The 68,315-nt window shown below is 43.4% G+C and overlaps 1 protein-coding gene across 1 annotated transcript; it reads right to left on the minus strand.

Moving 5' to 3' along the window:
- Positions 1-19,359: 19,359 nt before the first annotated feature.
- LOC116390976 (histone-lysine N-methyltransferase MECOM-like) lies at positions 19,360-59,784 on the minus strand. The gene is made up of 2 exons (XM_031861155.1): positions 59,448-59,784; positions 19,360-19,881 (listed from the first exon to the last, which is right to left on the minus strand). Exons 1-2 carry the CDS (start codon positions 59,482-59,484, stop codon positions 19,520-19,522), a joined length of 399 nt encoding a protein of 132 aa, XP_031717015.1. The 5' UTR covers positions 59,485-59,784; the 3' UTR covers positions 19,360-19,519.
- Between the last annotated feature and the right edge of the window lie 8,531 nt (positions 59,785-68,315).

Raw genomic sequence — 68,315 nt, forward strand, 5'->3', positions numbered from 1 at the left:
AAAGGATGAGAGGAAGGAGGGAGAAAGAAAGATATGGAGGGAGGCACTTCAAAAAAAAACAACTTGACTGTGCTGGATTGGTTGAATTTGATGGAGCCTACCTGAGAAGCAGGGTTACATTTCTCACCGACTTTCATCTAAGATGAAAGAGTAACAGCAATGACTGTCCCATGCATGCGGTTATGTATTTCATCTACATCTTCTGAAAACATACTAAAAGACAGTGGACAGAAGATAACAATATAGACTAAACTAAAGAGGCCATTCAATTCGAGAATACAAATTTTACCAAAACAAAAGGGAAAAATCACAATAGCAGTGAGAACAGAGGGAGAAAAACAAGTGTTTTGCACCGTTCATTCGGATGTAATTTTGTTTCTGGAGAGAAGGGAAAAATAGGAAAACGAAATATGGGAAAGGTGGGCCCTTTGCTGGAATACAAGCAAATGAAAGAGTTCTGTTAAAAACAAAAACAAAAAAAAGTCTGAGAGGACTGTAAATGAGGAGTGTAAGAGAGTTCACTATGACAACATGCAACACAACATAAAGTCATTTGTTCTGTTATTGGCACGAGTGCATATGAAAGGGCTGCCAGTGTCAAATGACTTTGGGTTGCATGTTTGTGTGTGTGTGTGAAAAAGTGTAAGAAACAGCAACAGATAAATTAAAATATGTTTAACAGAAGAAGAAGGAGGTCACAGGAGGAAGGTTTTTTGGGGGGTTGGCCTCTGCTGAGAGTGTGTGTGTCAGGTCATGCCTGGATTTGGTGGGGCAGTTGGAGTGTGTACTTGGCAGAGCGCAGCAGAGTGGCGCAGATCAGAGATGCAGGGATGCTCCTCGGGGATTTGGTGGAGGTTTGGCAGGGTCCTGGACAAGTAGGACCAGACCGAGGCCAGACCGAGGCCATTGGGAAGGACCAGGGCCAAGAGCCAACTCAGAGAGTGGAGCCTCTGTGCAGGATACCAGCTCTGTAGGCCAACAGCTCTCAGCACTTGGCTGCCAAGTCCTATCGTAGCAAGCTACTTAGACCTCCCTTACCGTACAGCAATTTGATGTAGTAAAGAGTTTTATGTAGCTTGTTACTCCGTATAGGTGAGGCTTTGGAGGGCAGAAGTATAAAGAATGCTTCGACATTTTGGTAAAAGTAAATGGAAAATAAATCAGTCTACAGTTTGAGCCTTTTCCAGCAGCTCTTTGTTGTTGTACTAGTTTTTATCTGGCAATCACTGCTGTGGCCCACAGGAGATGTGAGTATGTCTCTGAGCAGGGCAGGTGAGTTAGAGAGCGTTACAAACATGAGCACACACACATTCTGTACGAGTTAGCACTGGGTGCTTATATGTCCTTGTATATTATGTGTGTGTGTGTGTGTGTGTGTGTGTGTGTGTGTGTGGGTGTGTGTACACTTGGCTGCCAAGTGTGTGATTCTTGGTCACTGTGTATTTTGTCAGGATTGTGATTAATGACTCACCATCATGATAACATTGGAGGGTGAGCCGCATTCATTCACACAAAGGCCCTCCTCGGGCCCTCTCTCCCTGCCACCTCATCTACTGAGAGGGCCAACAACTGGCCCTCACACCGGCCCTTTGTGCCCGTTAACCTCCACATTAATTTACCCTCCCACTTGTCCCTCTTGCTTTTTATCTGGATACGTCTTTCTATACACTTGATTTTTCTTTTTTTCCCTCTCACTTCTTAGATTATGTTCTATTCTATTACACACATTACACTATGCATAGCTTGAAGGTGAACCTAAATCTAGGAGGCAACAACCCTGTAGGCCAATAAATGAATGTCCTTTATCTATAGCAAGATCTGTAAGGTGTGTGTGTGTGTTTGCATTTCTTCCTTGCACAAATACCCAGAAAGGCACATGCTCTGTATTCACCTCTATCCTCTATTTCTTACCACTCATGCACACACACACAGGGCGGACTCTCTGGCTGTTGATTAATGACAGTCATTTGTCAGGCAGAGGTGGATAAAACAGTGAATATTATCTTTGTGCTAAGGGACAGAGCACATCGCACTCTCCCCCTCGTGTCTTTCATAAGTGGTTGAACACAGTGGCACGCCGGGACACGCAAAACAGCCAGGCAGCCAGCAGATCTATTCTCATTACTTCTCTATTAGGACATCAGCTTCCACTGATCAGGCCCTACATCTTTATCCCGGGCATCAGAGAGGGAAAGAGGGGTGGATGAAGGGTAGAGAGGAGAGGAGGGACGACAGAGAGCGAAGGATGGAGAAATGGGGAGAAAGAGAGGAACTTTATAAAGGACAAGGAAACTTGACATTTCTGAATTTGATTAATACAAGCCTAAATCATCCTATTTGGAGAGTCATAGTCCAGTACTCCCATGGTAAATGGCATTCATCTGCCCTTATGCTGTCCTTCAGTGAGGAGATTAACAGATTTGCTTTGACCTTCTGAGTCGGAGACAGGAATGAAAAAAGGACGGGAGTGTAAACAGTCAAAGTTTGCTTGGTCATTTTTTTTAAACTCATTTTTCGGAGAAGTAAACATGCAGTCTGGAAAACTATGTGGAAAAACTATGACAGCAATTTTTCATTGAGATGATACGATGGCATTTTCACTGAATAAAAAAATTGTGTACAGCACCTGGCTTTCATACTGTATACTTTATATGGGAGAGCATGAAAAAATACAAATAATAAATGATCGGCTATGAGAGAGCAACATTAATTAAGTTTATTCTGCAGCAATTCATCTAAGGGGAAAATGTCTGTCAGCCATATCTTCATGGGTATAGTGTGATATTGAAGGCTACTGAGGGGTACTTGTGACTTTCTGAGACAAATCAAAACATAACTCATTTCCATGACAGCATTATCAAATCCTTTGTGGTTGAGATTACCATGACACATACTGCACTTTCTATCCGATGTCCGTGCCTCTCTGCTGTGTGAATGGACAAACACAATGCTGAGTAAGTGAAGGCCCTATCACCGACAGAAAGCACAGAAGAAACTGGAAACAAATATTTAATGTTTCCCATCTCAAGTGGCTCAGCGGCAAATACGTCAAGGTGAGAGAGTGTGACCATATTAAGGTGAAGTGATTAAAGCAAGGCCAGTTTAAAAGGCAGGAGGCAAGGATTTGCATGTGTGCATGACAGGCACAGCAAGATCTTATTGCAGCGGGGAAAATTCAAGGAGAAAATGTTTCCAAGAGCCTGTATGATGTAGTACACTGATGCATTGAATATGGCTTCAAAAAGTTGTCGTATTTTATTAACAGAAATATTCACTAACAAAAGTTATTAAAGTCTCAAAACCAAATCATGATGTTGAATGCAGAAACGTTGCCAGAATAATGTTTCCATGTTTCCCCGAAACTAAAGCCAGTTAGGTTAGGTCAACCAGCTTCAGAGTGAAAAGTTCACTCTGATTCTTTGACCGCTGACTCTTTACCGTTTGTGACCTCACGTGACTCTTTATTAGGGCCGAGCACATCCACCTGGAGCCACACCAACATGGCTGATCATCAAAGAAAGCTTCAGGTATGATCCCTTGCTCGTATTCAACGTTTGACAAAAAGAAACAAGGGTTGAAAAAACACCACTTTTGTCTCCAATTCAGCCCATTCTCTGTCCTCAAAGTGTCCCCGTCCCTCTCTCTCTGTGTCTCCCAAATATGCAGCCAATAAATAGCGCAGCATGCTTAGTTATTTCCTCATTGGGACAGACGGAGAATGAGAGGTGGGGCTGAGTGCCACTGCCTCTATATGCACCTGACTGCCGTAAATCACCGCCACAGCGGTCCCATCTTCATGCTGGAGATTTAATGAACTACCGCAGGCTTTTTATGCCTCTTAAGGCTCGCTGAGTGACCACTTTGTAGTTGTTCAGAAGAGAGGCGGCGCTGCCTCTGCCCACTAAATCTTCCCTGTGCCACCGAGGATAAAATCTCCCTTTATTCATGGGCTATTTACCAGATCCAGATTTATTACGGGGGGTACTCTAACAAAAGGGGGGTGAGAGACAAAAACCCCCACCTCTTTCCTCCCCCAGGGCAAGCTGGGTTAGAGACCTGGGAGCCCAACGACTCATCCTCGTCGGGCTTGTTTGGCGTTGAGGGGGGGCTGTTTTTTTTTATAGTGTAAGAGTGCAGTAGAGACCTCAATGTGCCCTCTCTTAATGACTGCATTGCTGACGGCGACAAATATGAAGCAGGTATACACACTCTCTGGTGAAGGGCACACATACCGTACCTGAAAACACAGTTGTGCATGCAGGTGTATATGGGCATTCAAAAAAGATAATGCAAGTGTAAAAACACGATGCGTACTATCCCATCTGTCCCTTCACTGACCCACCGTGTTACCATGGTACCGCCTCTCTAAGCCCCTTGTTGTGTTGTCTGGCTGACGGGTCATGGGTGACAGGTCAAAGAGATACTTATAGATACATGACCTTTGTGATGGCTTTGTCAAAAGACCTTAACAAACCACTTGAATGTCTTCACTCCAAAAACTGCCTTAAGTACATACACGAATGCATTAGCAGAGTGTAATTCTCTACTGTTAGTTGGAGAGCATGGGTCTGGTTCTCTTGGCTGGGCATGAAAACACCTTTCTGCATCACATTCCTCTGATGGCTCGCTAACAGCTCACCTGTCTATGCTCTGCAGTCTCACTGCTGCCTGCCACCACTTGTACCCTCCAGTTCATGGACTTTGCTGACCCAGCATTGACCCTGTTGCATTGTGTCTCCTTGTTCCTCTTGAATAGACCTTACACCCTCCTCCTTCTCCTCCTCCTCCCATTAAAGGGAGGTGCCCTCTCCACTTCTCCACAACTCCTACTTTGGTCTCTTTGTGTTTTTTTTGTTATTTCAACTCTGTGCCAGGCTGCTTTCTGCCCTTTTAGTGGCATCACCGCCTTTAGCCTACTTACTCCTTAAGTTCTGAAGAAAATTAGAATCCAGCCGCTTGGTTTCTGTCATTGTCTTTCCCTGAACTCATTAAGCTCAATTTCTCCTCTTCTCCAATAAGACTAAAAAAAAAACAGAAGAGTTCAATTTGAAAATGATGTGCAATCTGTTTTTTGGATCAGGCCCTCAGACCCAAGAGGCAAGCAGACAACTGTGGACAGCACTGAGCTGTATTATGACAAACATACAAATGGCTATATACTTCCACACCGCTCATCCAAGAATTACCACACAACTTAAATGTTTCGAAGCAAAACAAGTCCGTGCGGAATTCGACAGACTTTTTCAGGCTTTTTTAGCTACTTTCTCATTAGCAGAATGAAAGAAGCCTTGCCGGAAACTCCACTGGTGCACGGCCACAGCTGCAAGCTTTTGAGTGCGAGAAAAAGTTTTGCTCAATAACAATTCATGAAAAAGCGAGCAGATTAATTACTGAATTTGATCTCGCCGGAGAAACTCTCTGAGAATTTAAAGTTAGTGGAGATAAGGGTGACATCAAACAGCCACATGTGTTTGCTTATTTTTAAAAAGCTGGGACTTGTTATCAGGGCTGGGCAGGACTTTAGGCTCCACACATCTTGTTGTTGTGGAGCCTTTCTAGTCTTGAGTGTGCTGAGGAGATGGGGGGGGGTTAATGGCAGTAGTGGTGTGTGTGCATGACGGGACTTGAACCCTGCTGCTAACCTCCCCCTCCTCCTCCTCCACAGGCAGGGGCCGGTGTCTGGTTGGGTGCCAGAAGTTCTGAACCAATATTCACAATAATGTTCCTGCTCCGAGGGGCCAGCGACAGAAAACACTGTGGAGTCGTGCCAGCTTTTGCTCCCCTCCTGTTCTCGTCTTTCCACTGCCCCACCACACCTCCCTCAGCTGTGGGAGTCTCTCTTTCTGTAGTTCTACCCTTGTCGCTCCCCTTCTTCAACCATTTTTAAAGCTTATGGCAGAATGAAGGTTTATTGATGTATTGTATGTGTGTGTGTGTGTTTGCTGCGTCCCAACACTGTTAATACGGCACCATATAAAGTCTAAGTGTGTCCATAATTGCTAGTCCATTTATGTTTCTATGTGGTTACACCACATTATACAACACTATGCATTTTTTTTTGGGGGGGGGGGGGGGTTATAACTGAAAGAGCAATGATTATCGAGAGATGATATTTTTAAATAATTAAGAATATTTCACCATATATATATATATATATTTCTGAGGTGACTGAATTACAAGCCATACCTATTACACCGGTATTGCACTCAGCACTGTGAATGTTCCAAAGAACATATATATCATTATTTGTTCTCCCTCTACAGTATGTATGACATCAAGTCAAATCCCACGGCACACCTTAGCCAGTCTCCGGATCTCACAGTTCCTAAATTCTCATCCAACACAACTGAGGTTCATGTACTTATGTGACCTGACCAGTGATCCCTGAATGGTAATTCTTTCTCAGACTCGCATTGCATATGGCCTTTGGCTCACTTCAGAGCATAGCGGTGGAGAACCAGTGTTTTATTGCACTCTCTTTATATGCGCATGCTGGTGTATGTGGAGCATGGAGACAGAGATGAACTCTATGTTCTCTGAGCCATCTCCTCTAACTACTTTTTATGGACCCTAATCACACCAGAGGCATTTATCTTAGCATTGTGTGTGTTTGTATGCATGTATAATGTTTGTGTGTGCAGGTTGGCTTGTCTGTGTCTGTATATGCGGGTCCATGCACACTAAATGTGTGTGTGTGTGTGCGTGTGTGTTGGTAAGTGTATGTCAGAGGCATGCTACTGCTACACCTCACCTCCCTCAAACACCCTGCTGATTGTTCCACTGATGACAGAATGCATCATACCCCCCTGCACCCCAAAAAAACTGATGATGCTGTCGTCCTGAAACCCCTTTTGTAGCCTTACCATTGGGAATCACCATAAATAATCATGACATCATCCCATTCTTATCCATGGGACGCCCCGTGCTGATCGATAGCACGGCTCCTGCAGTGTAAATAGCTTCTAATGCCCCATCTTCCCCTTCAAATAGGTCTACATTATTTATGATGGCTGTTAGGTTACCAGTCCAGGACACAATTTATTTCACCTCACCCCTACTCCTATTATACCACTGCTTTTGACTCTTGATGGGGAGATTGGAGTATGGGGTTGGAACATTCATTGCACACAGAAAGAAAAAAAATACACGGCACCCCCAAACACTCATACACCTCACACTCCTATGGAGGTCCAAAAGGCTCATCACTTGGATGAGGTTGTGAGAAGAGGAGGAGGCAGGAGGATGAAGGAAAAATGAGGAGGAGTGAAAGTGGACCTGAGTGCTGCCTGGTCCCACCCTGTGGTAACGATGGGACATCCTTTACTCAGATGACAGTGAGAGTGGCAGGCCTATTTGCGCGGCCGCCGGCACGCTGTGACGGATTGGACAGACAGAGCAGTTGGAGGCTCGTGGAAATGACAGGCTGCATTTCCATTTGGGTGAAAAATCTGGCTAACGTGGCTAACGTGGCTGGGTGGGTGAGGAGAAAAGGGAACACATGGGCTGGCCAGCCTGTCTGTTGTTGTTTGGTCAGTCTACTCTCAGTCTGTCTGTCTGTCTCTTTGCCTAAATTACCTCTTTCTATTGATTTGCATGTTAACTGCCCGTCTGTTTGTCCTTCTGTGTGCTGCAAATGTTCCTCTCATACACACACATGAAAGCATGGCCCAAACATTTAGTAAAAAATACCGTACATTTTACATTTGATATAGATAAGATAGATAGAAAGCAGTTACATAGGTCAAACATGTTACTACCCCACATACAGTATATCCTATACATGGGAGTAATATGTTGTCTTGTTGATGTTGTGCATGTGCAAGAATGTGTGTGTATGTGAGTGAGTACATTAAGGACTATGGGAATTAAGTATATCAACATAAGCACATTGTAACTGCTTCTAGTAGACACAAGAATAACATACCATTTCATATTCATCATGTTACGCAAACACAAAACCATACACTAAGCAAGCAGCCTTCTTGTGAAAACTTTTATGGCTAATAAGTTGGGGTTTGGGGACTTATTTCACCAGGGGTGGAAAGGCAGAATATTCGCCGAGGTGGACAGCTCTCAGAGAAGAGCGGCAGCGAGGTATTATTCTCCAAGCAAAACCCAGGGGTTTGTGTGTGAGAACGGCCTGAGGAATGTTCATCCTCACGCCTCATTGGTGTTCTCATTGCTGCACGCAGATCGAGCACTGGAGATGGGACACCCTAGATTTACGGGACGTGTCAGAAGCTTCACATCCTCGGGCCCCCCGGGGCCAATCTCCTGTCTTGATCTGGCCTGCAAGGAAAACAGCCGTCCCTCACAGCCTGACAGTGAGGTGGAGCCATCCAAACACACAGGGAGGACGGAGACTGGTGGAAATGAGGAATGTAAAGGAAGGAGGGAGGGATGGAGTGATGGAGGGAGGCCACCTTTGGCGAGGACCACCGCAGCTCCGGCAGTCTTGATTCTTCACACATCACGATACAGTGATAAAATGGCCAAGTTGGACTCCTGCAGAAACTTAAGGCTGATGACTTTATCTTCGTAAAGTAACATCAATGGGAAGTTTCTATGGTAACATACATGAACAAACAGTGGCTGATCTGATCAAGACCTGCTGTCCAACAGGTGTTCGCATTCAGTGGCTATTAGCCGTAGTTCAGTCACAACCTTATTAAACTTACGTAGAGAAAGAAAGAGTGTGTGTGTGTGCGTGTAAACTCTGTCTTTCCTCCACAATCGTTCTCAGCATTGCTCATAAACTTCAGAATCCTCAAAGAGAGGAGAAGCTCTAGCAGCCTAAAGCCCACAAAGGCCTTTTTGTCCCCTGCAGGAACTGGTAGCTGTTCAGGAAGTGGAGCCCGGTGCCAGCAGGATGATTTATGGCTCTGTGTCCTGGGTGGTGGTTGGACCTGGTCCCACTGTCACTCAGGGCCAGAGAGAAGCGCTGCATGGCCCGATCAGAGGCTGCCCAGAACTCTAAAGACATTACAATGCGTGTCATAAAGTGGTTTGGAGGGAAGGGAAGCAGCCATTAAACAGTTTGGAGAAAGAGAACAATTGGAGGAGAGAATACGGATGACACAAACCCTGCTCTCAGAGACTCTGGCCTGGTCTGGTCTGTCTTGGCATCCTCTCTCCTCTCCTCTCCTGTTTAGGGCTCATGACAAAGCATAATTCGGCTGAGACACTTATTTTGCAATTTTGTTCTCATCTGTGCAGAAGACGCTAACTCGTTAGGACTTCACAGGGCTTGCCAGGACTGGAGACAACAATTAGTTTGTTGGAGATGTCAGAATTGGCCACTGGGTTTTGCAGGATGAAATCCTTTGTGACGGATTGTTGCTGACAGCACAGGCTCGGCGAGGAGGGAGAGACAGACTCCCAGAGCGCCCTGTGTAGTGGAGGAACCTTTGGGCTGCATTAACCCTTATCTGTGAGCGCCGACGAACAAAGTTCCCTCACAGACTACCTGCTGGAGCCTGGAAAATCCTATTACAGACTGCAGAGGGACACTTGGGAACACTCCATCGGGAAATCTGTCTCCCTCGGCACGTACCAGAGACAGGACATTGAGTTCTCTCTCCACCTTCTCAGCTCATTCTGCCTCTCTTTCATTCACTATGACTGATTTAGTCTCTCTCTCTTGTACTCTTCTCTCCCCTTTATCCGTCTTTGTCTCTCGTCTGCCTCATCCATCACTCTTGTTTTCACCCTGTCTCGTTGTCTAGTTTTGCCTATCCTATCTTCTCACAGACTACCCCCTCAGTCGCTATGCACAAGTATGTTTTAAGTCCCCTTTTCATCCCAGTCACCCCTCCACTCTCTCCCGGGAGGAGAAACACTATCTATTCCCCACGATCTTCGCATGAGTGAGCTGCATTTATCTGTGTATTTTAGGGTGACTGCCATGTGTAGAGCCCAATCCCCTGCCCCACACTAAAGTTGAGAAATCTATAATGCAAAACACATGAGCATACAGTATGCTGGATGTCTAATCCAATATATCCCAGAAACATTCCCTTTTTATTGCTCAATTTACATCTTCAAACAATGAACAATGCTTGGTATGAAAAAAGATACTCTGCAAAAGCTGATGTGATGGAGTTACAATAACATTCCTGGAGTCACTGTGAGTGTAAACAAGAAATGTAACTCTGCAGAACACAAGTGAAGTCTGATTTGCAGCATATGTAGCCTATAGTGCAGCATCGTGAGACTTCAGAGAGAGAGCACTTGCAGAAGAGTATTATGTTTTGTATTTTTGCTGTACCATTGCTGAATAGTTTTTTTCCAATAATTCTGAAAACATTTTTTTTTGGAGAGTTTCAAATTATTCTGAACTAGTTACTGAAGCTGTAAAAGCAGGTACGGTACTTGATTCACTTATTTCAAAACATAGTATTTGCCACTTTGCTCTCATTATTCAAAAGGAACGCATGTTTATTCTGAACATAACCAAACTTCCCCTGTTAGAAATTATGCAATGACAGAAATTGATGGACTGTATCATTATTGTGCAACCTGAAAGCAATTACAAAACAATTATTGACCAGGATGTGAGTAGTGATAATTACCATGGTAATTAACCCTATTAAATACAAGAGCCACACGAATTTAAAATGTGACCTTCAAACACTGTACAAAATATGAACAAACACCCTTTTAGTTAATTAGCACTCGCTACAACAGTAGGCCAAAAACTGTTTTTGACTTGAGTCATCCCAACGCGAGTGGCTGGTCTCAGGTGTGTGGGCCGGAGCGCTGTGTTGTGTAAGAGGAAATAAAACCACAATGTGAAAATACCACGTTACAAGTAATAGTCCAGCATTAAAATGTAACTACCAGCAAAACATACTTCAGTCATTATGGCAACTGCCTCCTTTCAGAGCATGATGTTCTCATAAATGATATTAGTTGATTATGATTAAGGTAACTTCTGTTGGGTAGCTTAGCTATATATAAATTATATGCATCATATTTTTATATTTATATGTGAAATATCAATCTGAAAAGTACTTTCTACAAATGGCTATTACATGAATAAATGTGGATAAAAAGTATACATTTCCCCCTGAAATGTAGTAGAATAGAAATGTAAAGTATAAGTACCTCAGAATTGGACCTCGGCGAAGTACTTAAAAGTAGGTAAAGTAAAATCTCCGAGTAGAGGTCAAATCCAACATAAATCATATCATAAAAATGCATAGTCTACATCACAGAAGCTGTGTAGGATCAATTCAATGGCCTGCATCTTACTTTACATGAGGAACTGCCGCCAATAAACTGAATGAACACTGCTGTTGCTATTAGTAATAATACTGCCCTGCTGGTAGTACTAAAAGGGTGCTTTCCATTGACTACAACTCTGTGACATAGTGCTCTATAGACTAAAGTATCCATCAGCTGGCGAAGACGTGACATATTATTTATCTTATCATATCACAATTTGTCAAGAAGCAGGACGCCATCATGCAATACCATTCCTGAGCAACCTGATGTGGCCCTCTGTCAATCATTCACTCCTCAGCAATCTTTGGCTTTTGTGCATTTACTCCCAGGCCACATCTGAGGGGACCAGACAGGGCCAGCTCACAAATATTGACTTTCCAATAACATAAGAGTGCACAGCAGCCTATCGTATGGCTCGAATTAAAGCATTATGACATAATAGAGCAAAGTCAGGGTTAAGACCTCATTACTGCCACCCGGGGCCTCTGCTTTCTCTCTCTCTAGACCTGGCAGCTCTCAGTTCTGGTTTTGGAACTGCTCCACTCTAATTGGAGCGGCAATATGGAGTAATTGTAAGAGGGGTACGGTGTTACTGTGCTGAATGTGGCCCGGCCTGTGTTTTTTAGCGCTTAACCCAGTAATAAGCTCTCAAACCAGACCGCAATGTCCCATTACCCTTTGAACTGCGGCGCAGAGACAGAAGAGAGATTCCAACATGTGAGTGAACACACACACACTAAACACACAGAGCAGCACACTCCATACGGGATACATGGATACATAAGTATATGGAGATTGTGACTGTGTGTAGGTTATAATAGCCGTGAGAGAGTGAGGGAGAGTCTGGCGGAGGCTAAGAGGACAGAGGGCCGTGCCTGTTTGCGCAGCGCTGACCACAGACACAGAGAAAGTGGTTTTGTAGAGCAGTATTAGCTCTTGATTATTTGCGTTAACCGGTACTTAGATTTACTGCCTGGGTAATGCGATCTGACTGGTAGTTAAGCACTAGCAGCAACTCGGGGCAGCAAAGCCAGGACAGAGTTGCTGTTCCCTCTCTGTTTCCCCGGACTGGACCAATAAAAAGCCTGCAAGCTCTGCCCCCGAGTCGCTGTTTCTCCCTCTCTCTAACCCTCCCTGTTGAGAAGACATTTGGAAACAATCAGTAGTGTGTTTAAGGGAAGGCCCTTCCCCTATCAATCCCCCTAGATAAGGTATCTATGAGCCTCTCTCTGTGGCCCCGCACACGGAATTCATCACCTCTGTTTCCTGTATGCCGTTTAGGGGTCCCCTCATTTTCACTCCTATCTGTGCAGAGTGCAGGGGGCACATTTTGTGCGCGCGCGTGTGTGTGTCTGTAAACCTATGGGGTTTACCGTGTAGTTGTGGGCACACATAGACATTACAAACATGTAGTGTTGATTTTTGTGTAGTGTGTAAATTAATAACAGCACTTTTTTTTGCCCAGGGGGAGCTCTGCAGACAGTCGACGAGGTGCGTTTGATTAAAGTGCTCTTATGTGGAGTCAGTAGCACATTCCCCATAGTCCTTTCCTAAGGTTACCTCAATACTTCCAACACATTTACTGCCTATCGAGTAGTAAATTAGGAGGTTGTTTAACATTTTGACTTAAAGGTTCACTCACAACACTCTAACCTTAAAAAATAGACTCTTTGGTAAATTCTTGTGGTAAAATTAATGCAAGCTGGTAAGCGTTTTGCTACATGCCACCTCTCATCTCTCATTTCTCCTTTTACTTCCCTGTAAGTCATCGCATAACACAGAAATGCCTCGAAAATAATGGCTTCGACAGCGACTTTGAAGCTTCCTTGTTCCGGCAAGTCCTGCAGTGTACATCTCTCTCAGTGTATCCAGAGTGCTATAACAGCTGAGGATAGATGATATAAATGTGTGTTACAAGGCAGTGGCATTTATATTCCGCCGATGAGTCAATGCACCTGCATATAAATTCTATTATATCTGTGGCCGTCTAGACGTTTGTCATTGTGTTATTGAGTTTGCCCTGCATGTGTTTCCGATCAGATCAGCCCCCTTTTTTTCAGCTTAGACTGTGTGTTTTGAGTCCCACTGGGAGCCATCAGCTAGTCCGATTTTTTTCTGCATCCAGACTGGTCAGATATAATGGGGGGAGAAACATGTCCCCCCTCTGTGCTTTTCAAACAGGTGAACTCCTCCTTCCTCATCTCTCCTTTTCCCGGCCTCCTCCTTCAATCAAACAAGTCCCTCCATTCACTTCAGATCTAATTAGGTCCATGACCTTTGACCTACTTGGATAGACCCCTGACGAGAGCCTCCTTCACCTGGTATTGTGCTGCTGGCTACACCTACCAACTGGCATAGCCCCCACTCACGCCCGCCTTTGTCCTTTTGCAATTCACTCTGACTTTGTTCAGTTAGTTAACCTAGCTTCCCCTCCCTGCTGGGAACTCAGACAGAGAATGAGGGAGGAGGAAGGAGTGGGGAGGAGAAGGAGGGAATGAGGGGTAAATCAGAAATTTGTTTTTTCTTGTCCTGTTTTAGTGTGAGAGAAGAGCCACCTCCGGAGAAAGTGGAGGATTTGACTGACCCTGCACTAAGAGAGGGGAATCTTCTCACACTTTATTTCACACTCTCTCATGTGCCTCATCTTCTCTCACATGAGATCAGAACATCAGTAACCCCCCCCAGACACACACACACACACACACAAACAGACAAACACACGCCTCAACTAGCACCAACACACAACAGATTAACCCAAAGAAAGGGATTACCAATCAACTGAGAGGCAGGGAGACGGACCCCCAGCTTGTTTTGTCTTTGGGATTTTTGAATGGACATCACTCCCTTCCAAGACAATCAAGCTCCAGTTACATTGAATGGGGAGCTCATCTCCCTCACAGACTCCAGGAGAGACAAAAGCAGACACAGACACACGCGGCTGAAGGCGCTACGGGGCTGCACACTCTGCACCATGTGAAGGAAGTTAGAGGCCAGGGGTGTTTTTGGTAGCACAGCAGGTTAAGCACATGATATTTACTCAACTGGGCTGGGGCCAATCCAACTAATCAATTGTCAATCAATTCAGTCTTCGAAAAACTTACTGTGACTGGTTGTTGTGACATGCGGTATTTTAGACATTATAGATATAGTAGTAAATAAAAGATTTGATAGAATAGATATTGACAAGTTTTATACAACTCAATTGCCAGACAAAAATGTTGATTGAGGATAACTTTGTAAAACCCCAGATTACATTCAATGCCACCAATTGTTTTTATGTCTAAAGCTACAATTTTCACTTTCTACAATATCTGTCCATCGCAACTACAGTATGGATATGTTAAAGAAAAGACCATGGTTATAGCAAATAAACTATGATCAAATCATACTTAAGTAGGAATCAGATCATAAACTGCATGCAAGTTGATTCAGAAACCAGGGTGAAAGCTAGACTTAGCTTAGCTTAGTACGCCATATAGTTATGTGTTTGTTGTGACTGGTCAGCCTCTAAGCAGGACAATAACAAGGCACTCCTCAATGTTAACTGCTGGAGACTTTATTAAAACTATAGAAAGAGGTGAAAACCCACTTCACCCTAAGTCTGTCCTGTACCCTCAGACCTCTTAGTCCAAGTTCATGTTCTACACTAAGCCTTGTTCTTAGCTCAAATCCAGCTAAACTCTTGTGCCCATGACCATGTTTACTTTTAGCCCACAACCCTAGCAGTTACTTACCGTCAGGTCTATCCAACTATGTGTCCCAACTACTCGTCCGACACAGCTCAGAAGTGTAGCTGTATTTACAATAAAAGAAGGTATAATTAAGGGCCTTGTGTTTCCTCACCAGCCTCTTGTCCAGAACATTCCGTCTACATGGTTGACACATTTCCCTCTTTACACTATCCGGTCACACACAACAGAGTTTAATGATCTTTATTGTCCCCATTAAAATTCATTAAGTGCCAATGAGACCCCAGCGAATGCTGTGAGCGGCTCCTTCATAATTACAGACAGTGTCTCAGCAGCTAGTTAGTGCTCTTCTCATGAAAGAGAACGGGTCCCACAATGATGTCAGCGCGGCCGTTGTGTTCATGCAGCACAATGCATTGACAACCGCCATTCACATCGCCTTTGCAGACGCAGGACTTTTTCACTTAGTGTTTCTAAAAAACGATACGTGTGTGTGTGTGTGAAAATGTGAAGATGTGTGTCCATTGAGAGGTGCGTGAGTGACAGAGGGGTTCATCCCTAGCGCCTGCCTTTCTAAGCGCTGCTGTGGGCAGGGCCATCTCCGCTGACAGTGGATGGGATGTGGCAGGGGCTCGGGGATTAGGGGGCTTTTAGGAGGACCAAGAGTGGCTCTTTCTCCCTGTGACAGAGAGAGGTGACAGGCCGTCAGTGCACAGGGGACAGGCGGACAGCCAGCCAGAGACATCTGCATTCATTCAGGACAGCGGCTTATCCGTGCACAAAAAACACGCCCTCTCGAAACGCCCTCCATCCACGCTCTCACACTCTGTCTTACACACATGCACACACAAGAGCGCATGTGTGCACACATGCAACCCACAAAAAAACCCCGATTCCAGGAGCGACCTCACCCAGAGTTCACACTGTCTGCACATATAAAAAAGGCAAAAAAAGTAACGACAGATGAACTACAGTTGCCTGTAAACTTTGCATGCGAGATTTCCGCGGTTGTGTAAATGTGACAAATCGCCTGCTGGCACCATAACCACAGGCTATATAAGCTCATGTTTTATCACAAAATGTCTGTTGGGATCTCAAATTGAAAGTTTCTCATTCAACACTAAAACAAACCGAATGCAAACACATTTGTTTTTCTAAGTAGATCATTAGAAAATGCAAGATTTTCAGCTGACAACAGTTTAAATGATGGGTCTCCTCCTGGCCAGGCAGCTGCTTCTCCTCCTTACATCCTCCCATCCTCTCAAGACCAAGAGGTTCAGGAGACAGGCAGAGGCAGGAAAGGCCCTGCCCAGCCACCTAATCCTCTACTCCCATTCACCATCACTGCTAATCTCTTTCACCACCTCCCCACCACCAACACTATCGCCTCCACCTGCACCTCCGCCTCTCACTCAAGAGGTGCACAAAGGCCCTAAAGCGCCCCTGTCCCGCCCCACTCACCATCCCACCCATTCTCGCACCCCTAACCTGCTCCGCCCATCGCTCCTACAGCAGGAGGCACCCGGTTTTCTAAGCCCAGGGCCCATAATCCCGTGGGGCTGCGAGTTTGGGTGAGCCCAAAGGCTCATTGAGTGCTGGATAACTCTCTCCCGGACTCTAACGCTCTGTCTCATTGTTGCCGCTGCTGAGAAGAAGACAGACACAAATGGAGTTTGAATTTCAATGTGCCTAACGACTCAGAGAGAGAGACAGCAGAATATAAACTGGTGGGCATCCAGGCGTTAAGAGTACTTTCAAGGAAGCCATGGAGAAATGCATGCAAATACTGTGGGCAAGAGCTGGCCACTTCATCCCAAACATGAAAGTTGGAATGCAATATATTTTCAGTTCATGTTTTATAATTTGTATTTCTATTACTTGAGTGAAAGTATTAAATAAAGTCTGGGAAAACATATCGAGTACTTAACCCTCTATTATTTGATTTCTTTGCCCCGTTAGATGAATTTAAGCTCAGCCCATGTGCTAAACTTTGGTAATAGAATCGCTCGTCAGCTTTGTTTTGGTGGGTCCAAATAAGACTTTCACTATTCACCAGGGTTGAAAGGGCACTTCACTTTCTATTTAGATATTCAAAGCTATTTGGATTTATTTCAAAACTCCCATTGTTCCTATATTAGGTGTTTATTGTTCTGTTGTAAATACAAATTCCATTAAATTAATTCCTTATTAATGCGTTAGTTCATTAATCTTTCGAATGAATAAATCCAGTCTATTTTCAGAATTTTTTTAACTGAAAGTAAAGCTTCAGTCATCAAAGTGGTTGGGTTGTGATAAATTGTTTATACCGACAGACAATATCTGGGAAACGATTAAATTCTAAAATCCTTAACACAGCTCACAAACACACATCTAACTGCATGCACAAACACACAGTGAGCATTATGAGTACTGACACAGTCAGCACCCTGGTTCTGCATACAGCAGTGTAGGTGGGCATCTCAGCCCAACAGACCGCTCACTCCTGCCTCTCTACCCCTTATTTACCGGACCTATCTTTCCCATAAGTCACCATTCCTGTATTCATAAAGCATCACGGACGCTATAACTCACTCGTCCCCTTTATGAATAAAGCCCCCAAATTTATGGTGATGGCTCTGAGGAACGGTGGCCTCCCTGGTGACAAACTTCCCCCAGTCTGTCACCACTGGCCTGGGCCGCTCAGGGCCCTCCATCAAACGCTCCAGATGGGAGCGCCACTTTAGCGTTCCCCGGTCGGTGACATCACCTCGCTGCGCCGCACGGAATTGATGATGAAAGCAAACATATCTATCTTAACTCACATTTACCAAATCAATTTTATTTTTACAGACCCTCCGCAGGCTTATTGGCATATTGACGGTTTGCAGGCGGGAGGGGTGGGGGGGGTGAGCAACGGATGAGGGATGGTGAACGGGTGGGCATGGGAGGAGAGGGGGGAGGGTCAGGAGGGCTTAATGGCATTTACCATATTTAATGCAGAGGGATGTCATCACTGAATATCCATTCTGAATAATGTGGCATTTCATCATAAATTCTTTACAACTTATTTACTTAATGGAAAGAGTTATAGCTCGCTGTCAGGGTGGTAATTAAACATTGTGATACAGTGCTGCCTCGCCAGGATCCCATCTTTCCCCTCAATCCCCCCACCCGCCTGCCCCCAGACACACACGCACACACACACACACACACACACACACACACACATCCCAGCTTTTTAAATACATATTATTATTCAAGATCCCCATAAATTACCACCGGATTAAAATTCATGAAACCTCTTTTTCCTTTATTTCCTTCCCTGGGAAAAAGAATAACCCAGAGAGCTTGTTCAACCAGCTGTAAATCTCTTTGAGAGGGACAGAGATTTTTTATTAAGATTCTGTATTCTGAAAATGGGTAAAAATGAAGAGTTTTCCCTCACTACAATTTAAGAGCCATTTAGGATTTATATATTGCGTCTCACCCAGCAGTTGATAATGAGGGAGAAGTTGCTTCTTGGAGAAATGTGGTCTAGAGTGAAAAAAAGAAAGATATTTATTTTGATTTGGTTCGAGGCGCCAAAACCACTGAGTCAGAGCTGACGGGCTGGAGTAATGGTCTAACGAGCACCGGTCCAAATCCCAAACTATTTATATGAGCCGAATGTTGATACTTTACCAACATGTTCTCAGTCCGCTTTAAAGCACAGCACTGAAATGGACTTAAGGGTTTGGGAGACTCTGGTAAGAGAAGGACTGTTGTATTGAATCATCTTTTTATTTAAACCTGCGACTTTTCACTTTATGAACTGCATGGTCAGCAGTTCTTAATAAGCTTGGTTCCGTCCGACAAAGGGACAAAGGCCTGAGTATGAAGGACTAAATCCTCACATCGAAATTAGAGGGGATCTATTTCGGGAGACTTAATGAGGCTGATACTCTGCCAGCCCCTTCCTCCTACTCTATAAAACCGAACCTGCATGACACTGACGGAGGCCGCATCTAACCTTTGACCTTGTCCTGTGACCCTGCCTTCGATTATTTGTGCCGGCTGACCAATATGTGATTTGCCAATGGCAGCACTGGGTCCCTAACCGGGATGAAAAGGGGATTTATGGCTTTTCATTTTAATTGAGTTAAGAGCACAACCTCGACTCCCTTTCTTTCAGTGGCACTGAGCTCATATTAGATCACTGGGCAACAAACGGCAACAACAGCCTTGTGGTCACTCGGCTAAATGTGAGCATGACGACATGGGAGGATATATATATATATATATTTTAAAAAAGAGTCCTGATGCGAATGATACAGTGTATATTGGCCAAGGAAAAAAACCTTGTCAGAAAGTGTGCTATTACTGTTACAGAAAATCCTGGTAACTGCAATTTTCATACTTGTACCAAAGCTTAAGCTATACTGTTACAATGTAATCTAACCTAAAACCATTGAAAAACATGGTGGTCACTCCGTAATTAAAAAATGCCGGTTTTCTTGATATTATAACGGTTGCGGTACACTTATTGAAACACTAATTCTGTCAAACGTCGATGTTTTAGTACCAACTCTGCAAGGCAATCATTTTGGATCACGTTGAGAATATGCACAAGAACTCTTCATCGTTTATCATGTTCCTACCTCCCAGCCTTGAGTGGGGTCTCGGAGACAAGGCATGCGCTCTCCCTCATATGGTCCAAAGCGGTCTCCGACATTAACCCTCCTGCGGCTCCAGATGCCCAGGCCTCCGCCTGGAACTGCTGACTCTCGCAGTTCAAATTCCAGGGGAATGGTCAAATCTTCTTCTTGGGGTAAAAAGCTGCTCGGGTGTTGGAATGACAAGGGGTGCTGGGGTGAAGCCTCATCCTCGGAGAGCAGAGGGGACGCTGGGTACTCTGCCAGGGCCGAAGAAGTTGCGGGATCACCATCAGAGCCACATACATCGTCTAAGATCTCGGATGGGTAGAGGGCGAACTCATCGTCACCATCACCTGTGAAAGACACACAGAGAGTCTCTACGTGAGGGTGATGCTCAGGGATATCTTTGTGATTGATGGATTATCACAAACTAACGATGGCAACAGGTTATCTTTCCAATGAGTTCCTGACAGCACTGACAATTGAGTTAAAAATACAAAGTGTACATATCTTAACTTTATCAGTTAGCGGAAGACAGCCGGTCCAACAGATACCATGATAAAAACATGTGGCGGTGTCATGTGACAAAGCCTCCATTCCACTTTCATTGGGCTCAGTAATAATAAGCAGGAGAGCATTACAGGAGCACACTTGTTTCTAATATCAATGTTTTTCTTGTTTCTAGTTTCTAATCATTAGGTATGTCCCTGGCCTAGGAAAAAACCAATGGACACATTTATATTCATATCAAAATTATAAAGAACACCCGATATGTCAAAAACAGGCGTTTGGAGCTAAAACAAAACAACCTGCAGCAACAACATGGTTTGTTTGCTATTAGTTTGGGCTGATGCCAAGGTGGCTATGCAAGGTCTGCTCAGCATTGTACTGCTCTCACTGTTTTATATTTCCTTTTCCTGAACTCTTTCTCCACCGTACAGTGAAAACAGAGGGAAGCATGCTGGGGTTAATTGTGAATAGAGTGAAACAGGACATAGAAATACGACCCTTGAACCCACACTGGGCTTCTTCAGAGTGGCACACGTGGCTGGTGGAGCTTAATGGTGGAAGAGGGATTCAATCAATCGCAGTGTTGACACAGTGTGCAGGTGGAGCAAAGTAGCATTGTTCTCCCAAACAGGAGGACAGAGAGCACAGTAATCAGAAAGACGGATACATTTCACATGCGAAGGAAGTCAGACACGGAGAAAGACAAGTTCACATGCAGATGATCGGACAGGTCACCAAACGAGCAAACGGACAATCTAGCGGGACAGACTGCCGGCCAGGTGTCACACGAGGAGACAGAAAGACACTCAAAGCCGGAAATGATTCACAGGAAGCTGCAGGCTCCCCCAGCGTGCATCTGACGTGGGCAGCGCCTAACGCGGGCCGACAGGCCACGGTGAGAGGGGGCTCTGCTAATGAGGCTCCGCAACCCATCCCTGGGCTGAGGAACATTCCTAAAGGGCTGCCTGTGTGACACTGTACCGCTGCGCTGTCAGTCATGGAACCTTTGATCCACACAGATACACACACATACACTTCTTGTTCACTGGCCATGAAGTAACCGTGCTTCTGATTAACTGAACGGGTCACGGTGATTGGCCACAGGTGGTCATAAACTAACCTGAGAGATTAACTCAAGACCTGGACAAAGTCATTGAACTTTTTCATGTGCTCTCCCCTTTAAACGGCCACAACCTTGACCACTATACTCGATGAACAAGATAAGCAAAGTGGGTTGCATATAAATATCCTTAAAAAAGGTGCAAGGTCAAAGCACAACGTCCTGTGAAAAGTAATGCAAAACTGTCAACTACCGCAGTAGTTCAGGAGGTGTTTTCCTCTGCCAGTTAAGAATCATAATTCCCTGTCAAAACGTGCGCTTGCTGTTGGGAACAAAAAACCCAATGCATGAACACAATGTGCTGAATCAGCTGTCTATTACAGATATTTGGCTGCATTTTCTGTGTTATGCACTATGTTCATGTATTTGTCCAACCAGATCTACAACTTAAGTATTTTTCATAGTGATTCCCTGGAGCAATACCCGATCTCAGCGTCTACGCAACTATTGTGTTTGACACACACACACACTGTGTGGGCCCAGCAAGTTTGAGGGGAATTTTATTTTAAAGACGTTGCTGAGCCGGGACGGGCATGAAACTCAATGTGGCTTTCGGAGTCAAGGTAATGATTTTCAGCACGGAGTACCGCGGTTATAGTCCTGGATGTGAAGGTTGCCATATGGTAGAGGGACAAGAGCTTTTAAAGGTAACTGTATCCCCCCATTGCTTCTTTCTCCTTTGACATGTCCCCCCTCACACTGGTCTCAAAGATTATATTTGATTTAGACCAGAAATTCCCCCGGTCCAATGGACTCCACGAGAGCATTTCAGCTCATAAACATATACGTTTCTGTAAGGTAAACGTTAGCAGAAAGCAAATATGCTATGTTCAGAGTTTTAAAAATTGTGGTTTCATGTGCAGATGATTGATAAGTCAAAGACCGGAGCTGTACTTAGACACAGATGATCAGATTGATATGTGTGTGTATACGTGTGTGTGTGTGTGCGTGCGTGTGTATGTCTCAGTCTACTTAAAGCAAATAATCCTGTTTGTTTGTTCAGTAATGGACATTACTTCATCATTGCAAGCTGACGCCCTTCATCAAATAGGGAGGTCTAAAAGAATTCTGGGTAGCGAAGGGGAACTCCAGCTGGGAGCAGCACCATGACTTCAACTGCATTCTCAACAGAGATAGGCACATCAGGATAGTACAAGAAAGCAAGTGTAAAATAGAAAAAAGTTAAACTTTGATGTTGATACCTGAAAGACAACACATAAGATTTAGTGCAAAATAATGAGGAAAACAGTATTATCTCCTCATCAAAATCACTCATGGGCATCAGAAAATACACCACGGCACGATGCATAAACACAGATATGCGCATATGTTTGTATGTTATATGTATTTAAATGTTCTCGCTTGACGCCGAATTCATTAATTTTTATTAAGGAGGGAAAACATTTGTTCCCGGGCCTGCTATCTGCATGGGTGGAATGATTTTCACCTCTGCCACGAGGTGTTGGGCGGACTCATACATCACACGATTACCCCGAGCAGCGAGCAGGGCCGCCATCATCAGGGAGTGAATTAAAGATGATAGAAGGAGCTATTAATCACTGTGACAAAGCCCTTAATGGAGGTGTGACCCAGCCACTGCCGACGGGACGCCAAGGGGACGCACCCACGGGACAAATGGATACATATGTTTACAGAGAGAAATAACCTACCTGTGGACATAGTTAACCCCCCCCTCTCTCTCATTTTTTTCTGCACCTCTGTCTTTCCTGCACTTACACATTTCTTTAGAACAAATGTGTGTCTTTTGCTACATTCAACTATTTCACTCTGTCACCTCTTATGTGACAACAGAGTCAATTAAAAAAACACATTGCTTTTTTTTTTATAATATGTATGGCAAATTATGTATGTATACTCACATAATCTGATTTATGTATACTATACAATTTGTTACAAAAAATATTTCTGGGAAGCTAATGAAAAATGATATTTAGCCAACAACAGTTTTGGTAAATTTAAGTTTTCTGCCCCAGTTCCTGCATCTCTGCTCATAATGCACAAAGCTAGACAGGCGATAACACTGCAATGTGTAAGGTGGGACCATTATTCACCTATTTAACCTGTGCCCAATTCAAAGACCACTTCATCTAGCCAGATAGAGAGCTCCAACAGTTGACTGATGGGGTCTTAGATCATGAAATATGGAAATGAACTCCTCACCTTACGAGGACTGGCCATCATGCTTATCTGTAGACATCATTTGTTGCCTGTGATAACAGACAAATGGGACGGGGGGGGCTTACCCTTGTATTGCAGGTCAAACATAATCACACATGATCCCCTCCATTAGTCATCACATCCAGATTCTGAAACTGAACTCTTCATCATTCCTCTCTTTTCTATTTCTATCTCTACACCAGGAAAAGCATGTGTGTTTGTGCCGTTTCTCCAACAGCATTCATGCTTTTCCTGGTGTAGAGATAAGAAGCAGAACCTTCTTTTTTTATCATGGCTACTGCACTGCTGCTAAACCTACTTAGAAATTGTTTGGAGGATTCATAATTTGAGGGAGGGGTTGAGGGGGCTACGGCACGATTGCCGTTATTGCATGTTGATTCATTTGCCTGAAAAATGAGAATACCCTGAGGGTGATGTCGGTGTAAACATCTGAGAGACAAGTCATTGTGACTAAATTCAAACGAAAATAAAAATAATTATCTTTAGTTAATTTTAATTTGAACGCTCTTACAGCTACTGCCAAAGAGAAAATGGCTGCTGTTGATTTGCTAAGCACAGTTAATTACAGTGCATCAGTTTGTGCCTAGATTCCCTCAGCAGGGTGTATAGGAGAGCGTTTGGAGCCCCATGCCCTCGGGAGAGGCAATAAGCTTCCTAATTAACTCTGTCTTTGTGCTTAATGGAGGCCTTAGCGCCGCTTTTAGGGACTCTTTTGGTCCGCGGGTCCATTGGGGTGACTGTGGTACTGAGTGTTGCAAACCACAAACACTCATAGCCTTAGGTGGCTGTATATGTACAGTCCTAGCCAATTGTCCATAATTTATCTCTCAAGATTAGTTTCTACAACCAAAAACAATTAAAGAGTGAAATTTACAAATAAAATAGGATATTTGTTAATGCTGCTGTCTTTTCCATTTTGTCTTTCTCAAACTGTGAAATATCTATTTAATAATTTGTTAAAGAAAAGCAAAGGTTATGGGACGAATTACACCTGGTAGCTGAATTATCATTTTAGGTAGTATTTGAATGCTTTTATTTGGACCCTAAAAAAGTGCTGACAATAGCATTAAATACCCTTAAAATTGAGGACAACAAGAGGTAATACTGCAGGTACTGTATTTCTGAATAAAATGCCATTATTACAGTTATATTCACAAATCTAAACATTCATTTGCTCACATACAGGCACTCATTGTACAAACTGCTCAAGCACACACACACAGACACACGCACACACACCACAGAGTAACAAGAGCAGAGCTCTTCGCGCAGTCTTAATTAATGAGAGCATTGTCTATGTTTTTTCACCCTTATGTTAGTCAACTGCTCCCTGCTCCAAATGGAAAACACTCCATTAAAGGACCTGGGCCGAGTTACCAATTAACATCGCACAACAAACTGAAACTTAGAGCTGGTCCCTCTGTGTACACACACACACACACAGACACCTAATTAATTAGCATTAGTTGTGATTAATAATGAGGGTCCTTTAATGGTAAATCTGCAGCTCCGATGGCAGGCTGACACAACAAAAGGGTCTGTGTGCGCGGCAGGATTTATCTGGGCTGCTTGGGGATTTTAACATGTTTCTCACAGGCCTGACAAATGGCCTATTAATTATCTAATGTTGTCCGACAACAGCCACTTGATAAAGATGTATGTTTGGACAGGGTGAGGAGGGGAAGATACAGCCGAGGAAAAGGGAGAAGTGTGTGCACGAGTGTGTGTGTGTGTTGGCTTGTTTGCATAAAACAATAATTAAAGAAAAGTACGTGAGAGTGGGGAGAGACTTGAAGAAAATCATACAAGTGTAGACTACCAAATGGCACACACATGCATACAAACACATGAGCACACAATTTAGCAGGTTCTCGAAAAAAAAACAACAACACTTGTGTCAAAAGACAAATGGCTGTGCTTCTACTTATGTTGTTGTTTGGGATAATCAATATGACGGATTAACAAAGCACATTTATTTTTAATGAAATGCAAATGAATAAAGTCTTGACGACACAGACTTGGATGTGCAACACACTCACGTACACACACAGGTTATGTACTAAAACCACAATCAATATCATCAGCGAGGAAGGCTCAACATCAACCCAACCACTTCATATCATTAACTCTCTAATAACATGCAGCATATGGGCAGCTCACTCCCTCTCTATCCCTCTCTCTGATTCAATCTCAGTCCTGAGTCTAATTTGTGGAGTTTATCTTCCGGCTGTATGTTGACAGGTGTTCCTAAGTGGGATGCCGGTTGCCAAATGATTTTTATGATTGTTTTAGCCACACATTTGGGCTAATGAGATAGGATCCCAGTTGGACGCTAACTCAAGCCTGTCAAATGTAAAGCAAACAGAATAACAACCCGGTGCTCACATTGTTTCCACAAGCCATACATCAGCCGGGGCGTAGAGGGAGGGCCCTCCAAATCACATGCTGACCCCGGGATAGAGAAGATGAGAGGAAAGAGTGGGAGAAAAGGAAAGAGGAGGGGATACGAGAGGAGAGGCAGGGGGGTGAAGAAGAGATAGAATAATTCTGCAAGTGCGGGAAATCTAGGGTCCTGTAATAGTTTACTGTAAGAAACAATATTGTGACTTCATACATTTTGACCATTACTATTTAAAATTAGGTGAAAGAAATAATAACCATTTGTGCCTCTCCATATTCTGTAAGCATTTGCTTATCATATGCTTGAGTCACTGATTTGTAAGTGTGAATCATGTGCAAATAAACAAACTTTTCAATATATTGATTTGTTTGTTTTCTCCTCTGAAGTGACGTGTAGAAAAACAATGTGTTGATAAAGGTCATTAATCCCATCATCTCTCCTGTCTTCGCCTCCGATTCAATCCAAACTCAGCACCCCCCCCCCCCCCCCCCCCCCCCCATCCCACATCCTAAACTTTTGATTTGTTTGTTCTGGGCACCTGTGCCATTCCTTTCATCCATCTCCCTGTTCCTCCACCGCAATCCCTCTATTCTTTTAGAAAGAAACAGCAGTGATGTCTACCTCCAAAGAACAAAGACAACAACTCTACACCAAGTACCACTGAAAGGTGAAACAAGAACATAAACATGACAATCGGAAAGCAGAAAGCCACATTTATTACTAAAACCAAGAGTAAAACCAAATGTTTATCAGAAAGTTGCATTAGTAACAACACAATACATGTCAATGCAAACATGCATTCTCTCTCACCCTCTCCTCACTCTGCCTCTTTTGCTTTCATGTCATGGCTAACTGCCATTGGGCCCTAATATAATTATGGCTCACAGTTGTGCACATTTGAGAAATTGATTCCTTTGATGAAATGTGAGCGAGGCAGGTCTGGGCAGAGCAGAGAGAGACGTATATCCAGAGTGGTTGCTGCCAGCCCCCCAGCCCTGTGGAAGGCCCCCTGGGTACCAAACCGCCAGCTCAACCCGGCCCAGGCTGTCCCAGTCGTTAAAAGAAATGATAGCATATGCGCTTTGTTTAAGTTTGATGTCTTCATAATGTATTACACAATTAGATTGATTTGACAATTTCCATTATACTTGATAAAATATTTATGTAGGCCTGAGGATGCTAGTTCTTATCAAAGGGGGCGGATCTGCAGAGCAGATGGGAGCTCTGGTCTGCAGTGGGAAGGCCATCAGTCAGTTAAAGCTCGGCAAAATTGGAGGTAAATACAAGCTGACTACTTCAAATTTCTATTTGTAACATAACATTTTTTTATTTTGTAAGTAATGCATGCAATCTCGAGCTCATTCTGCTAAGTGTTTGACATTAATAATCAGGCACACCTGATTGAGATCAGATGCATGATATATCAGTGAATCAATAGCCCTGTCCAGGTATGTTTCCATTGTGCGCAAACACTGAACCCTAAAGAAAAAGAAAAGCCTGGTGGGCATTGAGTGTGTAATGCTGTTGGCTAACCTCCCAACAGAAAACAAGAACATTTTTGGCTACATAAATTTCTGGCTATGGACACATTGGCTTTAGATTAGCCTCAGTTCAATCCTGGAAAGCCGGTGTCTACTGTCTGCTGGTATCAGACAGTAATACATCATGCTGTTTGTTGTAGTTTAATGTGTCCGGTCAGGGGGTTTGATCACTTAACAATATTTACCAAATACGGCCTACTAAACTCATGTGTGTCTTATGTACTCGCATCATATCGTACTGTATTAAAGTCGAGGAAACTCGACTTTCTTTCCCAACTTTCTGTATCAGCGTTGTATATTACAAGGCAAGGCAAAAATGGCAATACAGTAAATAAATCAATTTAAGCGATAAATTCAAACCGCTCATGCTCAGAGGTGAGTCTCCTTCACCCTTCTTTCCTCCCCTAATTCTCCCTTTCTTTTGTACCCTGGATGTCTCCCTCTTTCGCACCTGTCTCCCTTCTCTCTCCCCTGTTCCCTTCACACCCTTTCTACGAACCTCTCACTGTGCACAGCCACCCCACATCCATCACAGCCCAGAAATTTAAGGAGCCAAATTGGCCTCATCTGTCTCAATGTTGGATGCAGATGGAGTTTCTTCTGCTGAGGGAGGTGCAGTTAGTCACCCCTGCTGCCCCCACCCCTTCAATCTACTGCCTTAAAGCCAAGCCAGCCTGTGTGCCGTTCTCAACACTATAGAGCCACGTTATGGGGCCGGCTCCTGGAATAAAGAGGGCACAACGGTGAAGTGACCACTACACTGACCACACACACACTTCCCTTCATTCAGTTTTCTCTCAATCACATTTTTCTTTTTTATTTTCCATCTTACTCACTCCAGTTCGTTCACACACTCCCTTACTTGTGCTTACTCATATTGCCGGCACACACCTACACAAACACAGGCGGCGGTGGCCATAGCGCAGCCTGGTCAGACCTGGCTCGTTAATAAAGGCCCTAAATGAGGCAGTATGCATAAAACATGAAGCGCCGCGTGCTGCCGTAATGAACTGCTGCTCCATAATTGCATCTCAGAGCCGTAAAATGAAGACAAAATATTTGAAGAGGGATTCTGTCACCTCTCTGCAGACGCAACACTAATCACAGGCGTTCTGCGGAGCCCTTGGGGTCTCCTCTTGACAGAGAGCAGGGGCTAAACGCCCAGGGCGGCGACATTGGCAACACCCTCCAAGTAATGGGACATAATTGAATAATTGCTGATTAGAAAATAGGGGGAGAAGAAATAGCATAACAGTGTCCAGCGTGTTATCTGAAATGATCCCAATGGGAAGGAGAATATGATAATGTGGCACAGCAATGGGTAACCAAAATATATACATGTATATATACTGTGCCAAACACCTACTGGGACATAATTTAATTAATTTAGGGGTCAGTTTATGTGCCTGAAATTATTGTTAAGGGATAATAGATGAGATGGTGCAAAAGCTGGAATAGAATAGTGTTGTTTGTACCTCCATGGTTTGTACTTGTTTGGGGAACCAGATGGTTGATATATTAGCAGAATTCAGTCAGACAATCTGTTAGACATAGGAAACTAAACTGACCAACAAAGCAATCAAAGTGTTCAAAATGACATACCGATTTATTAAGAACTAATAACGTAAAAACCCACAAACCAAAGACCAATGTCTGAACATATGCGCATGCACACACTCGCACGCACACACACATACACACACGCACATGCACACACAGACAGTGACAAGCTCAGAGACAGGCAGGCCTCTGGATGAGAGATTGGAGTCCCACCCAGGGGTGTCACCCAGACAGTTAGAGAGTTGCTGTAGTGACAGGGTGGCTGTGGTGACATAATGAAGGTGCTGTGGTTGTCACAGGGGGTCAGTGGTGATCACACTGCCCAACTGGGGGGGGGGGGGGGGTTTGGGACACGTATAATGAATCCCACCAATGACAAATGGCCCTCAACTCGGGGCTGACGCATCTGACAAACTCAAAGTCATCACTTGGACACCTTAAACACACACGGGCGACAACAGACACTTCTAGGAACATGCACACACAGATATTCTGTGATGCAACAGAGAAACATTCAGTAAACAAGTGAAATATATTGTGTATAATCAGGGTGCTACTAAATCTCCATAGCTCTTCCATCTCCTTTAACAAGCTTCTCTTTGTTGAGAAACCTTTGGACACTGAGAAAGCCTCGGCTCTCATTTCTTTGCTCAGATTCATTTAATGAATCTTTTCTCTCACCTCTGGCTGCCACTTAAAACTGTTGAAAAAGAGCTGTTGTGGTACTACAGTGGCAGGTCAGAGGTTATCAATACGGGCATTGTTTAACATGCACAATGGTTCACATGAATTCAGAAAAACCCCCTTTTCCACAATTCCGAAGCATGGGCATATACAGGCTGAAAAGGTCTCATACAGATTCAACACAGAAGGTACCGATACTCCTTTAAAAAGCTGAATTAAATCAGAAACACGGTCTGTGTTTGGGAAAGAGAGACTAAACCAAACTAACCATTGGAAAGCAGGAGTATTTTCTAATGTGACAAGTTGACCACCTACTACCAACCTGACATCCTCCATTTAATATTTTTGGATATGAATAGACTTTGTCTGAGGGTTTCTTTTCCACTCTCAGGGTCTGCTTGCCTCAAGCACTACCACAGCAGCAGGCCAATTCCACCTTAACTTTGTTACAGAACTTGTTACATACAATAATGTCCGCGGCTGCAGAGACTTTCCAAACCACAGTGTGACATGTGGAATAGACCCGGGCATGGAAAGGTCCTGGAGAGGATGTTTGTTTAATGATTGTTGGAAGGCTAACATTCAGCCCCGCGCCCCAAGCAACAAAATCCCCCTCGGAGCACTGAAGCTGTTTATGTTATTTGTTATGGATGTCAATTTCCCTCTATTTAGGAGGTGATATAACTGGGCAATACAGTGGGATTGTGCTATTGTATGGGGATTGTTGTCTCTGTGTGTAATACACTACACAGCTCTGCATGGGAGTCTGGTCATAAACAGTGTGGGTCATTGTCAAGACTGAGAAGGGCATTCAGCTTGACCTGCCACTTCAAAGACATAGTAGTATTGCGATTTTTTTAAAGTTTGTAATCATGCAATATTATTTACTTTCATTTCTTTGATACACATAAGATATATCTATATTGCTGAAAGATATTAAACATTGTTTTAACCTCTTTGGATGAGCAATGTACAATACAACAAAACAAAAAATCAAAAAATTCCTTACAATAATTTTCTTATATTTTGCACTATTCTAATTTATATTATTTTATTCTTACTTGCATTTTATGCCTGTGAGAGAATGTGAGTCTGTGGTATTGTGTGCATGTGTGGGGAGGAGGGTAGACGGTGGACATAAATGGAGAGTGACAGCTGCCAAATGACAGTGAGATTGAGGTGGGAATGCAGAAGGACAATGAGGGAAGGAGAGGAACATGACAGTAACAACAACTCAGATTAGACTGAGATCACACACAAGCGAGCAAGGGCACACACACACACACACAGAGACGCTCAGTGACGCTCAGTGTGTCATTCAGACAGATGAGAAGGATCACAGAAATCCCCCGTTTCTTCTTCCTAATTCAAACAAACGGGGACTCTAAGCAGAGCCACATGGCCTCCCTTAATGACTGACATTTTGTTTAAGAACCATCCATAATGACCTGGTTTGAATTTAAATACTTGGTGTTTATTTCACAATGAGCTGCCAATATTCACCAATGAAAGATTCCAAAGGGCTTGAGTGACTTGAGACTGTTGACGTCATGCTTTTTCTCTCTCGTTGGTTTTCCTGTTTTGTACATATTTGGAGTGGCATGCCTGTGGAATTAATGACAGATTGTCTGAACATGTCAAGCATAATTTAAAACAGATTATCTGGAGATCTCTTACACTAATGCATTTGATACGGCATTATTTCTACAAGTGGGGTTTAATCTTTGCTACGATGGACTTAAATTTCACCACAATATGGTTCTTATTTGTCTCAGGGTGCATCTCTCTATATTTGACAGATCTATTGACTGAGCAAATTTGCTTCATTAAAATCTTTTTACCATGGCTAATCTGCTATGTCCAACATCATATTAGGTCAGCGTAAAGAAACACCGACTTCATTTTGGAATAATTATGTATACTGTATGAAAATGCAGAAACATTTTTATATCAAATCTTAAAGAGGCAGCGCAGTGCATCTTCTTATATACCACCAAGAAAATACATTTTAAAAGAACTATATTGACTAGTGAAATAAAGCAATTACAAATCACAACAGCACAAAGATTAAACTTCTTTTAAACCACTTGATATATTGACAATCCGGTAAAAAAAAATGTGCCAGGATGGAAAGCATCCCCCAAAGACATTACAAGTGTTGCAGCCAATTAATAATTGCCACATTCGAACCTGCTGCATGCCCTCGTGTAGCCAAAAATCAATCAAGGTCCACTTTTTTTTCATATTGATGGGCTGCGTTGAGTGAAAGAATGCTAACTCTAAACTAACAAAGCCACAGCCATGTACATAGATGGAAATCAATTGTAATTAAAACTGAACAAGTGTTCCGCTTTATACACTCAAAGAGTGCATTGGTCATTAAATACATTTTCATCAGTTATCAGTTAAAGGTTTTAAATTAAGTGCATGGCTTCTGCCTCCTTTGGGATAGCGCTCAATGCTTCCACACTTGTGCTGCAGATTTACCCACGCTTGCTTTGCAATCAAACGGCAGCAAAATTAAGTATCAAACAAGTTAATGTTATGTGTCACTCTCCAAAACGATCTGTATTAGAAACACTTAATTAAACTTTCAAATTCAAATGTACTAATCAGTTTGCGGCAGAGTGGGCACTTGTTTTTCCCACATGAAACGCCACGGCTGGCCAGCCAGGCCTATTGCCTGCTCATTAACATGAAGGTGTGATTTGCATTTCCTGATGGACTGTTCCAGTTTTTAATATCCCCCTTTCTGCTCTTGCATCAATCATGGAAGAGGGAGGCCACCATAGGCCACTATTAACCCTCCAAATCTGCCACAAAACAAATATTACAAGAGTTCACTAATTTGGAGATCAAATAGCCACTTGTCCATTATATAATTGAAATGAAGGTGGAGTGTTGCACTTCTGAAGAGCTCTATAATTACCAGCTGTTAATTGCACACTTGTGGTGTCTCACTTTTAATTAAAAAGAGCGGCTCGTTGCTGGACGATAAGCAACAGTGGAGAGGCAGCGGTTTAATCAACAAAGCGAGAGGAATTTGTTTCTGCTGTGGCCAGCAGCGGGTTGGAGAAATCTTCAAATAACCCAGGGAGATTAAAACGTGTCCATTAGGACCAGTCAGGTTTTATTTGGGGTGGCAGGAGCGAGGTGCATTTGAAGTCGTCCCGCTGCAGATTCCTCGGCGGTGCGCGGCTGGGGGTGGGGGTCTAATCAGCCCGCTGCTGGCCCTGAGCGCTCAAGTGGAGGAATTGGACCCCGCTGGTGGTGAGAGAAGGAAGGGAGGAAAGGAGGGAGAAAAGGACGGAGGGAAAAGCCGCCCCCCCCCATCGCTCTCCCTTTCCTTTTCTCTCACTTTCTCTTTTCCTGTCTGAGTCTAATTGACTTTGTTTTGTGACTGGTGTAACAGAGAGCCAAAAAAGTCTTTAAACTACATGTCTTGCTTCTCGAGTTGTGTGTTTGCTTCGCACATTAGTCACTGGAACACAGCCTCGCAATCTGTACAAGCATGAGATATCTCTGCAGGATGTGTCAGCGCCCTTAGACAATACACAAACAACCTCGGGTCCCTTTTGGACATACCGGAGAAAGCCCTTCCACCTATTTCATGACCTATTGAACCATGGCAGCACAATATAAACTTAGAAGAAAAAAAACAAACTTCTGTACTTGATAGTCCCAACATGTGGCTATAACTCACACTGTGTTTATATGAATGAGACAGTTACCTTGGTCAGCAACTCTGGGCAGCTGCCAGGCCTCCACAGGCTCTCGGTGCACCAGTCGCATACAGTACATGACTACCGGAGAGCGATAACCTCATCCACCCTTTCTCTGACCCCTCCGCTCCCTCGCTGATAAAACTGTCTGCCAGGAAGTGTCCTTCACTACGCTTCCTCCCTCTCATGCTCAATCAACACCTGTCATAACGACCTGTACCGCGATGTGAACGCACTGCCACTCTCTTCACATTCAACTCACAGAAATCCCTAATAATTCTCATAGGTTCTAAAATAAAGATTAAAATTGTCTTTACATAAAAGTCCATCCCGGTCTGGATTATATGTAAAAAAAATAAAATCAAAGAACTAATAACAGAATCACTAGGGGCTTCCCAGACCCCCCGAGTGTCGCAACTCTTTTAGATAAAGGGCTCTGGGTTTATCTAAGGAAACAGTCGCTGGGGCGAGGATGGTCTGGCCTCACTGACAGATTAGTCCAGCCCAGGCCCACTTCCTGCCTGCTGAGGACACTAATTAGAAGGAAGGACTGACACCACAATATGAGCTGACAGTTGAATGCACTTAGTACAGCTTCACACAACCCACCGCTGTATTAGTACAGCAGCCACGCTAAGCCATAAATTTCATCATATTTGCCAGTGCTTATCTGATGTGGCAAAGTTAACCTGGATGTTGTTTGGACAGAAAAGTACAAGGGCAGTTCTGAGAAAACTGTGAGGGTGATGATTTATCAGTGGAAGTATACGAAGGGTTTTATTTGAAATGTTATCAACCTCACCCCCCATCTCTCTCTCTCTCTCTGGCTCCCACCCTCACTCTACCTCCTCTCTAAACACGCACACACACCGAAGGAGACAAAAGTCATTGTGAGCCTGGCCAGTTCCCAGTGTTAATGACATCCTGTTTACAAACACGTTGGAACAGTGTCGCAAAGGGTCATGGGCGCTCACACCCTCACACTCGGTCTGTCTGAGTCTTATATCTTATCCTTCTATTCAAATGACCTTTGACCTAATGAAGCAGTCAACACGGCAGCCACTGGGAAAAAATGAGCACTCAAGAAGGACCGTTGCTCACTTGGCAGCGCTCTGCTGCAACAACTGGAACCAGAAGCATGTAAGTGCATAAAACACAATGTACGAATAAGTGTGAAAGTCACACCTGAACGAACCAAAGACTTTTTGCTATTATTATTTTTAAGCTATTTTTATTATCCCTAAATCACCAAATGAAGGAAAAATGTGCTATTACCCAAAGGGCAGATATACAGTATGGTAACACGTAAGTGCATGTAATGGGCTGAGCTGTTTTACAACACCAGCATGAGCTGAGCTATTGTTTTATTTCGAGAGGTGCTGGCTGTTATTGGATTGTTTTACACTAGCTGGGAGAATTTTATTCCAAAGGAGCTCTGCGTGTTGTGGAGTGAGTCAGACAGAGAGAGCGAAAGAGAAGGAGAGATGGACGGAGAGAGGTGTGTATGCACATGGGTGGCACTCTCGTTTAACGGCATAGGAGTGTGTGTTGGGGCCGCTGAGCTTCTGTTGGTGTTTATTCATCAGGAAGCTAATGTGGCCCCCCGCTGAGGGCCAGCAGGGGTCGTCAGGTACAGGTGGTCTTTCAGCACGCAAACTCAGCGCTACACAACCGATGTTTCCCACTAAAATATTTGCACTAAATATTCAACATTACCCTTAAAAATGTGAATTATAGCAACTATAATTTCAAATTTCAAAATGATTCATCAGGAAACTTGGAAAATAAGGACAATATTGCAAATGTGTCTCTTTTTACGCATTTACTGCAATGTATCAAGTAAATGATTAAAGGTTACACTGAGTTTGTTTAAGAGTGTCCTCTTGTACACACTTGCATATGCTTCTTTATGCATTCCTCCGCATCTGTAACTGCGTGTGAGGTGAAACATGCTGGATGTGAAAGTGGAAAAGCGGGCATTTTCTGGGGCTCTCTGTGGCTGTGCCAGCGGGCGGAGCAGTACGTCAGCACGGGTCGGGTGCTACAATGTGCCTGTCAGTCCATTGGACGTCCCAAAGGAGAAGGGCAAGAGGCCCCCCCCCCCAACCTTGCCCATCCATCATCATGACACCGCAAGCTGCAGTCATGGGAAACCCACCGCTGGCCAGTCGCTCTGGACCAGAGCTGGGAGGGGAAAGGGGGAGACGGGATTCGCCATCCATTAAAAACACATTGTTTTGTTTATTATAACTAGTTAATGAGGTTGAAGCAAAGCTTTGCTTTGTTTTCAAACACTTCCAGAGGGGATTTGGAGGCAGACGGCCCCGTGTGCTGGGTCCGGGCGAAACAACTTATAAGTGCCTTGGTGTTTTATAATGGATGTCTATAGATTTTATGAGAGTGGAGTTGGCCATGTTAGCAGTGAGATCCTTGGTTCTTGTAAAACGAAATCGTTTTTGGGACTTCTCTGCATATGCTGAGCTCAGACCTATTTCTTCAGCTTGCTGCCCCTTCTTCCTTTTCTCCGAACCACTCCACTCTCATTTGCTGCTGGCCAGAAATACATGAATCCAACAGAAGTCTTGTTTTTGACACTTCAGCCAACATCAACGACAGACTGTTAAACAATGGTGGCCATGCAACTGTGTACCCCTCCGTCAATCTTTCGAACCAGTCAATTTAAAAAGAAGAGAAAACTAAAGAAATGCTGCATCTTTCATCAGTGGGAACTGGCACTTCTGATCCATGGACAATGTATTTTTAAAGAGAAAAAAAAAAAAAGGACAGAAAGACAGAAGACTGTGAAATTTGGGAATGAAAAGTAGCGTGCATTAGCAGCATCAGCGGTTTGTGGAGCCAGAGGCCCCCCTGTCTCCCTGTCTGGTGGAGATATGAGAGAAGGCCCACTCCCTGTCCGGCCGCAGCGGGGGCCTAGGCTGCCCGCTGACATGCCTACTTTATTTGTTAGTATTAAATCACTTGCACTTTAACTCAAGATGCTATCTGCCAGGCGTTAAGCTCTTTTACAGTAGCGAGTGAGCTTAAATGTGAAACACCCTAGAGTGACACACAGATATTCAAAGTATGCCAGAGGTGTGTGCATGTACGCAGACATGCAGTCATTTAAACAAACGCACATATACGCACACACGCAGACACAATGGAGTCCCGTATAGGCCAGATTGTTGGTGGAGCGGACGGACAGGCAATCGGACTGCACCCCACCCTGACTGCAGGCCACCCATCAGTCACCAAGCACACCGCACCACCAGCTACACCATCAGCTGTTTGCTTTAGGAAGGCGGCTCAAAGCCAATTAAAATACACTTAGAGCCGTGTCCGACTTGTGTTTGGAAAGATAATATATGTCCAGGAGTCCAGTCAACACGGTGTGAGCGGGCAGGCGAGAGGGAAGCACTCTACATCATTGTCTCAGAATGCACCGCGTCATTATCGCACGGACAAGATACTTATCTTTGACTTTGAAAACAGGCTTGTGCTTGATTCCAATTTTCATGCCCTTCACAAAGAATAATATTATCTCTGATATCTTGGGACCTCAGATGTTTATGCTGCTTCAAAAATGTCTGCGTGTGCATTAGGCAATATATAGATATCACTTTTAACTGTCAAAACTGGATCTGTGGCTCACTGTCGATGTTATTTCTTCTAAAGTTAGTTAAAAAAAAAAACTGAAAACATTAATCATCTAAAATTGGTAGCCTAATACACAAATGTGAAACATATGGTCTTACCATTAAATGTGAAAATACATACAGAGTTGGAGAATTTTCAGGGAATGAGAGAGTAACTCACACACACACACACACACACACACACACGGAAGGCAGAGGGTGCTGATATGAGTGGTGGTGAGTGGTGAGCAGAGACGGGAGCTCCATGTCTGTTCAGTGTGTTTTAAGAGTGTTTAAATGAGTGAAAAGTCTGTTATGGCTTCCAGATGGGGGCCGGTTTGATCCGGATCATTCTGACAGGCCTGGACTTTGATGTGCTGCTGCCTATTACTGACATTACAGGGAGACAGGCATATTTCTCCCTAATCACTTCCAACTCGTATGGCCTGCACAGGCTGGCCACACCAGAACTTTGTGCATGTGTCCATGTATAAATGCCAGTGTTTGCTTTTCGGGAGGGTCCATGTATTTGATGTGCCATATTGAAAAGACTATGTGGCCCACTGACTATGTGCCTGTGTGCTTATGAGAGTGCGGATACAGGACTTGTCTTATGAAAAATAAGTAGCAAAACTGGCGGTGTTAATGCATACATTCATAACAGAGCCTGCGGCGGCCCAGCATGTCTGCGTTTGCGCTCAGGTTGTATTTTACCCTGATTTTGACCGTCCTCCTGCCATTTCATCCTAAACCCTCGGTTTCTAATGAAAAGCAAAGGAGAGGACAAGAGAGCAGAGTATAATGGCTTCATTTATGCTGAGGGTAGAACTCCCTTGGAAACATTCATCTTGCCAGGCAGGTTAAATATAGTCCAGACAGACAGACAGAAGGGAATAATTCCTCCACTTCCCTCTCCACCCACACTCCCCAGTAAGCCCAGTGGAAGTCATTTCTGAGTGACCACAGAGGAGGAGGACCAAAGGGGAAAAGGAGCGCCACTCTGCTCCTCACTAATCACTCTGTGACCCTGAGACCACCCCTCCGTTACCCCCTCGCAAGTCTCCTCTTTTCTCCTCCTCCTCATCTCCTGTTTTCTTGGGAGGACTGTGGAGAGGGATGAAGAGTGGAGGAGTGAATCAGGCCGAAGTTCCCCTCTTTATCTCCCAAAGGCAGGGGAATGCCAAGGGGCTGGCGCTTTGGAATCCGCTGTTTTGTCTGTCTCTTGGGGAGAGCTGGGCTGAGTCCACTTGGAGTCTGGAGGGCCCTTCAGCAGACAATGGTGCAGCCCGGGGACAAAGTGAGCCCTTGATGGGGGATCTGTGGAGAGGTGCAGGTGTCTGAGGTGAAGAACGGTCTCTCAGGCCTGACCCACTTATCTCCAGCAGCCCCTGTCCTGTCCTCTCTTTCACTGTTACCATCCCTGATCACGTTTGTCCAAACGAGAGCTTCTGCAGATTCTTCAAATGTACATACTCCTCGCTTTGCTATGCTTAGAAATGCCACAAACGTCTGTCAAAACCTATACATGGAATTAGGCAAAGAGACCTTGGTCTACTCATACGAGGGAGGAAAACGCCTTTGACCCCAGGGCTTCACTCCACATTCCTGGTAATTGCACTCCATCATACTGTGTGCTGGAAAAAGCAAACATCTAAATAAACCCTGTCAACCCGTGTTGTCCATCTGCCTGCAGATAAGATGAAGAAAATAAGGCCTGGTCCATAAACACAAACACAGAGGATCACAAATCAGCGGTTACAGTCACCGCAACCATAAATTAGCCTCGGAACCATTTTTAGCATGTAAGTCAAACAGGGAGAGGACAGTAAAAGGAGAGGACAACCCACTCTTTAAAATCTCATCACTGCTGTCATTGCACCATGAAACAACACTGGGATAACATCTACATGAGCTGGAGAGAGAAACAAACAAAGATGTGACCGCTAAAATGCCGGACGGCTTCTGATGGCAGGGCTGGGTTAACCAGCAGCAGAAGAGGCTTCGGTGAAGCACAGGAGAGAGCGAAGGAGAGAACAAGTCACAGCCCCCTAGTGGAAATGTCTCAACTAGTTCCGTGTCAATCCAAAAGAAGGGTGATTTCCACAAATGTAAGATTTTTTTTTCTAATCAAAGAGTTGTATTTAAATGTTGTTCTTTGGGGGAATCTTACTTTTGGCACATCAAAAAGTTGATTAAAAAACGAAAATAAATGACTGTTTTGTTTACAATCTTTTCTCTCTAAATTGGACTTTACCTGTCCTGACATCTTGTGGAATATCTCATGCAGGATAACAAATGAATTCCTCAGATATTCATTCTACAATGCTTTCCCTTTATATTACATGGGCAAGAGCCTCCGGGAAGACATTACCTTTGTACGGGAGCTCCTGCAACATGAAATGACAAATTGACAATAGCGTCGGCTCACAGGAGCCAGCTATGTGCATTATGCTACTCTAACTCTCCTGGTTGAAACAGGCAGGCCCTCTGAAATTTCCCGACCAGATTTATCTTATTTTCCCAACTTATTTTCATATCTATTTCCTTTTCTTTGCGAATTAGGCTGTAAATAAAGCCACCGGGCCTTGTGCATAGTGAAATCAGCTGGAATTGCCACATTAAAGAATGCAGGCGAGGTGTAGCCGGAGCCATCCTCCTGGATTTGGGCAAATTCAGCTGATGCAAAACAAGGAATTAATTTGAGGGGAGCGGCTTGCGTGCTGAGCTTGGCGCTGTGACAAAGATGAATGGCATCATTCCAAGCGAATGGTAATTTCACTTTTTGTGACAGTGCTTTAGAGCAAAAGCGACTCGGGACGCACAAAGCATTTGCAATCCCATTGAGGGCCCTTGGTACCTGCCTATCAGACACTGCACATTGTTTACCAATCATCTGATATTGATTGGTTTCAGACTAAAGTTTGAAGATGAATTAGAGTGGGAGAAGGTTAAGTCCTAACCTTGAAAGATTTAGTGTCTATTCAGCCCGCGTGTAGGACTCTCCTCGGCTCACTCTGAGAATAGAGAAATTTTAAATTCAATAGGGGGTGGGAGACACAAAACGTGTCACATTCACCAAGTGAATCCACTGGAAGAAACGCAGAAGAACACCCAAAAAGCATAATCTTTCTCCCCAGTTGATAGAAATGGTAATTTCATGTGTGGGATAATACTTTGAAGCCAAGGCCTCGGTCGGACAGACCGCCTATTTAGGTTAAAAAAGGGGCAACAAAACAGCTCCTTCTTAACGCTTTTGTTCACTTCTCCACTCTTTTAAATGTTTACTGAAAAAGAACCTTCAAATCCACTCTCCATCTCCTGCACAATGTGGCACCTATCACTCTTGGGTGCATGGACACATTGTATTGTGTGAATCATTGATATGTAGTGATCATTCCCATGAATCATTTCCTATTTAACATTCAAATTCTCAGGAATCCGATTTTCATCCTCTTGAGTTGGACAAAAACATTTTGTGAGATAAAAGGACAGTATTTGAATACTGTTACTTTGTTACACAACAGATTGCATGGAAATGGTCGGGAATATCAGCAGAATAGTCAACACCATAGTCAAAATTAAAGTATTCTTTAAACGTAAACCCTTGTTCTGTCTCCGCCACAGGACACCCGGAGCTTCCATTTTAACATGCTGCACAAGTGATGTTCCTACAAATTCACCTTCATATTTTTGACATTTTGACAGAGCCAAGAGCATGCTGGCACCAGCATTGGGTCCCTTCAGCTTGTCGGGATGTACCATCTCCCAGCGTGGGGCTGGAGTTCTAAATGGACCACTGGGCCACCCGCCACAGCTGGGCCACACCACTTAACATCCCTCTCCCATCCCCCTCCAGCCGACAAGCCCTCTGGTCTACTCCGAAGCTCTCCAGCCCACTCGACCTCCCGCCACAAGACAGAATAGGCGCAGGCAGCACTAACCCCACAAGATGCCCAGGTCAAAGATCACATTAAGTGAGTGCATGCATGGCTCGTGGCCTGACAGGGAGAAGAGAGAGCAAACACCATCCCTGGGCTCATAAAGTGAATCATTCTGTCATGTTTTAAACATCCCTTTACCAACACAGACAGCACTGAAGGAAAAAAGCCAAATAAACTAAAACAGCCATATTTGGAAAGGTGATAAAAAAAAAGAAAGAACCCAGTATCACAATTTCAACAAATTTCTGTTTCCAAAACACTTAAATCAGACACTTCTACGTACTGAATATGCCAGCCCAGCTGTGTTTTTGCATGCTACAAGGACCTGTGTCAATGAAATAGTGCTACTGCAGACAGGAAGTGGACAGAGCTTATGGGTTAGAGGGGGCTGCCGAGGATGCAGGTGTGTCCGTCGTGACACAGAGACGGACGAGCAGACCACGCAGAGGGCAAACGGAACAGGACAGCAGGGCTCAGGGTTTGATGGCTTCTGTAAATCATCCGCAAACTAATATGTGGACCACTGGGGGAAACCCACGCGTGACATGCCGGAGCAGTGGCAAAGATCAGGGCAAATGTTTCATAACTCAACAAGTGGAGCATGGTGGTAACACTTGCAAGGATTCGTTGAGCAGAAACAGCTGAACAAAAAAAAACTAGCCGTGAGGTGAAGAACTTTGATGAAAGACCTTTGTTGTTGAACACCTAATAATGCATGACCATCACGTGCAAAAAAAAAAGATTTTCTTTGTAAAATTTTGTTAATAAGTCACTTTTTCTTCTTGTCTTTTGGCTCAGGTTTATTCCAGTTTTTTCAAATTACAAACAAAACAAGTTTACTCCTACAGGATGTTCATGACACGTAATTGTACATATTATAATCATGATGTTGACCAAGGAACCTGCAGTTTTTTTCTTATACAGGCTATGATAATGCAAGCACACACACATGCACACCAACACACGCACACACACAGGCCTCAAGGCTTAGCTAACCCTCCCAGCCTGGCTGGCCCTCAGCCCTGAATGCGAGCAGCACTTAAACTTTCCCCTTTTCAAACAGCGGAGCACAAAGAGAGGACCACATCAGTGGCCTGCTGATCATCCCCACAGACGGCTGAGCGCGGACAACAGGCAGGTCCCTGGGCACGTCCCCACATAATGTCCCCATGTCCCCCCATCACGCTAGCAATGGGGTTCAGGCCCGTATGCCGCGTATTCGGCGCTCCCTCTCATGTGAGACTAGATAAATGACAATTCTTTCCAGAGAGGCAGTTAGAAGGAGTGGGAGCGGTTGGGGGCGAGGGCTGCAGCTGTCCCACTGACCACGTCCACCCCCTGAATCCCCTAACCACCCACCACCACCACCACCACCAGCCCCCCAGCAGCAGGTTTCTCCCTACAGAGGAAAAAAAAAAAAAACACGCTTCATTACGTCCTCTCTCCCAAGAGCAGCTAGGGGCCTTTCAGTGCAGATAAGCCTCTTAGACATGAAGTAGCGCTCAGAGCAGCATTTGAGTGACAGCAGGAAGGTTTAGCCATTCAGTGGACAATGCTCACATTCTCTGGCTTTAATCTAGGAGGCGGACAATGATCTGTTTTTTAAGGCCTCATCTCCTCTGCTTTTCCCACAGCAGCGGTGAGTGGCACAAGGAAGAGAAAAAGAGACAGAGCGGGCCGAGGGCCGGCCCGGAGAGCATGCTGCTATCTCCCAAGGCCTCATGTTTCCTTGACAGTCCAGACTGAGGTGGGACAAGAGGGAGCGAGGTGGTTGGTGGGCGGGAGTAAAGTCGACGGAAGGCGAAGCGCATCAATCACACACACACACGCACACACACACATGCATGGGCACAAACAATCACTCTGTGATGGTTGAGTGCGTTTGTGTGACAGACAGGCAGGTGAGAGGCCTGGTGGTGACGTGGCTTAGTGTAGAGCTTTGTCATTCTTATCTGCTCTGACCACTGACATCCATCCCTCCTCGGCCATTGTGTGCGTTTCTATGATGTATTTATACAAACGCTAATGCACGGGCAAACTGGGGGGGAAAAGAAGCTAGACAGTGTGAAAAGGTATACAAACAAAATCATTTGTTTTGATTTCATGCTACAATGCAACCTCTGCAACCTTCCGGCCATGAATGTGTTTTGATGACACAAAGCATTATATAATGAAAGCAAACCTTTAAAGAATTTGAGAAGAACAGATTCCTAATTATGTGTGAATACCAGGGTAATTAAATGACTCATTTGATTAGTTGAGTGTGATTCATGTCTGCTGGCCTGACCAGACAGATCCGTACATATTGTTTTAATGTAAACGTCAAGCTAAGTTAATGTTTTTAATCTCAGGCTTTACAAATAGATTAAAAGAGAGCATTTAGAGATACAGAATACATTTCCTGCAGGGAACTAACATTCGTATCCAGGAGGTGAATGTGTAAGTGCATTTTCAGGGCCAACATGAACAAATAACACAAGCAGGGACTACACTGTGTCAATTTGCCAAAGAGCTCGTGAATTATTTTAGAATCACCTCACACTTCTGGCTGGTTTGTTTTGCTCCGTGGAGAGTATAAACATCCACACCTCATCTACAATAAACAGACACTGCGTACTACTTAGACACAGAGGAGCTGAGCTGAAGCCATTCAATATGTGTGTCTGTGTGAGCAGGAAGCCGCCATAGGGAAACATGTCCTTCAAGAGAGGTGCCCGTAAAACCCCTTCATGTTTGACTGGGCTACTTATTACTATAATTGGATTATTACTACAGTTTAGCCCTCTGTATGCCTACCCGTTTCTAAACATGGTCCCTGCCAGTAACTCTAGCTGGTAACTGTGTGAAGAAAAAAATAAAAAGAGTTGAAAAAACATTTGGAAGTACTTTCAATGTACATAAAACATGAACTGCGCTGTATAAATGTTGCAAGTGATGTGGTCACTTTTAAAACTATTTCTCGGAAAATGTAAATCACGAGTGCCTCTTTTGCTTTAAATGTGTATTCAGGAAAGAAGTACGGTAAATAATCTAAATAATAACGTTAATACTATCCACGTAACATGAACCAGTATTTAACTGACAAAAGAAAGAAGGTGCTAGCGGCTGCACGTTGAGATGGGGAGTGGCAGCGAGCACATAAAACAGCCAAGAGACGTGGATGAACTTTGGCCTTCTCTAACCACCTCCATATTTGCCTGTAAAGCCCTCAATTCTGACATCTTAATACATTCTGTCTCTCTTTTATACATGTTTCTGGTGTTGAATGAAATCTTATTGAGGAATGCATAAAACAGCCCAGTATGGATTAGACTTCCATACATTTTTCACATGACACGGTGGGGTTTTGAGCAGACATTACAGGTTAAGGTTCTTGAGTCTAAATTCAGGTTAGAACATTACTAAAAACATTGAAATACGACTGTCTTCCATGCAGGCTTATATAGACAAGAACAGAAACTCAAACCTACAAAGACGCAAATCCTCAACACCCATCCGGCATGTCCTCAGCACCTCACCCTTACTTGCCTCCCCTCTCTTAAAGCTTCACTCCCATTAATCTCACACACCTCATCACAATCCCGGCACCTCAACCCCAAAGATCTCATATCCTCCGCACACCTTTACCTCCTTTCTGGGCTCAGCCACAGCTCTGAAATCCCAGAACTAATAACTCCCTTGCATGTTCTGGACCACTGAACTTGTTAACAATTCAACCTGCGACTAATGCCACTTCTCGTAACACTAAATCCAAAGTTTTGTCCTTTTTGTGACTCAGAATGACAGACTTTTTAAAATCTTCTGATACCCGGCCCACTTATTTTTTTAAATATATTCTCTCTTAATGAAAGGTGCGCTGAGACACCTGGTGTGAGATTGTACATCCCGATGATTTGACTTGACCAGGAGAGAAAAACACATAACAAACAGACACAGCTCTCCAGGAATTGGCAGATCGTTGGCAGACATTTGGGATAAGAGGATCTTATGCCTAAAATGTCGGTGTAAATGTATCTAGAAAAGAAGAGAAATAAAGACACAGTCAGGCAGTGAGATAGACATGTCAGCAGACAGACAGACAGAGAGGGAGATTGGGCAATTAGACAAACATACAGAGACATATCGTTCCATTACACAGAGACTGACATGGCGGCGATTGAGACAATGGGCCCCTTCACTATACTACTGAGTGTTTATGTCCCATGTCAGTCTGCATCACCAGTGTCCCCCTGACTGCTCCCAGCTGACACCCCAACACACACACACACACACTCTCTCTCCCTCTCTCTGACCTCCGAGGCTGAACTTGAACATGCACACACACACACACACACACACACACACACACACACACACACACACTCCTGCTTTGCTTTATGTCACATGTCAGCGTATCATGTCCCACGCAGTCTCAACTCTGTATGTGTGTGGGAGTGTGTGTGTGTGTGTGTTTGAGCGGGTGAAAAAGAGAGATAATGTGAATGTATGTGTGTGTGTGTGTGTGTGTGTGTGTGTGTGCGTGTGTGTGTGTGTGTGCGAGTGAGCGAGCAGAAGAAGATGAATGAATGAATGGGCTTCTGTTGGACTGCTTTTAATGACTTTATTTAGAGATGTTGTGTTTAACATCAGGAAACACCAGGCATGTATGCCGCCAGCAGCTCAATTCAACCCCTCCAACCCTCCACCTAACCACAATTTCCCATCTTCTGAGCGAGCTATATTGATCTGGTTTACATGCATGGAGTGGAGTAGACCAGGGACTGATACAGTGATGAAGAAGAGGTCTTTGTCTGTCCCTTCTACACTTCTCCCTTTCTATCACTCATTCTCTCTTCTCATATTTCCTCCTAAAGCCACAGTCTTCTTCATTATCTTGCTTTTTCTCCACCCCTCATTCCCCCTCTTCCTCTCCTCATTTCCCTCCCTCTGCTTTCTGATACCAGTGCATAAAACACACCAAAAGTTTTCACTGGGGCTGGGTAATGAGGCAGACCTTTGACCTCTCCTTGATGACTTCCATACCTGTGCATGTGCAAGAATACGTGCGGTTGTGTGTATGTGAGTCTGCAGCTGGCGGCTGACAGCGACATGACTAATGAGGGCTCGGGACAGAAATAATAGGTGGGAATTATAACACAAAAAGGGTACAAGCACAAAGGAAAAGGAAGAACAAATGACAGAGCAATGGACAGGAGGAAAGGAGTATAAGGGAAAGAAAACAAAAGAGCAAAGAAAGTTAAGATTTAGAAAAAGGTTTAAATAAGTAGAAAACTATAGCCCAGGCAACACAAGCGTCACAGATAGGAAGTTGGCAATGGCTCACGCACACACATCAACAAATAAAGAAAAAGTTACATTGAGAACCAGGGTTTCACACGACTCACACTGCCTCTGTATACAAGGGTGAACACACGTTATGATGGATTCACCATTGCGCCTCACTATCGTGTTACTTAAAGTCACTGTAGCCCATACGAGATACTGGTGTAAAGGTTTCTCTGTTGTACATATTCTTGAACATCATTGAACATTGTTGAATTAACCATTCATAAGTATGTGTAAAAAAGAAATAATTTTTTTATCCTCACCATCTCATATGTTAATCTCCTGTTTGAAAATAGCATTGCAGCGATCTCTTAATGATATCTAACGCTAACAACCCTCTAAACAACCCTGTTTAACACATATAATCATACTTGACAAAGTATTACTTATAATCATGAGTAAACAAAACGTGTAGCATTATAGATGCAGTCTGCAGTCAGGTGTGGTACGCTAAACATAGTTTGAACGTTTGAATGGGATACGGCAAAGTGCCAATCTACATCTGTATGTAATGCAGTTTTAGTCTCCCTCATTTATCTGAAATTATGGTCTAAATGACTAATCGTCTCAGTGAGAAAAGGAATCACAGATAAGTTCCTCAAATCTTATAGTCTCAAGTCTTAGAAATAAACCCAAATCGAAGACACTTGATCCTGCAGCGGAAACCAGACTTTGTGGTGCAGCACGACCTGGGCAGCACATTTGGGTGTCTGGCAACACCAGTCTACAACTGTCACACTCGGGGTGAAAGGTCATCATGTGTAGACAGAGCAGAACTTCCTAATTATACATGATAAATGTAATCACACACAGGAAGCATTTCTCGCCACAATTTGCCGGCTTAACCTTGTCAGACGTGCCAAGCTGGCGAGGAAATTGGAGGAAAAAAAAGGTGTTTAAGCATCATATCTGAACCATGAGTGTATTTGTTATATTTTAACGGCATGTACATAAAAATACAGCCAATAATTAATAATAACTCCACTCCAACCAATGTTCTAGTTTTTTTTGCATGGAGCTTTGTGAGCTTGATAACACCGTTAATAAGGACCTGGGAAACCAGAGAAAACTTTTCCATCGGCCTGTGTGTTTTGACAGTGATAGTATCTGTCCTAGACAGATCTCTTCAGTGAACCCTGTACTCCTGCTGGATCAGATCAGTGCCCATAATGGCCTGACTGCTGCCAGAGGGTCTCGACCAACTGACATAAGACACGGCGCCAAGAGAGAAGCAAGACAGATGGACAAATAGACAGGTAGACATTCAGACAGACATCCTGTCTCAAACCACAAATAGATAGAACAATTAAGTCAGGTCTGGTCATTTTCATTTCACTGACCTTCGCCCTTCACCTCCTACACATGTAAGGAGACAAATTACTACTGCGGTTGGGTTTGACCAACAGCTCTAACGCGGGCGAACATGCAACGTGAAGGCTGAGACAGCGGACATAAATCATACCTGTATTTGATCTGTGGGGCTCTGGGCGGGGACGATGTGACATAGCATGCATCCCATGTCTCTGAACCCTCTGGGGCTGAAATAGGTCAAATGTTTTGCAGGGTGGTACATACATCTGGGGACAACTGTGTTTTGCCTTTAAAATGAGATTCAACATTGACAAAATAAACCAAATATGAAATTTAAAAAGATTTCAATTGTCCAATAATGCTGAAAGCAGGAGAGGCGATTCAAACAACAAATTGTGACACTGCTTTTCAACAAAGTCTTACTGACAACAAATCTGTGGCTACTATAATGCTGTTTTATCACCGGCTAAAATAAGTAAAAAGTCATAATGAAACAGAATCCTGCTGGCCCTGTGGATCTGTTGTATCTCAGAGCCATGTTACCGATGCTTATGCCTGCTTGCTGTAGTAGTATACAGTCTGTTCCATTTCAAAAGGTATATATATACACAATGTATATGCCATTGGCTGGGGAGCAGTACCACTTTACAAGTCGCATGCACTGCACAAACATACAACAATGCTTATTCCACAAAAAAATTACCAAAATTATACAGCATCATTCTCTGGTGTCCCGAGGGAGATTACTATGTTACATCAGGAAGTGCCCTTCAAAGTTTCCACCATTGTAATTGTACGGTTTACAGCCAGACTTTGTTTTCTGCCTTTCAGGGCCAGCTTTAAAACCCAAGAGGTGGCCAATCTCCGGGCTAGACAAAATCACAATTGCATTGACACCCAAAGAGTGTTTCATCAGAGCCAGCAGGGCCCGTGGTCCAGGACACCTGTAATAGAGTTTCCCCTCTCACGGACGCAAACACATTTTAACTCCCATCGTATAGAGGGTTTACCTGCTCCTGCCTGCATTGAACTATGCGCCTGCAACTGATCAAATCAGGCCAAACAAATTGCATTTGTTGAGAGAAGGATCAAATGCTAGCGTCCACAAAAAACATATTAGCCGCTTGATCTACAGAGAAAATCCTCGGCATAGTGTTAGTATTGGATTAACTAAAGTAACAGAGAGAAGAGGATGTGTAGAAATCCAAACTGACTCCTTCCCTCTGCTCTCCTTGCTGCACTGCTTCTCTGTGCACTGAGGAATTACCACGATCGTATGCAAGTTAGGAAATAGATGGAGGGAAAACACTCGCATTCAAAGTGATGTATTGGATTACTGTGAATTCAGTTACAGTGATGCTGCATGCCAATCTCAACATTGAAGTACATGGTAGCTACAGATGAAAAGATAATTCATCTTCTGAACTGTTACACCCTTGGACTTTCTCATGTTCATCTAAAAATGATCTGAACAAATCAAGACTTATGTCCATTATTCTCACCATGGAATACATGAAAACGATCAAATTCAAACATTTGGTAATGGGAAAGGGAGGTCTATTTTTTTCTGTTTGTTATTAAAATAAACAGAGACAGAGATGTCTGGGATGAACTGGTGTGTGAAACTCAGGGGAGAAAGAGAGTGAGAGAGTATGGGAGACAGAGAAAGAGAGAGAGACTTAGGGGCCTGACTGTCCGGCAGACAGGCAGGCAGATGGACAGGAACTTGGCATTAGGGAATATGATTCTGCCAGAGAGTGATCCATAAAGACTGGACGAGGTCGAAGGGCACACTCTCTATAATGACTCATCATCACTCAGTGTTGTCCACGCTGGGATGGCCTGGTTGTGGTGTGTGTGTGTGTGTGTGTGTGTGTGTGTCTGGGAGAGAGGGCCAGTGGATCTGCTGAGAGATAGTGCAGAATAAACGACCAGTTCTGCTATTCTAGGCCTCTGGGGAGAAATGAGAGATCTCACTGTTGTTTTATCAGAGCCCTGGCCAAATACTGTCACCCACAACATCAATTAATCCCTTCAGCAACATTCCAAAAAAAAAAAAAGATTTGAGGAAAAACATGGGTGAGAAGGTGAAAACGACATTCACTGAGTTATGAAAGCATATATGGAATTCCTTCCGTTAGAGGGAGACTGCGTTTGACTTCTGGGTAAACGCCACGGGACGGACTTCGTCATGGCAGCCGTTCCCGTGGTAACGCGGTGGGCAGCCGATGCGGGTCCGAAGGGGAGTTGTGCCGTTTTCATAAACTGATTTTTTTTTTTCACAGCCGGTCATTACTTTTACGACAGCGCAACCCGGACTGACCACTAAAAGGGCGGGGCAGACTGCCAACACCTTGTATATGGAATTCATAAAACAATGCCTCACACTAAATTCCCCTGCTGCATTCTCAATCAAGCTGCTATGGCAATGACTGTGTCTTTGTGCACATTTATGTGGTGTGCATGTGCAAGGGGCCATATTTTTTGTTGTGCGGCATCAGATGAATATCTCCATTTCTTGGCAGTTGACAGCCTGTTTGTCATCCACTCCACAACCAAGAACTGACCTTCAGCATCGTAACTACCTTTATCCTGCCATACCTCTCCTCTCCCCTCCCTTCACCCTACATCTCCATCGCCTCTCTCGCCCTCCATCTTTCTCAACCCCTACCTCCTTCTACTTCTCCCTCACTTTTTTTGCACTCTCTCCCTCTACAGCCTTTGTCATTGATCGCTGATGCGATTGGCTGCCTCCATGCTCAGTAATGACCTGCCCTGGTAACCAGCCGGCTGCTCCACTCGGCCCCTCGTAGATTGAACTGTCAGATGGCAGCGATTAATGGCTGGGCAGAGAGACACAGACTCACACCTGCAGTGTCCGACCATGCACTGCCATGCCAATGCGCTGTCCCATCCCAGCTCAGCAGGTACATGTCCGTGTATATACAAGTGTGTTGGGTCCAAAATCCCTTGGAAGGATGGATAAATATTCAAACATGTGTAGGTGCACGTGTTTATGGGTGCGTATAAATCTTTGCATTCATAAATGTATTACTGCCCCTGAGGGTATGCGTGCATTTTTCCCTGCTGCAGTGGCTGATGGGAAGTTATGGTGGGAGGGTGAGTCAGACTGGCAAAAAAAGGCAGGAGAAAGGACACGAAAAATGGCGATCAATAAAAATAATGATGAAAATGTAAACTGTAGAATCTTACACAAAAAGACTGTCAAAACAATGAAAGCTGATAATAAAAATACAAAACAAAACCCATAACACACAGTATATACCAGTAATGACACACAATTCATTTGGGACCTGGAAAAGTAGAAAAAGTTGTCAATTCCGCCAAATCAGAAAATAACTGAACTAACCACAGGTTGCTCCACTACTTAAATGACAGCATGTCATCATTATGTGTCTGCAGTGCTGTACTTTGTTGCCCCCTGCTCTTCCTCATTACTATGTTAGTTATGATTGCACCAGTAATCATTCACTTATTCTACTGTTCGCACTTGAGACACTCTGCGCGAGAGAATCAGAATAAATGCCTAAAATGTTAACATATGTTACTTCCTCAAACAGAGATGAGTGGGGTGTTTGGTCTGGTCTCGCTCTGTCTGTCTGTTGAGCCGAGCACTGCAGGCCCACGCGGCTGTCCCGTGTTGTACTTGGCTGGCCGTCTGCTAACTGTCAGCGCAGTATCTCCTTACACTGATGAATGGGAAGTTTCCAGACCTTTTCCCAAAGCTTTCATTCCCTTGTTCCAACGCTTTATCCAGAGGAATGGGCCGAGAAAACAAGGGCTCCTCTGCCTGCCCACCAGCCTCCCTCTAGGGGAGTGCCATCGTCGAGACAGGCAAGGAGGCTAAATTTAAAACGCTCCCTTCTAAGGGGGAGAAAGAGAGATGGATCGAGGGAGGTAGATAAAGAGGGGAAATAGACAAAACACAGTAGAAGAAAGACGAATGAGAAACGCAAGAGATTTGGTGGGAGAAAAAGAAAGAAACTGAAAGAGAAAAAAAAGAGAGAGACAGAAGATGGAAGGAGCATACTCCTCTAAACAGTGAACATGTGAATATCAGGCCAGTAGGGGTTTGGCGTGTTGTGTGAAACGGAGATAAAATCGATTAGCTTGTCCACTGACCCAGTGAGCAGCGGGGCCCCCCATTGCCCGAGTCCTGCCACAGCCCTGACAGAGACATCCAGGCCCCGAGGTCTCTCGGGGTCCCTTCTGGACACTGAGGTGAACAAAGTGGTGCCCTCCTGTCAAACTAAAGCCCTCAAGCACCAGCAAAACAACAAACCATGCTGCAATGCTTCGTTGCTCTCTGATTCCACAGGAGACAGAAGAGATGTAGTGTGAGCTACATAGCTACAAAGAGGACACTGTGTGTAAGAGCTGGTGCTCAAAACACAGAGCTAAGGTTTAAAGGGAAATACCGTCAGTTCATTACCAATTTCAGCCAACTGAAATCAGCTCAGATTTATGATAATATAAGCTATGTTAGTTGTTTGGCTATTTTATTTAAGTATTTTAAACCTTAATTCTTTAACCCTGTCGCTCATAAAAGACTGACTGAATAACAGCTTAAGTTAATATATAAGAAGCTGTTAGTAGTTATTGAGTTGTTACAAAGAGCTTGACAAGGCAGTAATAACATGAGTTTGATCCCCAATTTATAAAGTGTTTACCCATTTTGATATTTATTAAAACTCTTTGAGAAACGAACACGCTCTTTTGATTTGAGGAGGAATATCAGCTCATTCTAACATAGGGAGGCATTTCAGAAATCCCCTTCTGCCACTCACCACTTCCTGTCATCTAAAGAAAAACACTACAGTTGTTAGAGATGCCATCAATATGTTATTGATAACAATTCGGGCATTATTGATGATTCCAAAAATTAGGTATTTCTTATAAAATTCTAAAAGCATTGGCCTGATAAACTCCCACCTGTTGATGGGCCCTGAAGCCTCTCCCTATCATTTCATCGCTCTGTTTTCCTCACATGATTTCCTCAGTCAGATCACTGGGTGAGGAGCACCTCTTTGATTCCTGGCTCATTGTAGTGTATCTGACCCTGGAGGTCGCAGAGTGGAAAGAAGTGGATGTGTCACCACGGAGCTCTTCTCTGTGTTAGAATAATATTTCTATGGTGCATTTAGGATGCTAACGCTAATCAAAACAGGACATCCTGAGGACGGCCGTGCTCTCTCTTCCCTGGCCCCACTCACAGACCGCTTCATGTTTTTGTGTTTGTGGTGGAGCGACAATCCCAGGAAGCCGCGAGAAGGGTTCATCAAAGCTCTGAGCGGGGGGCCCCGGCTGCAGGATCGCTGGAATGCGGCGTGGAAAGGAATCTCTACTGTCCTATTGTTCCCTCGTTTCCTCGGTCTCATCACACGCCGGCACGTCCAGTTCACTTACAGGTAAGAAGCGCTAATCAGCCCTGCATTCCTTTCCACTGCCACATTCTTTCCTCTGCTGCGACCCTGGCTGACCAACAACACTTGTGCACGCACCGAAGGTGCACGGCTTAATCAGACCTACGCATATACACGGAGGGGAAGTCATCAAGACAGATCGCTGAGGACAGGGACGTGGTGTTTCCTTTTCTCAGACAAGGGATTGGAAGAAGAACAGTGAGGTGAACATTGATGATGCATGCCACACTAATAGTGGAAAGATGATCTGCATCCCAAAAGCTGCATGGGCTCTTCGAACTAAGAGATGTCTCAATACTATGAGAGACAATTCAAAGAGAAGATTTGGAAAATCTGGTCGTTTTTTATTTTCTAATCATTAACATGATCGACCTTAATGTCCCTAACTTTGCCTTTAAACATGAGTTCACAGCTTGTCGTGACTTTTCCTCTTTGTGTCTCTCACTAACAATCACTGCTTCAGCCCTGCAACACAGGCGAGACAGCTGCTATCAGATCCAATCAGGTGAATGCGGTGCAGCGCAAACTTCATCAGGAAGGCCCCCGGCTTTAATCACATCTCCTACCCTCATCCCTCCCGTCCTGCAGGGGGTGAGAGGTCACTGCTTAATGAGCTTCAGGGTGGAGAGTGGGGGGGCTTGTTGTGGCAGGGATGAAAGGTGTACAGGAATCACACACACATAGCACACAAACACATAAACGTACACACCTGACTGCTCCGGCCTGTCCTTCCCTTTTTTAGCGACAGATGGGCATGACCCCATGCCCCGTTTCGCCACTGTTAATCAGAAATGACTTTCCTCCTCTCCCTCCCTCCCTCCCTCCCTCCCTTCCTCCCTCACTCCTTCCATCCCTTGGGCCAGCCTGCTCCACCCAGGGAGATCCCCCAGCAGTGCTGGAACACGCTGTTATCACCACATTCACAAAGCGATTGTTGGGTAATTCCTGTTTATAGCTATGTGTTCTCTCCAGTGTGTAAGAGTAAAAAACACATTCAACCCTCGATGACAGTGATTAAAAAGAATGTCCACAGGCAAACAATTTAGCGTACATGCTATAGTACAAAGATAATTACAAATAATTCAAAAGGTCTTTGCTGATATCTAAAATAAGTTAAAAGGGTCATTAAAATTTGGGCAACTGCAATGAACTCGGTGAGACATTGCATGGACCCATTTATTCCTATTCGGTGATACTGTGAGATATTTAAAAAATGAAATGATCACACTGCAGCTTGTGATCTGACGCGCAGACATAACATCATGTCTGCAGTCTGCTGCACACAAAGATTGGCAGCTAGAATAAAGTCATGTCAAGCCTCTTGTTTAGTCTTTCTCCTCATAAAGGCATTCAACAATGTAGTAAAGTGTCTTCGGGTATAGTTAGCTGACGTGAGACACGGGGCCAGAGTGTCGGGCCCCGTTTCCACCACCTGCTTCAGGTAATTGATTGGAGTATAAAATGATTGAGTTTCTTTAATTAGCTAACGGACATCTGTTCTCGAAGCACGCAGAGAAGTGCTAGCTTCACACCGCCTCATTAATAGCCCGCGCAAAGTGCACCATCAGCAATCTCTTGACATTATAACTCCTCAGACATCATAACGACACAAATCAGTTTGATGTCTGGGTAAACTTTTCAACTCAGCAAAAATTCCATTTATCTCAGATGAGAAAATGGCGGCATGTCACACGTTTGACGACTGCGCTGTACACTCTGCGGAGCGCTTTTGTTTTGTGCATATGCACTAAAACTCGCACATACTCAGCTCGTTCAAATAAGCACATACACTCATGCTCACCTCCCCTAAACACACACACACACACACACACACAAGCACAATCTATAAAAATATGCTTAGCTTGGGACTGCTCTGTTGATAATGACCTCAGTTTTGGCACCGTACTGGGCCAGACCAGACTGACGACAGACTGGAGGCTTTTGTGTGGACTCCCTATCTCTAACTCCATGACCTTTAGGGGAGAGAAGAAAGCAGAAATGCCTTTTCTTTTCTTTTTTTTATTATTTAGAAGGGGTAAGGCTCGCTCATTGTTCTGTGTTGGTACGGTTTCCCTGTGGTAAACACACAGCGGTTCCCAGGCTTGACATGTTGCTGCACACCCTCCACCCTCCCTCCATCCATCCCTTGGTGTTCCCACACTGCCCCGTCTGGGTCGCTGCACCACACCACCCCCCAGCAACACACACACACACACACACACACACACACACACACACACACACACACACACACCACCATTTAAATACAATCATTACTGCCTCACCCATAAGCGCAACAACACATTCTCACTAGGACCAGCATTCAAAAACTAATGCTCGTCTGCTTTAATGCGTGATGAAATGCTCCACATACATGATGGACTGAGAGTAAGGAGAGCGGGTAGTGCAGCTGAACAAGAGGGAGTAGAGATGGGAGAGAAGCCCCTGGGGCAGGGCCACTGCATCAGGGCCTGAGAGGGGACCCATGACGGGGCCTGGAGGCTCCCTAGTTACTTGGGATAGGGGCCATCCTTCAAGCGGGTGACAACAGTGCATAAACAAACCGCTAACCTCATCAGCTCTCTGTTTATAGCCATGAGATCGAGTCCTGGACGACTCATTAACACCAGGGACCTTCCAAAAGAGCCATTTTCTGAGAGAGGGAGGGGCAGGGGGGGGGGAACGCTTCTCCATCGTAAGAAAGGAGGAAAGTGGACGACATGTCAGACAGATGGGGGGCGTTGATAGATGAGAGGGCCTGGGTCACCTGCCCCCCGCCACCCCAAAATCACCAACACACACACAGACAGACGCACACTTGTACCTCAAAACACAACTGATACACCCACAAAGGCTGCGTGTGTGTGAGCATACGTGTCTGTGAAATGCTTTACACCTGGTTCGACAAGCATTTAGCCGCTTTCCTATTATAAGCGATACATCCATTTGTTCATTAATGTGCTTGTTCACAGTTTTGCCCCTCTGTAGACTGATCACATAATCGCTACACATCCACGACTCTGAAGTAGAAAAACTGTCGCCTTTGAAAAGCGACTGACAAAGAGCTTTGAGGCCTATTCACACAAGTATTTCATGTGACTTCAAGTTTAAGTGGGCATTTTATACGCACACTTTCATCAAAAGCAAACACATAAACTGCTGAAAAAAAAATGTGCAGCAAAGGATTTAATCTTACAAGGCCAGAAAATAAATGACTAAAATCAAGTTGTAAAGTACTTTCTTTCTCCCCCTTAATACAAACCAAGTAGCCTAATTCTACATTCATTCCTGAAGTACTTGACCTTGCCTCAGTAATCTGCCCAATTCTGGTTTTAAGATATGCCTCAAACTACTGACTGATGTGGTAGTGGGCTATGATTTGATATGAATTCACTCAATGCAACTTTAATAAAATAAAACCAATAAGCAAATAATAAGATAAATTAGCTATATTGTAATTTATTTGCATTAGAAAACAAGTTCAAAGCAACGATTAACAAAAGCGTCAGAAAACAGCGAGGAGTAAGCTCTGCCGTGGGCCCCTGTGATTCTTGACCCATAGTCCCTCACTGAAGGAGATATGGAACATTTGTATACGGCGCTTTGGCACCAAGCGGAGCGCAGGCAGAGAGCGCCGCTCCGGGACAACAAGGGCCGTTTAATGGGGTCTCTATTTCACTTTCCTCGCGCCGGCCCGCTCCCTGCACCTTTTAAATGGGCCGATCTATTAACCGTTTTAATGAGCTCCGCCAGACAAACGCGAGATGCATGGCCCATTGCACAATGTGAGGAGGACGACGCACTTCTCAGCTCCGGAGAGGAGAGCCGCTGACAGACAGCGAGACACCGAGGCGCGCGAGGCCTCTCTCTCTCCCTCTTCTCTCAAGCACGCACGCACTCAGAGCTTCTCGCGTGCCGATCGGTCGTGCCAATGAGTAAGCTTTGCATCTAAAAAGGCATATGAGCCATATTTTTGGAAACAGGCGGATCAATGAGTGATGACTGACTAAATATTGTGGTAAATGTGAAAAATGATGACGTGCCTTGGGACACACACTGAACGGTTCATAGCCACTTGTTAAGCTTCCAAATTATTTTCATGGAACTTTCCTATAGATCCCTCTATATATCCTTTACACTGCGTTAAACAATGGATTTAAAACATTGGCCTGTATGCTAGAGGTCTGTAAATCGCAACATCATATAGGTGGATTATGTGATTCATCGTAATTATTCCGAACAAATTATCAAACATCTCTAAACACATTGTAATCAAGTTTCTTTTTATTGAGAGACAAATATGCTAAGCGGACCTTTAATTAGACCTACACCAAGCTAGTTTGGATCATCAAAGCCCCCCCTCCTGTAGCCCACAATTCACCGCGGGGTGCGGCCTGCACGCCTTGGCTATACTTAGTTGGGAAGCAAAAGAGAGTTTTTGTGGCGAACCGCATTACATCTGGACGTGCGGACTAATCAGTCAACCTCCATCAATCACTCTTACGTTTACCACCTCTCCATCACCTCCTCTATTACATCCACCCCCTTTTTTTTTATCACACGACTGTTCTGCAAGGAGGCCCCCGTACATGCCCGTTTTAACACGACTTCTCCGGACAGGCGGGAGGCACACACTGAACGCATTTACCAGCATTGCTCTTATGAGGGGTCTGGGAATTTAAATATTCACTGTTGACACTGTGCAGACCTGGCTGGGGGCCAGAGCGGGCCAGCTACTCGGGGGACACAGAACCCCCCCGATTCTGACTGAAGAGGTAGACATCTCCGTCTTCCATCTTGAGAATAATAATCATTACACGAGGAATTAATACTCCTATATTCAAAAGAATGTATTTAATGGTTTGCAAGATATACGTCGATGCAGTTGTTGCTTGTTTCTTTTTGCGTGCGTTTCTATAATAAAAGATATTCTAAAAAAAAGTGTTGTGTTGCACAGTAAAAAGAGACTTGGGGGCCGCTAGGAAGAGAATCAAGTGTTTTATTTTCTGTTGTTGTTGAGTATGATGACTGTGTGTGTGTCTTATCAATGTTACAGTATTTTCTAAAAATTGGATAGAATCACAACAGCTCTATACATCCACATTTGCTCTGTTGATTAACTTCACCAGGATGTCTGTATTAGCCATGTGCTCGTGAAGTAAACCATTTAAATAGGAACTTGCTCTTAACCTTATTATATGCCCATACGACTACGTGCATCATCACCTGCTGCTTATTGGCGTTAACTGTTAAAATAGTTTAGACATTCGCTGCAGCTGATAAACTATTTTGTTTGCATGTAGCCGATATTGTTGTATGCAAAAATACAGGTCTATATGCAAAACGACATATATGAACACACTGAAGTGACTGAAACTCTCATGGAAATCATATAAAATGTTGTTTTGACCCGTCTGCCTATTTTTTTTCCAAAAGGTCTGCAACACAATTCTAGATTAATGGTGTGCGTTTTGCAATGAGAAGAACCTCAACAATTAAAAGTCAGCGTTCAAAACTCAAACGAAAGGAAACAGAGCACAGGAATTTATGCAGAACATTAATGAAAAATATAAAAAATTAAAAAAAACACGTAGAATAAAGCTTGATTGACACAGCTTTAGAAAAAAATATATAATTCTTGATAATTTATTGTAGCAAATCAATGCATGAATAGCCATATCAATCATCTCCTTGCATACATTCAGAAAGTTGATTGGGTCCAAGTCATTAAATCGATTTAATGACAAGAGTGATATTACACTTAATTTATTCAAACTCAATGGACATTTTAAGTTATCATTTTATCCTAAATACAACAGAGTAAGAAGTCTGCCTCATGCAATAATTAAATAGCACGGAGTGTAAAGTCTGTAAACTAAAACACTCGTGCTTCAAAAGAATTAAAACAGTGTGAATTTGTTTTTGTTTTTTCAGAGTGACATATTTTACAATCAACACAGATCACACATTAATACGAGCTCGGAATGAACTGCGTGACTCACAAACACAAAGAGTTACAAACAAGACCCCTGCAGCATATACCGTGCCTGTCTAAATCCTGGTTTTCTCCTTATTTCCCCTCCATCAAACTCCCTCTTCCAAGTTGCTCCCAGCGAGCTGAAGTGACCGGCAGCCCGCAGCAGCAGCGTGCAAGCAATCGCAATACAACTGCCGATGCACGGGACGTGGGGTTTTTAACCTACAATACACTACATTACACTACAGCGCCCACTACATGCAACGAGCGATTCCGATGCTGGAGCGGACGCCCTGCAGAAAGTTCTTCCATCGCTGCCTAAACTTTAAAGTTCACACTCTTCTCGAGACAGCGTTTAATTATTTTCCTCGCGAGAATATTATCGGTTTTGACACTCTTGACAGGGGAAAGAGCGGATTCTGGTTTGCTGGCGGAGTAGGAAATCGCTTTACAGAAACTATTGATAAACGCGGTGATAACAGCGACAGTCGATAGGTATAAAAGATGGCATGTTTCAAAAGGAAAAAAAGAAAGGGATGTTGCACCTACTCGTGGCCAGTTTCCGTGCCCTGCCTTTGGACCTCATGGTGCCAGTCTCTCGGCGTGGGTTTGTTTGGATTTTTTCTTGGATCTTTTTTTCCTCCTTTTTGTTTTTTCTCTGTCCTTTTTCTCTGGGTTTCTCAATCCAAACGCGCTATCTCTCCAGCATTGTCAGTCTGGACACCTTCGCACATGCGCACAGCCCGAGATCTGCCGGCAGCAAGTGCCAGAAAAAGTTTGGGACGATTTATCACTTTGATATCAACCTGATCTGGTCGAGATGCGTGTGAATCGTGGACATCTCTCCCGTTTCGTGTCAACAGTTCCCGACGATCACTAAGCGAGAAAGCAGGGCAACACTGCAAAAAAAAAAAAAAAAAAAAAAAAATGCCCGACTTCGTTGAAGCCTCAGAGTCAGTCCTGTTGTTTATCTAACACGTGAGGAACTTTTCTAAACGAGATGCGTCCAGCGCAGCGTTGACTTATTTCAGGACTTATACCTCGGAACTATTTATTTGAAATGAAGGCAGAACAGGGCAACACGAATAGTCAGATTGGACAAAAGTCTTCTCACAAGTCAAAAACAAGTTACAAAGCAATGCAATAAAGATGTGTCGATCTTTTTCAAAAGGAAAAAAAATAAGTTCTACAATGAGCAGTAAATGAAAAGCTTTCGATGGATATTTTTTTTTTGCAGTGCAGCACGCCGGATCTACAAGAGTTAGGACATTAATTACAACGATCTTTATTCTCAATCTTTACAGTGCACCCTTTCTCTTTAGGTGAAGTCACATTAATCAACGTTCACTTGAATTACCAATGCTGGATATAGTCATTAAAGATTTTATATATTTTAATTGTGTTTTGACCATTATACCGAGCACTGGAAAATGAATGAAAAACGTCCCCCCCCCCCCCCCCTCCCCCTCTCCCGCTTGGGCACCCGACTGACAGCTCTAATATGAGAGTGCCCAGGTTCTTTCCTCTCTCTCTCTCTCTCTCTCTCTCTCTCTCTCTCTCTCTCTCTCTCGCTTTGTGCTGACAATTATTAATATGTTAAGTGCTTAGAAGTAATGCCTGTTTGAGACGTTTCTTTTGCAGTGCGTAAATTTCATCACTTGGTAATTGCTGAAGGCTCGAAAAGGATGTTTTCACTTGATTTAACTTGGAAGGAGAACGGCTCTATCAAGAGAGAAAAGAAGTAGAAAAAAAAGAAAGACTTCTGTCCAAACCTTCATCTCAGTGGGTGGAATAATGTTTGGCTCAACTTCTTTTCGTTTTGGATTTAAAGAAAAGGGCCACACTCATAAAGGCATGCCATCCAAGCACTAACAGTCAATAAAATCACTGCATGTCTGCCGTTATCACATAAACATTTTATAGAGGCATATTTAGATACCGAGTCATATATCAACAAAATACCAGCGTACGAGCAGATGCAAAAAAAAAAAAAAAAAAAATCATGATTTGTTACCATTCTCTGTATTTTATTGCAAAAAACCTATATGAAAAAAATACAGTAAAATTCCATCCACACATAAGACCGGCGCATTGATATAAAGGTGCCTATATTTGTTCCCATACAGACACAGCATAATTACAGTAATTGGCAATTAATTAGACCCGCATGAGATCATGCTGACCTTGTAGATGAACTCTTTAATGGGTTGTGAACTCGAGCTATCGATTCTAAACTGTGTTGAAACTGATTAAAGTCCAGACATCATGCCCTGGTAAAGAAAAGGGAGAAAAAACATAGCCATATCATATCAACACAGATAAACTCTCAAACTCTGCGCTAGCATACAGACAATAGCATAACACCCCAACATCCACAACAGACTATGGCTGACTTAAGAGAGGTTTACAATTAATACTTTATTGTAGTTGTATCTCGCTCTACCTCGACTGTAATGACACAAATGAAGCTATTAAGTGGGTTGCGCCTACACACCGTGCCTGAGAAGGTGGCGCGAGAGAGGGAGAGAGAGGGAGAGAGAGAGAGAGAGAGCTTCAGGCGGCGCGCTCAATTAGACTAAATGGAAACAGTTTTCATTCCCCGCAATAACTCACTATTCTCTTCCCTCGTCTCCTCTCCCCTCTGAAGCACTTTCTCAATACATATTTTATTATGATACGCTGAACCCGGTGGCAGGGAGGTGCGCCGCGGAGATCCCCACAGCCCCGTGGATTGTAATTATTAGAAATTAATTGGGTTCGAGACCCGCACGGTTGCAAACAGGGTAGATTGCCTCACCTCTTTTACTTTCCGTTACCTTCACGCACAAATATACCTGCTACCAAACGAGTGTTATTCAATGTTGCTTAAAGCAAGGACACTTTCATTAAAAAAAAAGTTTGGGGTATTTTTACTGCGTTACAGTAGTAGCGTGGTCAGCTGTTAAGGGGTTAACAAAATAACATGATCTGTATTAGAGGCTGTGGAGGCGGACTAAAAGTGAAAAGGGAGCCTCAGGCACAAGGAAATTACTAGCGCCAGCGTGACCTTTGAGCAAGGTAATCAATCAAGTGATCAACAGGGATATTTATCACTGCTTTGTCCAACCAAACCTGTGCAGAAACAAAATAAAAGATGGAAAATGAAAATATTGATATTCTGGGATGTTGAATTGGGAAGCCTTGAATTATTAAATACAACATCTATTTTTTTCTTTTTAGGTACACAATAATAATAATATATTATTACATATTACGAATTATAATAAAATCTGGTCAAAATGAGCAAAACTAAAAAGCCATAATTTTTTAAGAAAAAATAAATCACATTTCAACACTGTAGGCCCACATTTAATTTTGCCTGTTTACTGTTTTATTGGCCTACTGAATTTTAGACAAATGTTAGGAACATGTGTTGATTGATTTGTCACAATTTATTTCACCTACTTTTCACACATAATGTTGAAATAAAATCCTGCTCCTCCTGCTTTTTGTTACTGTATTGTTAAAAGAAAACCTGCAAAGGCATGTATTTGGCCCAGTGCGTGCTGCCCCTGTGTGGAGTATTACCAACCCAATCAAATGCATTGAAAGCTTCCAATGAACAGCTAATGCAATAAAATAATACTCTGATGGAGCAAATTATCCTTGTTTACTGGGCAAAGAGTTGATATTGTTTCCAGTTAAAATTTAAAAAAGGACTTTTAAAGCAGACAGGAGTAAGAGGGGTATTTCTGACAAATTATTAAATTCAACATCCACATTTTAATTCTTTAGAATTGATTCATTTTGTGTGGTTTTTGAATGAGTTTTGAATTTTGGATGAAATCACGCCCTAAATGCCTGGTCAGTTTCAAGGTGAGGGGGTCCTCAACACCAAACAACAGCAAAAACAACACTGGAATAACGCTACTGTAATTTCCTATTTGAAGAAAAATGAGGCCTACATGTCTGATAAACTTGTATTCAATAAAGTGTTTATTGTGATCCACCATTTTACAAATACAATGTGTGAGGTCTAATATTTCAATACATACAATTAAATGAAAAAATAATTATTTTTTCAAACAATACAAATGCATTTCTTTTGCAAACATGTTCGTGGAATATCGGGATGCAAATAAGAAATTGCATTTTTCTCAAAACACTGGCTATGTGTAATATTCTAAGATTGTTTTTATTGAATGAGATGACATAAATTATTAATGACACAAACTATAATTCAGCAAATAAAACTCATAAACCCATTTCATTTGCATGTTTCAAAATAATAAAAGTCAAAAAGATCCCATGAGATGAGGTACCAAGCCCAAAACATGCCATATGGTTCTGTATCCGTGCTTGTTCAGCATGAGGCTGAGTTGGGGTGAAAGGATGCACCGCTTGTTGAAAATGCTTTATACTGTACCGCCCCCTAGTGGACAGCTTATATAAAGGGAACATTAAGATAAAGTACTGACGAGTGTGTAGTCATGGAGCAATCAAACGTCAGTCCCAGCAGTAAATAGTAAATATTTATAAATAGATGGACCGCAATAGATAGATCACGATCGTGTAGACTGTATATGAAAAATAGGTCAAACTCTCCATCAAGTGAATAAACTCAAAAGCAAATAAACTCAAAAGCAAAGGGTAACAGGTGACTGATTCATGAGCCGGCCTGGCTTGCACTGAATTAAAGTGCATTTTAACAACCGCTTCTGAACTCAGCATCCCGCATGGGAGACAGACTACGATGCGCTGCTGAAACAATTTGTGGAAGTAGCATTGATAACATTGGTGTTGGCCATATTTATCTCTGAGGACTGTTAGATGAGAGGGTCTTACGTATGTACACACACACACACACACACACACACACACACACCCATCAATATCAATGTTCTCCTTGCACAGGTCCTATCAACAGAGAGATGGGACAAGTAATCAATGGGACAGTCGATCAGGTTTATTTATCTCCGTTTCCAGTAACAGCAGACAGTGGAATCCTTGTCAAGTTCCCAGTTGCAAGGCAATTAAGGTAACATACAGATGGATGGGAGGCTTAGGACACAGAGAGTGAACCAATCAATAAGCTGGACAGCGCCCGGCTGCTGCTTACAGCGCACTTCTCTTGAACTTTAAACTGACACAAATCAAAATTGCTTTGTATGAACATTTTCAGTATAGCTATTGACTTTAGAGCGGAATCAATAATCAACATGCCCTGTTCACCACATTTTGACGGGTGTAAATAATAATAAGCACAAGTGTAAATAATCAAAGTGATGATGGCTGATTTCATTTGAACTGCTTTAGCTTCAGGGTCCTGGTATTGTGCATGTTGGGTCACTGTCATGGTTTACTAGGACACTTGAAAAGAACAGAGCCATCTTTATTATTAATGACACCTGTGCTTTTTGTACTGTAACTAGCTCACAATGACACATGTCATCTTAGAAAGAGGCCTTTATTTTTGATCGAGCTTCTCAAATGTGAGGATTTGCCGCTTTTCTCCGTTTTATATCATTGCGAATAAAATGGCTATGAGTTTTAGATTGTTGACACCAAGCACGCACTGTCCCAAACACACTGAGACTATCATTCCTGCAAACTCATCCAAGGGTAAAAGCTGAACCCTGAGCAGGATAAAATGTGCCCTGCTTTCAGCAGCCGCATCTTAAGTTATACGCTAAAGTCATAGTTCACACTGGCATGAGGTGTCAGCTGTGGTGTTTTGTGTACAAACCTCCTGTATTACAGACCAGACTTTTTTTCCCCCTTATTGATAATATATCCATACGCCTTTGAAAGGGGTCCATACTCAATCCCTATACCGTTTGTTAGACTTACCCATGTGTAGAAAGCCCAAGGAGACAACAGAAGCATGGAAGCGTCCACAGGAGGGAATGCAGTGAGAGCACCATTTTCTCCAGAGGCCAGATGCTATGTTTTTACAAACAACATGCAAAAAGGTACAAATCAATAGCAAAACCCAAACCAAAAATGTGGTTGTTGTCATGACTTTGCTCTACTGCCAGATGGTAAACCTGGGCTCCAAATTATAGTTTTGACTCATGTCAGCACAGGTGAGCACAGGCACTTCAATGTGCAGCCATTTAATAGATTACATCGTACAGGAACTCCACACTCAAGTCAAAATCACTTCATGCAGTGGCCACAATTGTGACACACCAAGGTCATCACTCTTATGTTTTTCACAACAACGCCGCAGTTGCGCTCCGCAGACTGCATGATGGGACACGCCTGGATGTAACTGTTTTTTTGACTTCCTGTTTATTCTTTGAAGGCAGTTGAAAACTGTCCGACTTGAACGCAGGTTTTTTTCAGCGCCCCCTGCTGCTGCATACTTTCCAGGCGAGGCGCAGCTCATCTCGAACGAGCCTATTACTTACTGTTTACATCTAGCCATAGTACGGCAGCCTCATAGGACATACTACATATAACCAAGATCAAAACTGGTCACATCCAGCAGATGGCGACACAACAGGAAAGACGCAATTGGTTTACATTGTAGACCAAACTTTTCATATGCAATATTGCATATTTATATTATCTTAACTATCGCAGAAGCAGTGGGCCTTTAACATCATGCAGAATATGACACCAAGTCTGCATTTGAAAATCGGTAATCAAGGTTGATATGGATGTGATGTGAATTCAAATAAAAAATTGTGTTCTTGAGGTACATTTTAACAATCTTTTCAACTTTCATATATTGAATGCACGTGAGAGGTCTTCTTGCTAGTGGGACTTCATCCTTCAGCATCTGGACTCCTCAGGAACCTACGCCAGGATCCTGTTTGTAGACTTCAGCGCTGCCTTCGATACCATCATCCCGTCTCTGCTGCAGGACAAGCTCTCCCAGCTGCACATGCCCGACTCCACCTGCAAGTGGATCACTGACTTCCTGTCTGACAGGAAGCAGCACGTGAAGCTGGGAAAGCATGTCTCAGTCTCTCGGACCATCAGCACTGGTTCCCCTCAAGGCTGCGTTCTTTCCCCTCTGCTCTTCTCCCAGTACACCAACAGCTGCACCTCCAGTCACCAGTCCGTCAAGCTCCTGAAGTTCACGGATTACACCATGCTCATTGGACTCATCTCTGGTGGGGAAGTCAGTCATCTCACATACAGTTGAAAACTTGTAGCCCCAAGTAGGTCTATGACCCATTGTGTGAAATCTTGAAATATGTGATTATTTATTCCATCTGTCATGCATTACATGACACAATATGAAAACTGAATTGAGAGGTGCAAATAAATAAAATGAAGGTTTTATCTGGCTTAAATCAGTTAATTAGAAATAGATATGCATTAGCCATTAATAAAGCAGTTCTTATGTTGTTGCTATAAAAAAACAACACAGATTTTCCAACATGCCAATGCACACATTGTAAATTGGCTCTTTTTGGTCATGTTACTTAATATGCCAGCGTAACCCAAATCTAGACTTGAGTGTTTGCTTGCTTTACCAGCTATTGGACTGGATGAGCATTCTCTAAGGGCGGATAAAGACACAATGAGACTCAACAGTGCTGTGGGAATTTCAAACATTTTATTTCCAGTATGCATTTTTTTTTTCAACAAGTCAAAAGTTTGAGGTGCATTGTCATGAAGGGAGCATGAGCAACATGGTCACAAACACAGACAAACAGCTGAATAATCAGAGGAACGTTGATGGAGGACACCTGGGGTTGCAGAAGTCTACTGTGCCGATGTAAGCAAAATATAGTAATTTGCTGCAAGGTATCGACTTACTACAAAAGACTATAATTCGTATAACATTAGTGTTTAATGTGTAAATATGAATTTGTTATTTTGATTAAGACTAAATAACATTAACAGCTGCTAGAACATTGTTGAAAATTGTTTAAATTCAGGACTGCAGTGCAAAGGTCAGTGTTAGCTGGTGCTTCTAATTCAAATCTCCAGCTAGCTAGCCTTGGTCTATGAGATAATATCTTTCAAGAGCTATAGGAGGCAGTTTGCTATAGGCATGTTATATAATATTGACACACAATAGGTCACAATATGCATCACGGTTTGGCATCGCTAACAATAATTTGATGTTCACTATCTTAGTTAAAATGATTCTAACAATTCTAATTATTCAAATTCTGACAAGGGACACAATTGTGTTAGTGCCAGAATTATAACATATCGCTCCTATTTCATCTCGTTTTTATTTGTCATCCCTTTGAATCAGGATTGTAGTAAAGTTGAATTTCCTGCTGAACTACACTGACATTAGATCAGTGTTTAGATCTTTTGATTTGTGTGGAATGTGGGAAACAGAGAGCAGACGTCAGACTCTTGGCTTGGCAGTGTGAGTTTCAGCTGCTAGAAATACAGAAGGAGTATAGAGCAATATCATCTACAGTTTAGTACTGAAATACCATTAATAGAGCGGTAGATGGTAATACAACATAATTACTGTGGTGTAAGTGTACTAAATATGTTGTGTGTCATTGTAGTAAGTAGTGTAGTAACAACAGCAGACGTGAGACTCTTGGATTGGCAGTTTGAGTTTCAGCCGCTCTGGCAGTAAGAGCAATACTAACTCTGAGTAATCTGGTCAGTCATAACTCTTTGTTATTTTAGTGAGTAATGTGACAGTAACACTAACACAGAGCAATTTGATAAAGGATTCATGTTTGTACAAATTGCTGCGTGTATCCTTTTCCTAAAATATTTAGTGTAAACTTATACACATCACCTCTTTTTTAAATGTAGATAAAATGTCAAATGGGCACTGGAGTTAACAGTATGTATATTTGTAAACAATTAATAGCATTATCTAAAGCAATTAGCAACAATTTAAACACTATTTATATTATGTTGATGTTGTTTTAACTATGGAAATTGTAGCAATGATTTTATAAATTCATTATGCAGTCATTTCGATCTGTATCAAAATGTGCATTTTGAAATTGAATGTCTCATCAGCTTCCACTAGAGGGAAGATCATCTGATGTGTTGGGCATCTACCACTGGGTGGCAGTCCTACTGTATCTACCGTGCTGTACTGCACCACTGCAGAGAAGCATCCCACACTGTACAGGGCAGACTCAGTACTGCAGCAATCACTACAAGCAGTTGGCAAACCTCAAGACTCAGGTAAGTTTCAGGACAGATAAAGACAAGGCAGGTCAGAGTGTACAAAGGGGCTTCTGTGAGAAAACAAAGATCATAAAAAAAAAATTCAAAAACAAAGTTAAAACAGCCAATATTTCACAGGGTTCCACAACTAGATCTAGACTGCATTAGATGAGATAGCATTGGTTTATCTTTCACACATATGCCGGTCTGGTTTGCTGGGCATTATGGAGGTTTTCCACTTTGTCACTTCAGGGAAATAAAGCCATGATAGTCACAGATAAAAAAAGAATCTCCCAAATATATATATATATATATATATAT

This window comes from Anarrhichthys ocellatus, unplaced genomic scaffold (genome assembly GCF_004355925.1).
Source record: "Anarrhichthys ocellatus isolate YVR2014 unplaced genomic scaffold, GSC_Weel_1.0 scaffold24, whole genome shotgun sequence".
Taxonomy (NCBI): Eukaryota; Metazoa; Chordata; class Actinopteri; order Perciformes; family Anarhichadidae; genus Anarrhichthys; species Anarrhichthys ocellatus.

What these genes read in the sequence shown, in the direction of transcription:
- LOC116390976 (XM_031861155.1), bottom strand. Translation starts at nt 59,484, where the DNA reads ATGAGGTCCAAAGGCAGGGCACGGAAACTGGCCACGA. An exon ending in GGCACGGAAACTGGCCACGA is followed by an intron (nt 19,882 to 59,447) that starts GTAGGTGCAACA and finishes TGTCTTTCACAG; the next exon opens with GTGATGGTGACGATGAGTTC.